At 33.8% G+C, this 72,089-nt stretch overlaps 3 protein-coding genes and 1 pseudogene across 3 annotated transcripts; 1 reads left to right on the forward strand and 3 right to left on the reverse strand.

Annotated features, from left to right (window-relative positions):
• Positions 1–421: 421 nt before the first annotated feature.
• On the reverse strand, positions 422–12,977 carry LOC120158324 (RNA-binding protein BRN1-like). Its single transcript, XM_039169195.1, has 11 exons — positions 12,971–12,977; positions 7,237–7,238; positions 4,086–4,284; positions 3,814–3,896; positions 2,727–2,778; positions 2,500–2,625; positions 2,281–2,363; positions 1,658–1,837; positions 1,138–1,483; positions 896–1,039; positions 422–817 (listed from the first exon to the last, which is right to left on the reverse strand). Exons 3-11 carry the CDS (start codon positions 4,255–4,257, stop codon positions 690–692), a joined length of 1,314 nt encoding a protein of 437 aa, XP_039025126.1. The 5' UTR covers positions 4,258–4,284; positions 7,237–7,238; positions 12,971–12,977; the 3' UTR covers positions 422–689.
• Positions 12,978–18,343: 5,366 nt separating this feature from the next.
• Positions 18,344–20,552, forward strand: LOC120158379 (annotated as a pseudogene).
• Positions 20,553–20,703: 151 nt separating this feature from the next.
• On the reverse strand, positions 20,704–23,160 carry LOC120158409 (bifunctional 3-dehydroquinate dehydratase/shikimate dehydrogenase, chloroplastic-like). Its single transcript, XM_039169259.1, has 7 exons — positions 22,922–23,160; positions 21,773–21,836; positions 21,612–21,666; positions 21,328–21,483; positions 21,087–21,235; positions 20,891–21,016; positions 20,704–20,802 (listed from the first exon to the last, which is right to left on the reverse strand). The coding sequence occupies exons 1-7, from the start codon at positions 23,158–23,160 to the stop codon at positions 20,704–20,706; spliced, it is 888 nt and encodes a 295-aa protein (XP_039025190.1).
• A 16,533-nt stretch (positions 23,161–39,693) lies between these two features.
• LOC120158410 (auxin response factor 2A-like) lies at positions 39,694–43,618 on the reverse strand. The gene is made up of 14 exons (XM_039169261.1): positions 43,525–43,618; positions 43,241–43,339; positions 43,024–43,118; positions 42,844–42,900; positions 42,593–42,751; positions 42,431–42,515; positions 42,025–42,115; positions 41,617–41,781; positions 41,418–41,537; positions 41,201–41,276; positions 40,956–41,124; positions 40,324–40,862; positions 39,964–40,157; positions 39,694–39,879 (listed from the first exon to the last, which is right to left on the reverse strand). Exons 1-14 carry the CDS (start codon positions 43,616–43,618, stop codon positions 39,795–39,797), a joined length of 2,028 nt encoding a protein of 675 aa, XP_039025192.1. The 3' UTR covers positions 39,694–39,794.
• Positions 43,619–72,089: the final 28,471 nt, after the last annotated feature.

Below are 72,089 nucleotides of genomic sequence, written 5' to 3' on the forward strand. Positions count from 1 at the left end.
TTTAAAGAAATAAGCTTTCGAGACCCATAACGCAGAAAATTCAAAAGCATTGCAGTCTAGGAAAGGGATACCTTCTTCAAGTTTTATACCGCAAAGCAGTAAAAAAACGACGACTTTTTGAGTTGTACATCAGTTCAACTGGAGCTCCTCCGATGTAATTCTGTTAATATGATCATTTTTTAACCCTGATTACTGAAGGTGAAGTGAATAATACTATTTTCTTCACTGTTTTAATTTCCAAAATCTTAACGCAAGTCAACCTGCCCAGGTATTTGGGGATTCTTTGATTTGTACAATGTGATCCTTAATTGCCATGTTCTTTGGGGTCTCAGCTGAATCAGTGCAATGTTCCCTCGATTCCAATGAGAATAGCCTCCCACAGAATACAAATTAATCTATGAACAAATAAATCTTGAAGAAAAATCAATAAATTAATATTTGGTGCTTAAATGGAATTGAATGATACACAGAATACAAATTGTGTAGCGCACGGATTGCTCCATGAATTATACAAGTTTCTGGGATTTTGATCCCATGAATCAATTACTAGGATGGTTTGAAACCTATACCCACAGGTTATCATCCTTAATCCATCCAGAATGACGAAACCGCAGTCAGTCGATGCATCCGAGTTTATTGCAACCACGTGTATGGACATTTTTGGCCTCATTCCATGACTCGGCTGCCAATCAATAAGGTTTAATATGTTTGTTGTCTCTCTTAAGCTGAACCTTCAGTTTCTTACCACCTAATTGGCATCCATTCATCAAGTTTATTGCATTTTGAGCAGCTGCCGGAGAGTCATAACTAACGAATCCTGCAAAGAGGGGGTTCTTCAGAAAGAAAACTCCCGACAGCTCGTATCAGATTGTGAAGTACAAGGAAATGCACTTACCGAAACATTTGCTAGCCCCCGTTGCTTTGTCGACAAAGACCTTTGCACTTAGGACCCTGCCGAATCCTTGAAAAGCGTTAGCCAACTCTTGATCACCAAATTCTTGAGGTATGTGATAAATAAAAAGATTTGCACCAGGAGGACCTAGGACATAGCATAGACTAATTAATTAAAACATGCCACCACAAAAACTATACTTTCGGATGAGACAACAAAACTAGAGATGAAAATAGATAGCAAACCTTCAATCTGGCCACCCGAACTTGTACCAGCGCTGGAAGATGATGAAGAATTACTGCTTGTATTTGCTTGTGGCATTGAACCAGGTGAACCGGTCAATGGACGGTGGCTCATCATTCCTCCAGGATATGCCATGGGGTACTGAAGGCCTTGCACACCTGGGTAAGCCAAGCCAACATAACTTCCAGGAGACATAGCATAGTTTCTAGGAGCAATATTGGGAGCGAGATCAGCTCTGATTCCTCGCAAAGCACTTGCTTGATTTACTGGAGGAATCATATTGCGAAATGCAGGCTGATTCTGCATTCGTGGAAAGTGGTACTGCATAAGTCCATAACTTCCTGGAGCCTAATAAATGATGAGATGATCAATCACATTAAGATATACAATGATGTGTCAGAACATCATGGCAAAAAACAGACAACCCTCTCAGCCAAAAAGAGGAGCAGAACCACTTGTTTTTCCGCTATATATGTGTTTCTGAAATTTAAAAATTGCTCCATGCAGGGAAGGAAAAACTACCTGGTATCCATATCCATTGTACTGGGGAACATAACCCATCGGCAAGGCTCCAAACAATGAAGGAAGCTGTAAATCAGCATATGGATTATTCAAAGCTTGAAATTGGGCTTTCTGAGCCCTTCGTGCATGCCTTTCCTTCTCTGTATCTGCCCATTTGACAACCAGAGGGACACTTGAACCCTAAAATAGCAGAAAATGAAGGCAAGCATATAATACACCTATATTCGAGAATAACTCACTCACCAGACAATACATGAAAGGCTAAACTCATGTTTGGAAGGCAAGAGATAAGCTTAAGCCTTTGAATAAAGATCAACTATCAAAAATCAACTTTTGATGCCTGTGCAAATAATTTCCATAATTATACGGGAACCTTTAGTGATTTGAGCTTTTTCACTAAGCTAATCAAGAATAAAGGTATTACTAAAATTTAATATAGTAACTTATTTATAACAATGAAAAATAAGAATGTAAAACAGTTGATTAATGCATAACAGTTATAATTCAAACACATAGCAACATTTATTATGCAAAAGATACCATATAAAACAGGTTAGAAACTCAGAACAATGTTTCGGGAAATTTGTTGATTTTCAAAGGCAGAAACATTAATGAATACGAACCTCCATTTTATGCTTTCCATTAACGGCCTGCAGAGCATCAAGCGCTTGTTCTTTAGTCTCATATTTCAAAAAGGCACAGCCTGCTATAAAGGAAAAAATATAACTACAATTCAAATATTCGAAACAACTTGAGATTGAGGCTTTATTGTTTATACAATTAAGCACTTAAAGCATTTTCTTCCTTAAAGAAAAGGAAATCCAAGATTGAAGAGTAAGTACCTTTACTTGTTTGTTGAGAACCTCTTATAATCAGTAGGTCCTTTATGGTTCCATATTTAGAAAATAAAGCAGCAACTTCAGCTTCTGAGACATTCTTTGGCAGCATGCCAACAAAGAGTTTGTGCTCTGGTAAAAGAAGACAACAATTCATGGTTATGTATACTTAATATTTCCAAACTCATAGGAAGTAGAATTATAAGAAATTATTTTACGGAAGTAATGTATACCTAATCTTTCTAACTCGCCATCTGCATACTTCACTTGCAACGGACTAGATGCCTGAATCAGAAGGGGGAAAAAGAAGAATTCCGATCAGATGAACAATAAGACTCGTATAGTAAAAGTTATCTCTGATTCTCTATGCACAAGTATATGACAGTAGGCAGGTGGTTACAATAAAGAACTTCGAATTAAATTGTCCCAAGACTACTCATTAAAAGTATGAATGACAGGATCAAGACATTAAGTTATCAATCACTCTAAATCTTAGACCAGGTATATGCCGTGTTGTATAAAATGGCACATCTAACACCACCACATCAGAATGCATGATAATCAATAACAAAAAATAAAGTGTAAAAAAAACGTAAACATGACCTGACACAGTGCAGCTCAACACTTGAGGGCTAAGACATAAATTAATCCAATCATACAAGTAACCATCTAAAGATAGGTTGATCAGCGACCTTTTCTTCAGTTACGGTATAATTCTATGAGAAGCTATGTTTTTGTGCTCTCTGCAATTTTATGCGGGTCAATCAAAATGATCTGGTAGAATGACAAATAGCTCGAGAGTAGTTAGCCTTAAGTGATGCACTATAAGTACAACTCAAACACCTAATGTTTGCTTAAATATTCGGTATCCAGACAAATTCATGGCTGAAATCATTAACAATTTCACATACTAGTGAAATTTCTGAAAGCTTCTCATTTTCATTCTCTAAAACTCAAGATACCAGTTCACTTCAGATAAGCTAGAATAAATAATTATCACCTTACATACTCTACATTCTACAACTGCATTATCTGCATGTACACTAATCAGCATGCCAAAGCGGTAAAGAACTTCTATCAAGTTAGCTACAAAAAGCCAAATGGCCACAAATTCAAGGTAGGTTTAATGGACACAAACACTAGTTCTATATGCTGTCGACCTTGTGTGCTACATTTACATATTAGTTGCCGTAATAAGCAACGTCCAACTTTGAACAGTACCAAGTAGATATTAACAACAATGACTAACAATGTTACAACGAATCACTAAAAGGCAAGGCAAAACAAGGAAATAAGATTATAAAAAATAAATAAACTAACCCCAGGAAAAGTCTTCTTACTGTGACAAGCATTGATCGCCTTATCGGCCTCCTCTCTCGACGGGCATATAACAAAGCAGCATCCTTAAGCAGCATACAGAAACCAAAAAAATACACGAGGAAGTATCAAAATCAGGGTTTTAAAAGCCACAAATCTCACTCCAAAATAGAAGAATCAAACAAATCAATGAAAAAACAAAGAGAAAAATGCGAGAGATCTGAAGCTTTGAAATTAAATAATAAATTAGTTATGAAAAAGAATGGAAGTTGAACCTCTAGAGGCGCGAGTAGCCTTGTCCTTGATGATGTTGACTTCGTCCACCAGAGCAAACTCTTTGAAGATTGCAAGAACTTGAGCTTCCGTCATGTGCTTCGGCACTTGACCAACGAACAGCTTCACGCTCTCTTCGCTCGTCGTGTTCTTCTCCTTTTCCCCCTCCGCCATCAATGCCTGCTCTTCTTCCTCTGTTTTCTCAAAATAAAAATCTCTTTGATTTTAGCTAGTTCTATTTATTTATTTTCGGAATCATCTGCCTGGGTGGGTTTCTTGAAGGCGGAGTTGGATCTTCAATGGATTTAATGTAATTTAAAAAAACACTGCAAAAGTGGGGCTTGTGTTTGGATTTATTTACGGTAATGTCCTCACAGCTGTTCAACTTCTGGGGTCTGAGCTGGATGTACTTTGAAGGAACGTCATTGTTGAATGACGTAGTTACCCTTATCCATTTTAATTTTGTCTCATTTGGCGGTTTTTATTTTTATAATTTTTTTTCTTTTTTGTGATTCCTACTGGCTGTCCTGCATTTCAAGAAAACCTATGGTTTGTGAAAAATAAGAGACAACCACACTTGCGGTCGAACGAACGAAAGTTTGCATTTGATGGGGTCGTCAGTGGATCAAGTGGGGAGTAAGATGAATTCGTGAGTGTAAGCTGACGTCAAATCTCTATGTTTCTTTTTTATTTTTTAATAGTTCGTACCGATTATAATGTATTATTAATTTATAATTTTTTACTATCGATAATATACGACACTCTATAAACATAACAGTTTAAAATAAGTCTTTAAAATGAAATAATATTTATTTAATTACTGAAATCGTTTAATTAGTTCGGATCACTCTCAATTTAAAATAGTTTCTTTTAACAAATGTTTTTAGTGTTTAACGTATTATTTTTTTATCAAATTCACTCGTTTAAGATGTTTGTAATTTGTGATTAAAATTGAATCTTTTTATGAGCTTTATTGTCATTTGAAAATCGAACTAAATTTCACTCATTTAAGAAAATAAAATATATTATCATTTTATCAATAAGAAGTTCATGTGAATATTGGACATATTTTTTAAAATTTATAGGCATTAGAGTCTATTTTCAATAACTTCGAATAAAATGAATCTCATTTTTTTTAACATGTAAAGTAAAATAGTGGATTCCTATTACTTTCCTCAAAAAGCAAAAATATCCTTTTTGGTTTTAAAAATATCTTCTTTTTCCGGATAAACCCTTTAAAAGCTAGAACTCTGGGAGTTAAGTGGTGTCTTTGTAGAGGAACAAGTAGATATACTGAAACTGGAAAAGAAAGGAAAGTGGTTGACCCAACCCTATTGGTCATTTTCAGACACATAAGAGCAGGGGCGGAGCTTAGTGAGGGGCTAGGCCATGTTAAAATTTATATATTTGATATAATTTTAATTTAATAGTTTTTTAATTTATATAAAAATAAATATTTAAATTAAAAAATATAAAAATTTATTAAATATTTAATCAAGTCAAAACCGAACTAAAGAAGGATAACTCCATGTTCTCAAAATTTTTTGTCTAATAACAATTTAGGTCATTGTAAGTTTAAATATTAAACAAATTAGGTGTTATATTGTGAATTTTGAGGGTTTTTTTTTAAAAAAAATCTAGAGTGAATACAAGATAATATATGTACAAAGACTTTCAACTATTTGACAATGAACGCTCATACCTCTACATGTACAATGCTCGAACTCGATACCTCGAAGATAACAATAACTCCTTAATCACTAAGGTCGATTTGTTCGTGCTGAATTTTGAATTTAAATATCTAATAAGTCTTTATATTTTTCTTAAATAGTCCAATAGTTCAGGCTCTAATAATATTTAGTTCTGACTCTGTCTTTGCATAAAAGTAAGGATACCATTATATAGAGTTTAAAATATTTGGGAAGTTAAAATAATCTTTTATTAGTAAAATTTAAAAGTCATAAAATAATTATTAAATTTTTGTAATTAACTATGTTATTAAAATAACCATTTTAAAATAATTTGATATATTTAATAATTATTTTATAATCTTTGAAAATTTAACTATCAAAATATGATTGTTTTAAAACCTTTTTAAAGGCAGTCATTTTTCAAATTATCCAATAAAATAACATAAAAATCATTAATTAAAATAGCATTCATTTATGTCATAATTGACACGTCTTTACTTACATAAAGGAAAGTCGATCAAAGTTTTTAAAGATTACAATAATACGAGACAAAATGAAAATGGAGAAGTGCGAAAAAGTATGAAAAAAATTGTACAAAATTTATAGAAAATAAAAAAGGCGTGTGATATATGATGAAAACATGTATTAATACAAGTACAAGTCAAACAATGACAACGACACGTATGTATAAATCATATCTCAATCACTGAATAAATATATGTTTAAAATATTGTATTTAAATATTTTAAAAAACAATATCTAAATAATATGGGATTTGGACGAATAACTTCAAACAAAACCACACCAAACTAATACTCATTGAATTTTTCTATCAGTTTTTGTATTCTAAAACACTCGAGATTCAAGTATCTAAAATATCTTTTAACTATTGTATAAACATGAATATGATCAAGTTTATAATATGTTTTTGACACTCCAAAACAATTATTTTAATTATGAGATTTTTAAATCTCACATTGATTAAATATTGATGAGAGATTTCTCGACTTTGTTAGTATCAATCATATGATAATTTGTTTGTATTCAACTTAATGATAAATTTGATTCCAGTGATTGTTGGTGTCTACTTCGATAAATCGACTAGGACAATGATGATGTTAAAGTGTGATTATCAAGTTTTTAGGTATTGGTCGTACTAAATCAAAACTGATGAGCTAAAAGTGATTTAAGTTAAAATATAATATTATTTAGATATTGATTTTTTTCAAGTGTTTAAATATAACATTTAAAGTATACACTCATTGGGTGATTAAAGATAAGACTCATACATGTGTTTTATGTTTAATTTGTACTCATGCGACCACATGCCTTCGACATACACACATATGGTACTTGTCAACACACATTTTTCGTCCTACTAGGATTGAAACTCCTAAAAATAGGATAGAATTTTAGGATTCAAACTCCTAAAAATAGGATAAAATTTTGCTAGGATTCAAACTCCTAAAAATAGGATAGAGTTCTACTATTATTTAAATTCCTAAAGATAGGATCCACAAGCACTATAAATAGTCATTGTAACTCACCATTGTAGGACACGATTTACACACAAAACACATAGGAAAGCACGGAAAATACAAATGCAAAGTTGTTGTAAACGATTCGAACAGGAAATAAAAGGTAGCATCTTTTTTTACATTGGTTCGTTCATTTCTCGCATGTGCACGTTATTTTTCTTGAGATTGGGTTCGAATAACCCAAAACGTGGGTTGCGCCGATGACTAAAAAAAGGGTGGGATTTCGAAGTTTCGAACCTAGATCCACCCCCGAGGCGTGTTCATTTTTTTTAAATATTTAATTCTCCCCCCTAAATCATTTTTTCCCTACTTTATTATTCTTGTTATATATGCATATTACTTCTATTAATTTTATTATATGTATATATGTTTTTTTATTAGTGTTATTATATATATATATATATATATATATATATATATATATATATATATATATATATATTTATATATTTCCTATTTTGCATGTATATATACGTATATTACTTTTGATTTTCTTTTTTTTTTATTATTTTACTTATATATATATGCTTTTACTTTTTATATATTTACTCATTTATTTATCTATTTTATATTTATCATATATTTATGTTTTTATATTCTTTTACTTGTTTTATTTATTTATTTGCATTATCATTTTATTTTTATTTAGTTGTTTGTTGTGCATATATTAGTGTTATTGTTTTTTATTTTATATATTCTATTCATTTTATATTTACTTTATTTCTTACTTAATCTCCTTATTTTATTTGTTTTACTTTATTTATCATTTATTCATCTCCTCTAACCCATATTTTGACTTTTAAAGGGTATATTTGTAAATCCGTCAAAGGTAAGTAATTTTGGATCATTATTTTATTTTTTAATTTAACTTGTTATTTTTCTTAATTAAGACAACTGGAAATTACGTAGTACCGAAAGGGCGGTTCAAGGGTGCTAATCCTTCCTTGACCGTAACCGACTCCCGAGCCCGACATATTTCTGGTAAGACGCATATCAGGTAAGAAATAGGGTATCTGATCAACCTATTTATCTTTAAATAAATGATCGGTGGCGACTCCAATCCACATTTTTCAAGTCGAAGCCCAATTTTGGGGCCCAACCGAAAGACGGTTGCGACAGCTTGGCGACTCCGCTGGGGAAGCAGGTAAGCGAGTCAGGCTAAGGTAATTTCCAGTTGTCTTTTTAACGAAAAGGGTAAGTTTGAATTTTAAGGCAACATTTCGATCCTTATTACTTACTTTTGGTTATATTTTTTTCGAGTAAATAGTTGGACTGACCGTTTTCTAATGATTTCAGCTTTCCAAACTTTTTCATCCAAAGGCTCTATACCCGAGCTCCGAACCCTTTTAAGTGGGGGTGAAAGCGACGCCTTCGTGTGAATTTATTCACTGTGTGGGCCTAGCAAGTAGCCTTCAGGATACATATACCTTATGCCTTCGTGTGAATTTATTCTCCGTGTGGGCATAAGGGAATGTTTCCTCTCGAGTTTAACTTAGTCCATACAAGCCTGTGATGGGTTTAGGACTAAGGATCTGGTAAGCCCAAGGGGGCACCAACAAGGAGAACTCGGGTACCGTTTTTTTTAGAACCTAAATCGGGAGATGATGGAGAATTAGAGCCCACCCCAAAACCTCATTTCAAACCCTAGGATGCCGGAATTATTTCCTGCTTTACTTTCTGTTCAAAGCATGCGAACTAGACAAATATACGGTTAGGATTTGTGTGAAATTAGCATGCGGGATAGAGATCATGTCCTGGTAGGAATTAAAGCATGCGAGGTAGATATCATGTGGGGTAGGATTTTTTATTTTTATTATTGTTTTGATTTATCTCACTAACTCTATTTTACTTTTGTTCTCTTTTATTTTGTTTTCAATATTTGCATCATTTAAAAGAGGTGTTGATCCACCAAAAACTTGTTTGTTAAAATATGAATAATCTGCATTAATGGACAAAGGGGTTGTAATACAAGAGATAAGAACGCAGGGGTCTGGCTATGGTCCGAAAAGGGCTCAGAAAGAAAATGAGGACAATTTGCAAGACAACTATGTGTCACATTCATGGTGCCCACAATCAAGTACATCAAAAGTTAACTTTTCAAAAATGGGTTGACAAAGGTGGCAGGGGCAAGACGAGAAAAAGGTTACTGACCTCGAGAGTCCATTCAAAGACAACAAGAACAAGATGGCAAGTCACTATCGACAAATTCAAGAAACAAGCAAATGAACTTCGAATAATCCCTTTGATGGAGGATTTCAATGGAATTTCCGATTCAGCAAAGGATGAAAGCCAGAGATGAAGTCATTCGACACTTTTTGGGAACCAATACAAAAAAACTCAACATTTTCACGGTTCATCCAGAGAGGTCGGAGCGGTTCGACAGGTTATTCAACCGGTGAAAGACGAAGGCAAATAACTAGTCAACCGGTTCCAGGCCTAGAGGATTTAGTCCGGATGTACCTTTAAATATGTTTATTGTCTCTTAAAAGATAAAACACTTTTGTCCCAATAAAGGTTATTTACAATAACATAAATGTTTTTGGATCAATGCCTCGAACATTTCATGCATTTTTGCATTTTGCATATACATTTCATTTTTTAAGTATTTTCATAAACATGAAATCTCTTCATGGAGAATTCGATGAAGTGGTTTTAACCACATGACACCACATGGAAGCAAGATTGTAACATCATAAAAAAAACTGTCACAACGAATGAGCCCAATCAGCTGGTTGTACGACTAAACCTGCCAAGATGATCTGAGAAAAAAGTCCACATATCCTAAGGGCTACAATGTTGAAGCTATTTATAGTTGCCACATAGGATGCTCCAAACATTCCTTTGAGAACTATAAGGCGCTGAAGCGCAAGATCCAAAACCTGATGGATTCAGGGGCATTGACAGCCGAAGAAGGGGGCATGGCATATACCATTTGCACTTAGAGGATTGTTTTGTTTGAACACGTCACTGATATTTCATGTTTGCTTAATCTTTTAAACGATTGAATTTATGCTACTTTCTAAGGTGGAGCAATTGAACAAATTTTAATCTTTAGTTCTTCAAATATTAAATGAATTAAGGATTCTTTTAACTCTTCAAGAATTATAGATTTTTGACATATGACAAGATTAGACCTTTCTTATCATGTCTTAAACCCCAAAATGAAATACCTTGATCATTACCAAAAAGACCAAATTTTGACATAACTTCCCTTTGAAATTCTTGAACATTGTCTTTATCTTTTTGATACACCCATACCTTTCTTTGAGTCAAATAAAGTCACACCATTGTCTTTTTAGACTCAAAATTGACATTTTAATACCCAAGGCATTGAGTTGTTCATTTGAACATGATCATTCTTCTAAGACACAATTTGGGGCATCTCGCCGGGAGCCTGAACATTTAGATATGTTGGGAGCAAGGAGCAAAAAAACAATTCATTCGAAATAATTCTATCACGCATTAACTACACTGTTTTCATGTGAATGAAATTAATCCTGAAAATCTATCCCCCTGGGGATACCTCTTCTGTGAGGACTTCCATGTATGAAATGATGAACGGCTTTCTTTCTTTATCCCTTTACAACAGGAGAAAATATATATCCCTTGTGTCCCATTTTGAGCCTGTAGTATTTTTCTTCTGATTCAACCCTAACCAAGGATCACCCTCCACATTGGGGGGCAAGGTGGAAGAAATTTGCTCACATGAGTGAAGACATCAATCAAAAAGAGACACCAAAAGGTGGATCAAATGGCAAGTGCGAAGATCCAATCAAGAACAAAAAAGAAAAGAAGCAAAAAAGCAAAAAAAACAAAGAAAAAGAGAAACAAGAACAAAAGGAAAAAAGAGCAAAAATCAAAAAGAAAAAGGGACAAAAAGCACATGCAAATATTCCCTAAAGACAAATGGCACATCAAGCTTCAAACTATGAGATTGATCAAGTACGATCATTCCCGAATCTCTGAATCACTTCACTCGAAGATCATGGAACATCCAGAGAAAATCCAGAGAAACACATATGAGCAGATCCAAATTGAGCAAGACAGGATTGAAGGCATCAGAATGAATTGATCCTTGGTTCAACACCCTGAAACACTTGTTTGGGCCTATTTATCCTTTTCTTTCATAACCATGAGCCTTGGCCTACATTACGTGCCTTAAAAGTCTCTTCTAATCATACATGGATTTCTAAACAGAATAGACTATCTTCAGATTTCATCCCGCCCATCAGGATTAATCTTTGTTTGTAAAAAAACAATGTAATTAATGCATGGTAGAAAAAATAACAAAGGGGGGTTCAAGACGTAAATCCTGAATAACGTCTTGAAACCAAAGGAGGGTTCGAGTTGAAAACCTGAAAAGGCGGCTCGAATATAAAAATTGTGCAACTGAGGCGATCACGTAAATTCCTTGATAAGGCATCGCACAATCCGAGTGTGACAACAAAGGTTGGGAGTCAGGGAACACTTCCATCAGAGGAGCATGCAAGCTACCTCATCAATCTTTTGAGCATCCAATGTCAAACCTTTGAGCATCAAATGCCAAACCTTTGACCAAACACAATAACCTGAGACTTTTTATCCTTTCCTTACTTGACTATCTCCCAAAGATAGCTTGGATCTTGGCAGTTGTCAAATAGCTATAATTTATTGAAGGATTAACATTGTAATTAATTCTTTGATATCCGATGAAGTCTAGTTTTATGATTCGTCTCAATTGTAAAATCGTGATAGGGGCAATATTTTTAAAACTTGAGATTAAACATTTTTTGAAACTCTTTTAATTGATATTTTCATGACTTTGAAAATAAAAGAGAAAGAAAAACATTTTTTTTCCAAACAAGACAGTCTCTCTAGAGTAGATCTTGGTAAATGACATGTGACTCTCAAACACAAAGCTCATGCTTAGAATCAATGATGAAGCAAGAAATGAGGAACATTTGGGGTACTTTGAAGATTCAACATCAAATATTGGGGCATTTTTGGATATTGAGGCATCTTTGGGGATTCAACATCCTAATACGAATTATCAGACCTTTTTCAGGAGATAAAATATAACCAATTCATGTTACATGCATCTTATGCATACATTTTAGAGCGTCATATCTATCATTTTCTTTCCACGTACATAATTTTTACAGCTTTAGAGTCAAGTTCGACTTCAAGACGAAGGATACTCGATTCAAAAGCACCTTTACAGATTGATGTCGGTTGCTTAGCTCAGCAGTAAGAAGCTACACTTCAACCAACTCGACAGATAGAAAGATCGACATTCATTTTTAGATTCGACATTTCCAATATAAATTCTGTCTCGCTTGAGACAGTCTCATTTAATGCAGATGATTATCTCACTTGAGATTACTTTTTTAAAACAGACTTTGTCTCACTTGGGACTGTTTACTCGAAAGAAGATTTATTTCACTCATGATTGTTTTTCTTAAAACAAGATTTGTCTCGCTTGAGACCGTTTTCACTAGAAGAGTTTTGTCTCTCTTGAGACAGTTTCCCTTGAAACAAAATATTTGAATATGTTTTCTTTGAAACAAATTCCGTCTCCCTTGAGACAGTTTCTTTTGGAACTAAGTTTTGTCTCTCTTGAGACAGTTTCTCTTGAAACAATTTTCGTCTATCTTGAGACAGTTTCCCTTGAAACAAAACCTTTGAATTTATTTCCCCTAAAACAAATTTTGTCTCCCTTGAGATAGTTACTCTTGAAACACAAAATCTTCAAATTTATTTCCCTTAAAACATAATTTTGTTTCCCTTGAGACCATTTCTCATGAAACAACAGATATCTTTGAGATCGTTTCCCTTGAAACGAATTCTATCTCTTTCAAGACAACTTCTTTTGAAGCATCATCTGAACCGTTACACTCAACTCAGGCACATACTTGAGATGGTCGAGAAGCATTTCTCAAATCAAAAATAGAATGTGCACATCAGATTTGAACATTTGAAGAATTCAAGATCAGGGATCAAAATTTGAAGATTCAAGAATCAAGATTCCAGACAGGCAACTGGAGATCGAGATTTCTCTCCAGAGCCCTAAGATAGCATATGTTGCATATGCATTTTAGGCACACCTAAGAGCATTGCATCCATAGCATCACATATATGCATAACTTTTTCAGGTTTTAGGTATAGTCAATTTCAACTTCGCGGCGAAGGATATTGAACTCAAAGCGACACGATTTGCTCGAGAGTGGATTTCAACTTCACGACGAAGGATATCTAGCTCGAAGCCAAACTTCACAATAAAGGGGTCTCCACGGTTTCAACTTCACGGCGAAGGGAATTGTGTCCACCCGCAACATACAATACTTGGATTTCAACTTCACGACGAAGGATATTCAAGTCAAGGCTCAACTTCACAACGAAGGGGCCATCTGCGATTTCAACTCCACGAAGGAGGATATCGTGGCACTGAGGCAACACAAGTTCAACTTCACAACGAAGGGACGGCTGGTTGTCAACAAACAACTTCTCAATTTCAGAGCCAATTTCAACTTCACAACGAAGGATATTGGACTCCAGACAACGCAAGTTTAACTTCACGACGAAGGGACCGCTGCCTGTCAACAACAACTTCTCAATTTCAGAGCCAATTTCAACTTCACAATGAAGGATATTGGACTTCAGACAACGCAAGTTCAACTTCACGACAAAGGGACCGCTGCCTGTCAACAACAACTTCTCAATTTCAGAGCCAATTTCAACTTCACAATGAAGGATATTGGACTTCAGACAACGCAAGTTCAACTTCACGACGAAGGGACCGCTGCTTGTCAACAACAACTTCTCAATTTCAGAGCCAATTTTAACTTCACAACGAAGGATATTGGACTCCAGACAATGCAAGTTTAACTTCACGACGAATGGACCGCTGCTTGTCAACAACAACTTCTCAATTTCAGAGCCAATTTCAACTTCACAACGAAGGATATTGGACTTCAGACAACGCAAGTTTAACTTCACGACGAAGGGACCGCTGCTTGTCAACAACAACTTCCCAATCTCAGAGCCAATTTCAACTTCACAACGAAGGATATTGGACTCCAGACAATGCAAGTTCAACTTCACGAGGAAGGGACCGCTGCTTGTCAACAACAACTTCCCAATCTCAGAGCCAATTTCAACTTCACAACGAAGGATATTGGACTCCAGACAACGCAAGTTCAACTTCACGACGAAGGGACCGCTTCTTGTCAACAAAATTTCATTCAGATTCAATTTCAACTTCACAACGAAGAATATTGGACTCGAGACAACACAAGTTCAACTTCACAACGAATGGACGGCTGGTTGTCAACAAACAATTTCCCGGTTCCAGAGCCAATTTCAACTTCACGACGGAGGATATTGGACTTGGAACAATACTACTTACTTGGATTTCAACTTCACGACGAAGGATATCCAACTCAAAGAAAGATTATCTGCCATCAAAATTGTCGAGTTCGACTCCATTCAGCTCGATGACACATCAATCGCACTACTTTCCAGTTGCAGTCGAGGTTTTCAAGTCGAGAAGAGGACCTGGGTTAGCCGTGCCTTAGTGACAAGCAACCATTTTCAAACAGCATAGCTTAAGTCAAGAAAAAGTTATCTGTCAATGAAGATTTCTGAGTTCGATTCCGATCCAAGGTCTTTAAACCGAGAAGAAGACCGAAGGGTAACGGGAAGCCACGTGCAGATTCAAATTCCGAACTACGGCTTTAATTTCATATCATTTCAAGATGAACTCGACTTCACGATGGAGGAGTCATCCGTAACTCAATTCGACAGGGAGTTATTGAAACATCAGAGTTAATTTTCAACTCCACTGAACGAAAAGTGTGTCTTTTAATCTTTGCCCTATCCCCGTTACACGACTATGGGCAAAGAGGGGTAGCTGTCAACACACATTTTTCGTCCTACTAGGATTGAAACTCCTAAAAATAGGATAGAATTTTAGGATTCAAACTCCTAAAAATAGGATAAAATTTTGCTAGGATTCAAACTCCTAAAAATAGGATAGAGTTCTACTATTATTTAAATTCCTAAAGATAGGATCCACAAGCACTATAAATAGCCATTGTAACTCACCATTGTAAGACACGATTTACACACAAAACACATAGGAAAGCACGGAAAATACAAAGGCAAAGTTGTTGTAAACGATTCGAAAAGGAAATAAAAGGTATCATCTTTTTTTACATTGGTTCGTTCATTTCTCGCATGTGCACGTTATTTTTCTTGAGATTTGGTTCGAATAACCCAAAACGTGGGTTGCGCCGATGACTAAAAAAGGGTGGGATTTCGAAGTTTCGAACCTAGATCCACCCCCGAGGCGTGTTCATTTTTTTAAAATATTTAATTCTCCCCCCTAAATCATATTTTTCCTACTTTATTATTCTTGTTATATATGCATATTACTTTCTATTAATTTTATTATATATCTATATATGTTTTTTATTAGTGTTATTATATATATATATATATATATATATATATATATTTCCTATTTTGCATGTATATACGTATATTACTTTTGATTTCTTTTTTTTTATTATTATTTTACTTATATATATATGCTTTTACTTTTTTATATATTTTACTCATTATTTATCTATTTTTATATTTATCCTATATTTTATGTTTTTATATTCTTTTACTTGTTTTATTTATTTATTTGCATTATCATTTTATTTTTATTTAGTTGTTTGTTGTGCATATATTAGTGTTATTGTTTTTTTATTTTATATATTCTATTCATTTTATATTTACTTTATTTCTTACTTAATCTCCTTATTTTATTTGTTTTACTTTATTTATCATTTATTCATCTCCTCTAACCCATATTTTGACTTTTAAAGGGTATATTTGTAAATCCGTCAAAGGTAAGTAATTTTGGATCATTATTTTATCTTTTAATTTAACTTGTTATTTTTCTTAATTAAGACAACTGGAAATTACGTAGTACCGAAAGGGCGGTTCAAGGGTGCTAATCCTTCCTTGACCGTAACCGACTTCCGAGCCCGACATATTTCTGGTAAGACGCATATCAGGTAAGAAATAGGGTATCCGATCAACCTATTTATCTTTAAATAAATGATCGGTGGCGACTCCAATCCACATTTTTCAAGTCGAAGCCCAATTCCGGGGCCCAACCGAAAGACGGTTGCGACAGTACTAATGGTCATTTTTTCATTATGGCCAATTCTTTTACAAATTTTGACAATTATACTATCATAAAGTAAAGATGCATTTTGTATAACGCGTTTTCAAAATACATAATTAAAATGACATATCTTTATCTTATATGTTAGAAAATATTAATTTAAAGATAATTTTTGGATGTCATTATAATATATATAATTAAAATAAATGATATTATTCACGTGAAAATACCTTATTTAACATAATTTAGTGATATCTGAATATATATATATATATATATATATATATATATTTGCAACAACGAAGAGGAGGGTAAGTCTTTCAAAGAAAAAGAGGAGGGTAAGGAAGTAAAAACGTATGGGAAGGGTACAACCGTAAATTAGTCTGAAAATCGAGCTGAAAAATACGCCAGACTGTCCCGCCAACATCAGCCTTCTTCCTCTTGCAAAGCTTCCAACAACTGCTCTCTGCCCGTACTCGTGAAAAGGGTAAAAAACAGTATTAGTAGTTTCTTACACTACGGTGAAATTCCGACAAAGCACAAAAGAAGTTCCAAGTTCCAAAAGCATAGTTGAGGTAATGCCTTGAATTTATTGAGATAAAAACTGTGCATTTACTCCGAAATTTATTTATTCATTTTTATTTAAATTTTAAAAAACTAGGTTTAATTACCGATATTATTAAATTTGTTTATTTGACATTAAACGATATTTTAATTACTATTTATGACTTTATAAAGAAATCACCAATCATCCATCAATCGCCACAATTACAAGTAAAGCATTTGGATGAAAAAATATATTTGTTAAAACAGTACATGTGAGATAGTAGTTGACCACAACACCAAATTTCGCTGTATGATTATACAACCCCACCAAGAAAAATACAACTGCACCATAAATGAAAAAAAAGGTTAACTACAAAGATGACCACTTATGTTTGTGTTTTGTCATCTTTTGGTCACTAATTTAAAAAAAAAAGATATGACCACTTTCATTTTTATTTATTTAAGATGTGGTCATCACGGGTTAACTGTTATTAACAATTAACATAATATGTGACTTGATAGATGGTATAATCACACATTTGGTCCATTATATTTACATATTCTCTCATTTTATTCATACTTTAAAATAAACATATTAAATTAAAATATAGTTAGTCTTCCAACCGAATGATGACACGTGGCATGGCATGTGACATCATTCGATTGGAGGATTAAATTTATTTAATTTATTAAAAGTATGACTAAATTGAGAGAATATGTAAATATCAGGGACCAAATATGTGATTATATCAAAATATTTAATTATTGTTAATGACAGTTAACTCGAGGTGATTACAACTTAATTAAATAAAAACGAAAGTGACCATATTTTATATTTTTGAAATCGATGACTAAAAATAAATAAAATAAAAACATAAGTAATAATCTACGTAGTTAACAAAAAAAAAAGAGAGAGAGAGAATGGATCACCTCAGTCAACCCTAAATTAATGTGTTTGATTCACCTATAATTGAGCTGCGTGACGGCCTCAATCACCAAAGCAATTCATACAAATTTATATACTAATAATTTCTTTTCAACCATTTTTTAAAGGCTAAAAGAGGCCCATAATTCGTGTCTCGTACGTTTCGTAAGGACATTGTATATATTGACTACTAAAATAATATACTGTCCTTATTAAACGTCGTCGTTACGCTGGTGCATCTTTGGTAAAAAAAAATTGGTACGACCCTGACAATAACGAAATTAACGTTCTCAATTACTCACCGTTTGGATAAGTGGAATTTAGCTGATCATTACCGTTAGATAATTGATCACGATTCCCCTATATGGCTATATATAGCAACTCGGGGGGGGGGGTTCGAAGTTTCTAGACTGGGCCGAAATCATAGGTCCCATTTTCCTTTTACTTCCATTGTCTCTGAGCTGGGGTTTTGCTTCACATAGCGATCTGGTTACGATCCGAATCCGGTTTCGATTCTGATTTTCCCCCCTCGTAGTCATGCCTCGGTATTAATATTTGTCAACTTATTCAATCCCACGAGTTTTTTATTAACACTCCGTGAACATTTTTATTTGGATTCAAATTTGCAGGTATTACTGTGATTATTGCGACACTTACTTGACGCACGACTCCGAAAGTTTTCTGTTTTTTATTTGTTCTATCTTCATCTGTTTATGTTTGTTTTATATCTAAACAGTTTTTTTTTTTTTTGAAATTTGGTTGTGTTTAATTATCTGGGTTGTCGAATTTAAAAAACCGTTGACATCTTTTTGGGGGTTTTCAAATTTCAGCCATCAGTTAGGAAACAACACAATGCAGGGTACAAACACAAGGTAATTATTTGAGAATTTTCTTTTGCATCTTGTTCATCTGTTTATCTTGTCAGTTATTCATTTTGCGGATTCTTTCTGGGAATTTAGGCAAATGTTAGAACATACTATCAGCAATTCGAGGAGCAACGGACCAAGAGCTTAATAGACCAAAGGATCAAGGAACATCTGGGTCAAGCTGCAGCTTTCCAGCAGGTTGGAGCTGCTTTCAATCAACATTGAATGGTTCAGAGGCCCCAATTTCCTGTTCTTCCAACACCTGTTATGCCCCTTCCGAGGGCTGCACCAATACCAATGGTCCCAGGGATTAGCCCCCCTGTTATGCCGAGGCCGGTTCCAGGTGCTCCAGGTAAGATTCAAGGCGTATCCACGTTTTTAGTATTGTTGCTGATATGAGGTCTGGATATTTATTATATGGTCATACAAAAAATTTGCTTATCCATTTTCTTACAGTGAAGCTGTTATATTATATCATAATTCATGATATGTCATATACTTGATATCAGGATACTAACATCCTTCCTAGCCAGGCACCAGTTTTTTTTTTCTAGATCTCAATTACACATGCAGGATGGAATTTAATAAATATTTGTTCTTTTACGGTGATGTTGCCAGGTTATGCTCCTGTTCCAGGAATGCCACCAACAACGGCACCACCTGGTGCTCCTTCCTTACCTGGTCAAGTAAATGGTCTGCCACAGCCTCCTACATTAGCTCCGCCATCAACAGATCCCAGAACTGCAACGAAACCCACCATGGCGACACCTGCATTGTATCAGACTAATCCTGCTGCCCCAGCAAGTGGAGGGATTGAGAATTTCAATGCCAGTGCACAGCCTTCTGAAGGTATACAGTAACCGGTTAAACTGTCTGCTTTGCTTCCATATATAAAGTAAGAGCCCTAGTAAATCCATGTTTGTATGCTATTGAATGTGCGTTGCAATGAGTAAGGGTGTATGGTAATATTTTGCTAGAAGGGTGGTTTGTTATTCGACTTGAAGCATTGGCTCATTTTGTTTTGACATTGGTTATTCTTTATTTTTTTGGATATATGTGTCTTCTGGTAATCAATATAAAGTTTGGAAATGAATTCCTGGTCTCAAACTGTTTTAGACCAATGCAGAAATTCAAAGCGGGCTTATCATTTCGTCTTTTGGGATTATGCAATGATTGACAGAATCTGTATTGCACCGAAATAATGTAAATAAGTCATCATTCTTCACTCTTCAAATTCTTTTCTTCAGTTTTTTCAATTTATATTCTTACTAATATTCTTTGTTATGATACAGTTTGCAATGTAACACAAAGGATCAGCTGAAGATTATCATGTGAGATCCTAAAACTATCATGAATGTTTTTGCTGTTGTCTTACGATTGCATTATTCTCATAATGATTAATCCCACCTTATATTATTTTTATTCTAGACCTAATGATCCCAGCTTATTTTGACTCTGATAACTTTTGCCATTATCATACACCTTTTACAGGCAACCAGAGCTAACTCGCATTCTTCCAGGCCCACTGATAATATTTCACTCGGCTTTTTTGTTGGGTTTTCTAATGTACAAGTTGCAGCAATTACTTTGGTGCAGAATTGTGGATGGATTCGTATGCCATTAGAGTTTTATATTAAGCTGAATATTAGGTAGATTTGGATTGTAATGAAAGCTGCTGACTGCTCCCGTATGTGCTATTTGTGAAGAAATAAAATAGAACAATCTGCCTCCTTTTTTTTTAACCAACCAACAGCCGCTTGATGATTTGTTAGTATTTAATACAGGTTCTTAATGGATCTTTTCAGTTCGATTTTGGAAACATGGAAAACGTAGCAGAGTACTACATACACTATCTATCCATTGCACAATTTTGCTACATTGTTGCATATAATGAAAACTAGCATAAAAAACCAACATATCCTTCAGAGATTTCCAACTTGAGCATTGCCGATTTCAGAATTGTTTCATTACAAGTTCTGCATAAAGTCTTCAGGTGCTGCAAAGGTCATCATGTTAGAAATGAATCAGTTATGTTATTTTAGGAAATTTAACCGAAACTGGACTGGAAATGATGAATATATTACCTGAGCCACCAGTGAACAGCCTGAACTCACTGCTGCGACACCAACCTCAGCAGCCTCTTTCAAGAGTCGTGTGATTCTAGGCGTGTAAACCGCATAAAAAACCAAGTCATATGCTCTCAAAGCCTCCCGAACAAGCATGGTAATATGAAGGATATGTAGATGAATGAATTTGATTTGTATAATGAAAGAGAAGCACCTTTGAAACAGGACTTTGATCTGAATTGGGTTCCATTCCAATAGCAGAATAATTTGCAAGGATCGCTCCCGTCTCCGGACGGAACTTTTCTAAAGTTTCATATGGCAATGCTTCCCCAGAAACCGCATCGGCGAGGGCTTTTGCTCGCTCTTGTTGGGAAGCAATCCATTACAAGGATGTCAAGCTCCACGGAAACCAAAAGGAAACGGCATGAACGGAAGATTGGTAAGATAATCTTTACCATAATTGCGGTTGAAAATAACAATTCTGGCCCCTTTATATTTAGCACCGAAAGCCATTGCTCTTCCTGCACCCCCTGCTCCAATCAAAACAAAACTTCTTCTGGAAATTGGAGAAGATGTACCATGGAACGCTCCATTTCTGTTAACCTGCCTTTCTATTCATGCCAAGGAAATACGATTAAGCAATCTTTACGATAACCGAAACATACATCATGTTTGTGTCATGTACCTCTTAGTGCATCCTCTATAGTAGAGATAGAAGCTTAACAGTCCGTGTTATAACCGATCAGGTTGCCATCCATCGGCCTTCTTACTATTGTATTTACTGCTCCTATGGACTGATTGACAAAGAATGCGACACACAGTCAGAATCTACATATATATAGTTTTTTACCAATATATATGCAGTTTCAGCGAAATCGAAGTTCTTCCATGTTTACGGACCTTTGCCAGTGGATGGACCTCATCACAGCACCTGACTGCTGCTTCCTTGTGTGGAATTCCAACACTGCAAAGTTGAAGAATCACGACTGATAAAAGCCATCGATTAGATGAGTACCTCATAGTCCATTTCAACGAATTCAACATTGAGCTCTACTGCTGTAACACCCTCATTTTATTTAAATTTAAAATTTTTGGGGACCAATCCGTAAGGTTTTAAAAGGTTTAAGGTAGTTTTCAGAAATCCTGAAAGTTCAAGGACTTGAGCTTGCAGTTGCCCATCTCTTGCCAGACAAGAAAATAAAATAAAATAAGTGGTGATGTTGAGGGATTGAACTCGTTAGGGCTGTAAATGAGACGAGACAGATTGTGAGCTACTCGAGATCGACTCGATAAAGGCTCGATAAATACTCGGATCGAATGGACTCGACTCGAGCTCGAGCTCGACTCGAATTCTTAACGAACTGAAACGAGCTACTTGATACTCGACTCGAAAAGCTCGTAAGCAGCTCGAAAATATAATATATAAGATTATATATATTTTTTAAAAAATTATTAAAAATATTAATATTTATGTATTGATTTTTTAAAGAGAATACATTAAGATTTTTATACATTTAAGGTTCAGGTTCGAGTTCGAGTTTGAGGCTTCAATCGAGTTATGTTTAAATTTTTTTTTCTTCATTTCGAGCCTTTTCGAGCTCACGAGCTTCAGTTCAGGATTTCGAGTTCGAGTCGAGTTTAAAAATTTTAAGCTTGCGAGTTTTCGAGTCGAGTCGAGCTCAGCAATACTCGAGCTCGACTCGGCTCGTTTACACCCCTAGAACCCGTGACCTAAAGCCTGGTATATTATGCTAATGCCGACTAGAATAGGTGACTATAGTTAAAATAATTTATTTCAAATTTATTTTTACCAAGTTGGATTTTCATCCCAAAAATACAATCCCCTAAATCTGGTTCGAATTAAAACCCCATTTTTTCCTAATTTTTTTTGTCATCGTCGCTTTACCGTGCATAATCCGTCGACCTCTATGTCTAGCACCGCCTTGACCGTTGTGATCAACGACCTCCTTCGATCAAAACTCGATCGGTCACTCGTTGTGGAACATCATTGTTAGCCATAAAAAGGTGTTCGATTGTCCATCGGGAAACAAAGCTACCGCACGATTTTCCTCAAATTCACATCGATCTCGAGCTTCGATGATCACACCACCCTCGTCATCGAGTACCCCACTCGATTCCGACCAAACCCCGGTCATCCCTGCTATGTGAATCGCCATTGGTCGCCCGGTTAAGGTGTTCGAAAACTCGTCGGAAAACATAAAGAACCTCAGCATTGTTTTGTCGATTTCACGTCGATCCCAAGCTCGGTTGGCCTCACGGCCACTCATGTCGAGTTTCCAACACCGACCCGATGAAAACCCGACCAATATTGCTCTCTACCATTGTTATTTTCGTCATTCGTCGTTTAGTAAGTTTTCAGGTGCTCTATTTCAATTTTCCTCAACGTTTGGCTGATTATTTATAGTAATTTGAGTTGATTGGGGTGTTTGGTTGCTTTCCGGTTAATCGACCATTATCCCTGTCCCCGTCATCCATCACACGCGCTGCAACGCACCAAAGATTTGTTTCAGTCGAGTCAACCGAGTATTCTGGAAGCTAAGTCAACTCGAATTCAACTCGAACAGAGTTGAACAAGTCAACTTAGACCAAGTCAACTCGTTGATCGTTGACATGGACCCATTGACTTTTGACCAAACCTGTTAACTTTGTCCAAAACGTCAATTTTTCCAAAAAAAGTCAAATTATATGTTTTTTGATGTCATGAGTTCGAATTCGAAATCCGTTTTGCCAAATTCAAATAAAATAATCTATTTTTAGCGTTTTATCTTTATATTCAAATATTTTCCCGTTTAATTCTGTTTCTGACGTAAATTTTTCTTCTATGTATTCGAGATATTATGAGACATAGAAATCAAGTGTGAAAGAAATCGATTAGGGTTCAATTGATCAACCGACATGGCATGTAAATCGAGGTAATATTTTACTACCTTTTGTATGGTTTCCGGAACTTATTGATAATTGGTTACGATTAATTATTTCTGGACTTGAACAGAATTCCGATAAAAAGATAGTAAACTGTATAAGACACAAATGGCTCGCATAAGAAACTGAAGATCAACCGAAAATAATTATAAGTTCAGTGGTTCATTAATAAATGAATTGACCTCAGGATCCGTAAATTTTGATTAATTTCTTTAAAGGTTAAATACCGAGAATACTTGGATAATAAATTTTAAAAATAAACCTATAGAGTAAAATTACAAGAATGTCCTCGTACTGCAAAAAGACCAAGATTGCCCTTGAAAGTAAAAAATAACCATGAAATGACATACTTGACCAAATTACTATAAAAAGTACATATATTTGGATTGAACAGAATTACCTAAATGTTCTCGAGCTGTGAAATAACTAAATAACCTCCACTATTCAAAGGACCAAAATACTCTTAAACCTTAAAAGGATCGAAATACATTAAACTCTATATGATCAAGTAACCTCTAGTACGGAAATGACTCAAAGTTACTGGGTAATTCTGGAAACACCGAGGAAACCTAAATATTGTATCGCCCCTAAAGGTTTGCGGAGTACGACTCAAGTACATCGGTCATCCTAGAGACTATTACAATACATAAATAAAATAAAATACCACCAGAATATGTACATTTCCTTAAGATCCGTTCAACGATGGTTCTGAAGGTGAACAGTTTGAGTAGTGTTGTCAGTGTTAAGGAGTGAATATTCTTGAAGTATATCGATTCGTATGGTTGACAGGTACCACAATGATGTGATTAGTTCTGTTCGAGTTGACTTGATATCCTTATAAGTCGAAATGAATCTTGAATATTGTAAATCATCGTTTCACCTTTATTGGATTAAGTTACTAAGAATCCACCAAAAAAATCATAATATCTGTAATGTCCCAAATTGCTTGAATAATATAATTACTCTTGTTATATCTGAATCCTAAATCATTCTGACTTAAAGGTTCATGAATACCTTCCTGATACACTCGAATCCTTTTTGGTCTTGAAATATCAATATATAAAAGTCTTATTAGTTCCATTAACAAATTAACCCTTTCAATAGGGACCTTGTTCATGAAATCTGATTAATTTTTTGCAAGTTCATATTTTTTATTCCTGATAATTTTCAAGCGCCTTCGAAAAATATATGGATTCTCTAGTGTGTTCCCTATGGGAAAAATGTTTTCTCTTATTTATATAAAGTACGATTTTTGTTATATGGATTCTGATTACTAGTTTATGATCTCTGGTTTTTGATTTTTGATTTCTGGCACAAGGTATAATTGGCTCCTGATTTCTTATATTACTAGTACTGTCTGAAACTGTTTTACTGTGTACTGTCTGGGTAGGTTCTAGAGTCTCTGAGGTTCAGCTAGCTGATAATTCATTTCTGTTATGATCTTCCATATTGGACTTCTAGATCATAGGGGTCTAGAGTAAGTCCTTATGGATGCCTTTTCTGGGGTACTATATTTGGTATACGATTGAAGGGAAACTCTGTATTTTATAAAAAACCCAACTTCTATTGTTTGTTTTCTGATATTACTGGTTCTATCTGAAACTGTTTTATTGGGGTATTGATTGGGTAGGATTCTTGAGTTTTTGTGGTTTAGCTAGCTGATAAATCTTTTTTGTTCTGATAATTCATATTGGACTCCTAGATCCTAGGGGTCTAGGGTGAGTCCTTATGGATGATGTCCTGCGAAATTTCACATGGAGTATTCGGATGGAGGATACTACAATGATTTTAAAAACATGTTTTACCGAAATAAATTACTATTGTTTATAAACTATGATTTCATTTTATTTTGATTTTGAGGGAACACACTAGACGTCTGTTTTAATCTCTGAACCTGGTCTTCTGAATGTTTCCTTTGAAGAAATATCAGTGGAACCTCATCTCATCACGAAAACCTATAAATGCTTGAATCAATTAGAAAATTTTTATGCTTGTCATTTATCTGCATGTCCTTCAGCATCACATGGTAGTTCTGTATTACTGAGCTCCCCAAAACTCACTCTTTTACTCACCATTTTAAGTTAAAAGAATTGATCTAGTGCAACCATCGACTTCAGTAATGGGAGTTCATTTAGCTTGGCTTGCAGACTATGGTACAAGCGTAATTAGGGGCATGTAGGTCACATTTGATTTTTATACTGAGTCTGGAACTTGCATGATTTTAATTCTGTTTGTAATATATGAATGGTTTTATGAACCCTTGTTTTATTTATAAATTGTTTTATGATTTTACATGTTTTTACAAAAATATATTTTTTTCTTGGATTTTTACTGTGACACCTCAGATCGGATCGGGTCACGCATATCGGTCTGAGGGTGTTACAATTGCCATTCTCAAAACTTTTAAGAGAGTATTGTAGCAATCTCCCTTGCTCGATTTTAGCATGTGATTAAAAGATACTTTAATGTATGCACTTCTTGGGGTAAAGGATGGACCGGGATATGATCACATCTCCGAAAATTTCAAATAATCATATAATTTAAGTATTTTTATATTTTTTTATCGATGATATAATTTCACATTCTTTAAAATTTTATATTTTCACACCTTTTAAATTTTGAGTTAATTGTATCATATATCCTCAAAACACAACTCTCATTTTAAAACGGTCTTACATTTGTAAATGTTCCAATTTCATCCCTAAAATATGACTATCATTCTAAATTAGTACTTAAACTTTTGAATATTTCAATTTCATCCCCAAACTATGACCTTCATTCTAAATTAGTCCTCAAACTTTTTGAGTATTCCAATTTCATCCCCAAATTCATCCAAATATGTAATTAGTTTCAACCATTGTTTAACCTATTTTTTTTAAAAAAATAATTATATAACTTGGCCTAACTATTTTATTAACAAGATATGTGAATAGTATATACATAAAGTTTTGGATAAAATTGGAATGCTTAAAAAGTTTGAGGATCAATTTAGAATGAAGCTCATAGTTTAGGGATACAATTGATATGTTTAAAATTTTGAGGACTAATTTAGAATTCCATTAATAGTTTAGGGATGAAATTGGAACATGTAAAAGTTTATGAACCAATTTAAAATGAGAGTCACAATTGAGGACTTGTGATACAATTTAACTCTTAAATTTTTAACATAACTTATTAAATTCATACTCTTAACCTAAAATCAAATATCTATTCCCCGTTAAGATCATAAACATGTTGGTTTAAATTTATGGTTGTTATGTATGTCAAAACATATCACACTTTTATCTCTAAATATGCAATATCAATGATATTAAATAAACAATTTTGAAATATGTTCATACAATCATGGACGGGCGTAGAATTTTAAGTTAAGGGCGAACCTGAACTTATAAAATTTTAGAGGGCGAACTTGAACTTATAAAATTTTAGAATGAGGTGAATTTTTTTAATAGAAAATACATAGAAAAAAACCTAAAATATATGAAAATTTTAAATTTTTAGAGGGTGACCGTCTCCACCCGCCCCGTCTAGGTATAACATGCAATAACGTTGTAAAACAAATTGAAAAGAAATTTTATATTGATTGATCGGTTAGAAAATTTAAATTATAATATTAATTATCTTTAAAATAAAAATTAATATTTTTAAAATAATATTAATGTTTTTTCAATAGTTTATATATATATATATATATATAAGAGTAAAGTATACATCTATGATAATATGATATTGTTTTACTAACTTCTCTAACTTTTAAAGGTTATAAAATGTTCTTCTGATCATAGGGATGTGTCCATTGACTATTAAAAGTTACAAAATAGTCACCGACTATTCATTATGTTCCAAACTCGTCATTTTCCGTTAAAATTTTGACGGCAGTCTGAGCTGTACGTTAACCTGTTGACTGAGATGTGATAAAATATGATCTTATTTGTAACATCCCAAAATCTGGGTCAGTGAATAAAATGAGAATTTTTGAAATTTGGTGATAAAAGTAAAATAGTTTAATAGTTTAATGACTTATTGGAATATAGTTGAAGGTTGTTTGGTAATTATTGAATGAATTAAAGGGCAAATTGGTCATTTGATAAGAAAGATATTTTTCCCCTTTCATAAGAATGAATCACGTGGGGGGAAAGAAAGAGTTATCTGGGAAACTCTCTCTCTTCTTCTTCTTCCTCCCGTATCTCCAAGCTCAAAGGTAAGTTTGTGATTTCTTGATTATTTATTGATTTAAAGGTTGAGTTATGATCACTAGATGATAATTAAGCTTAAGGAAAGTTTAATTTGTTCTTAAACAACAAGATGAAAGATATATGAGAGATTAAATATTTTGAGTTCTTGAATGAAATCTTGGAATAGAGTTCATTACTCATATTGGAAGACAAATTTGACTTGTCATCCACTTAATTAAGGGATATGAAGTGATGGAATTGAATTTAGAACAAGTAGAAAATTTAGTATGATTCTTGGATTTCATATGGAAGATAGAATTTTGAGTTTAAAGAAGTGATTATGGAGTAGAAGTGAGTTTAAGTATGTATATGAAAGTTAGGAATATTAAAGGAGGTGAAAGATGAAGAATTAAGCTGAAAGAGAGTGAATTCGTGCTTAAAATGTAAATTCTGGGTTGTGTGCATCGATGCACTCTCAAATAAATGAACATCGAATGCAATCAGTGCATCGATGCATAAGGAGTGAATCGATGCACCTGCTTAAAATACAAACATCGAATAGGATTTATGCACCGATGCATGGATATGCATCGATGCACCTGTCAAGGGATGCATCGATACATGGTGTAGTGCATCGATGCATGCCTTCATTAAAAGATAAAAATAGCTTTCTTATTAGCCTAAGGAATGATAGTTTAGAATATGTCAATTAGTATACTGATATGTATCAATGTATTAATATGTAGATTTAGAACGTGATCTAGTTCTGAAACAATTGAAGGATTAGAATCGAGTCAAGCAAGGCTAAGGTGAGTACATATTAGAAGTATGGTACAATGGAATAAGATTTGTGATAAGTCTAATTCCTTTGTTGATTTTCATAGCACAATAGTTAGGAACATGCATACATGATAATTATTATGATAAATGATATATGTGAAAAGACCCAAATGCACATGTGATATGATAAGTGATATAAGCTATGTGATCACAAGAGAAATGACATGAACACATGAACACATGAAACATAAGAATAAAGCCCATGGTATACGATATGAGAGCTATAGGTATAGTTGGCATGCCAAGAGTCAAGGGTTCTACGTGGTCCTTCGGGACGTATATGTATCATTTGAAACATTTACAGTGTCTTTTGAGACAGATATGATCCACTGGAACATGTATATGGTTCTTTAGGAGTGGTCATTCGGGATAAATACAGTCATAGGTCATTCGGGACAAATTTCATAGCCCCTAGTGGGACCCATACGAGCTGTGGTGATAGCATAGTGCACAACCTCAATGTACTCAAATACCTTGAGTTCTCAAAAATGTACATGGGCCTATAAAAGGTTATCAAAGGTAATTGCATTGTTATAGTTATATGTTATCATATTATTATTGTTTACATTGAATTGTATATGACATGATTGAATGGATAGATTGCATGTTCATATTCATACTGAATGCATTATTGTTATATTTATATGTCTCACAAAGTCTATGACTTAGCGTGTAAGTGATTTACACGTAGGTACCAAGAATCAGGAAGAGTGGAAATAGGGTTGCAAGAACATCAACACTGCTAGAAGATCAGATCAGAAGTAACGGATAAAGTATGTCTTTTGTCGTGTATATGGTTGGCATGTAAGAAAAGTGTCTGCTACAAATGCTTTGATCAATTTTGGTTGTTTTGGTTAACTTGTGTAAAGTAACAATGTTATTTTAATGAAAGTTTTAAATTTCCTTGATTTTTCGTCAATAATCAAAGTTTGAAAAGTCAATGTGACACCTCGGACTAGTAACTGGGTCGGGTACGGGTTGAGGGTGTTACATTTATAATCTCAAATGACTATCATATCTCAGTTAGCATGTTAACGTCTAACTCATATGACCATTAAATTTTTAATAGAAAAAGATGAGTTTGAAACATAATGAATAATCCAGTAACTATTTTATCACTTTTAATGAGTAACTTAACAAAGTAACTCTCTATAATTGAGAAACAATTTTGTAATTTTAAATAATTAAAATACTCAATAAAGTATCCTATAATTAGAGAGAAGACCATTTAGGCGTTTTTCCTAAAAAATCACTGGTGATTGGTATATTTACTGATCTAACACCGGTCAGATTATATTTCTCAATCTAACAGCCGTAGCAGTAAAGCGCGCCCCCTGCCCCGCGCTATATGCTGATTTGGCGCCACATGAGATATAGCGCGTCCCCTGCCCCGCGCTATACGCTGACATAGGTTACACGTGAGTATAGCGCGACCCCTGATCCACGCTATACGCCACATAGGGGTATAGCGTAGATCAGGGGCCACGCTATACCTGGTTATCTGACACGTGGGGTATAGCGCGGTACAGGGGGCGCGCTATACCTTTAATTACCCACCCGTTCACACCCCAATCCTCCCTATAAATACCCCATCCTCAATCACTTTCATCACACCAAATTCTCTCAAATTCTCTCAAATACTCTCTCTGTTTAAGTTATATTTTATAATATTATGTATTTAATTTATTTAAGTATTTTACTTTATTTAATATTTTACTAATATAATTCTTTTGCATATATATAATGGAAGGCAGTCTACTTCGCTTGGATGGAAATCATATATCTCGACACTTTGCTGATACGGTAACATTTTAACGTTTTAATTTAATTTAAATTATTAGTAATAATTAGTTGATTTATTTAATGCATGATTATTAGATTAAGAATTAATTTTTATAATTATTTATTTTTAGGAGAAGGACCGTGTATTAGATCCTTTTATTAGGAATCTTAAGTTAGTGATACCTAGCTGTGTCTTGCCGTATTTAGTAGAGGCTGGATTTGGTTACATAGGTAGATATCAGGGTCACTAGAAGATAGAACCAGACCTTATTTCTGCCTTAGTAGAGCGGTAGAGGCCAGAGACCCACGCATTCCATCTTCCGTGTGGAGAGTGCACGATCACGCTTGAGGATATTGCTATGCACCTAGGGCTTCCGGTGGATGGAGATGTGATATCAGGATAACTTCCGGTTCTTGGACTACTTTGTGTCGTGATAATCTAGGACGTGTCCCAGAAAGTTTTATCGGAGGTAGGATACCGTTAAATTGGTTAGATGCCAATTTTCGGGAGTTGAGCACAAACGCCTCTGAAGATGAGGTTAAGATGTATGTACGTGCATGCATATTGCAGTTGATAGGAGGGTTGCTAATGCCGGACAAATCACGCAACCTAGTTCACTACATGTGGTTGCGACATCTTAGCGACTTTCGTCTCGCCGAATCATTCAGTTGGGGCTCGACAGTTTTGGCTTTTTTGTACAGAGAGATGTGTGGAGCCACTGACTACAGGTGTAATGCTATCGGCGGATGTCTCCTGCTGCTGCAGTATTAGGCATGGTATCGATTGCCCTTTTTATGTCCCGTTGTGAAGAACCCATTCGTATTTCCACTACTTCTGAGGTAATTATAAAACTGATTTTGTATATTAATAATTTTATACAACGTATAATAAATTTTTTTCCTTGAATAGGTGGTCTACTGATAGGAAAAATCATCAGGAGCTACCTGATGATTTAGAAAAAATTAGGGTGTTAATCGATCAGAAAGCTGGCACACAGGTATGAATTTTAATGTTTAAAAATCGATTTTAGATTATAGTTATATAATTAGATTATTATTTTGATAAAAATTATATATTATTTGTTTTAGTTTGAATGGGTGTCATATTCTACTAATGATGTGAGGGCGGTGATCCCACCTGAGTTGAGGGGTCCATCAGATGTTTGGATGGCGATGGTCTCTCTAATCTGTTATGCGACCGTCGAGTGGCACTCCGCTGATCGCGTGCTCCGGCAGTTTGGTTGTTTTCAACCAATTCTGGAAGCACCTCGCAATATGGACGAGTTGCATAGCTTAGATAGACGCGGCAAGACAAATGCAGATTGGCTGGTGAGGCATCATGAGTGGGTCGTGTTGTGGAAGGATCGACATCGGCGCCTTCCACGTAAAGAGCCCATTTTTACTGACTTCTTGATGTATGCTGAGGATTATTATGAGTGGTTCAACAGTAACGGGAAACCGTTTTTACTTCCCAAGGATGCACGAGGGCAGACCTTTCCACGATGTCGACAGAGACGTTCAACGACACAGCACCATCGTCCCCCGACTCGTAGACGGAGAGCAAGTACTTCTGGTTCATCCTCAGCTGCACTAGCAGGACCTTCACAGCAGCCACCGCAGCCATTTATAATGTCGCAACCATTTATGATGCCACAGCCATATATGATACCGCCATCACATTTCTATTACTAGATGCCACCGTCACCGCATTCACCTGGTTTTATGACCCCGCCACCGCCACCGTCACAGATGACCCCTCCTGGAGGCTATTATGGGTCTATGTTTTATATCTGACTTGGGGTTCATATACTATATATTTGGTGGGTTCAGTCTCATCACCCATAGCCGTAGCACATACACCTCCTGTACAGTTTTCACACTCAGCGATGTCTGGTTTTCCCAGTTTTTCCAGTTTTCACAGGCCGGTGGGATAGTCAGTCATACACCTCCAGGGTCCTTATTCTATGGAGGTGCTTCATCGTAATCAGCTCCTCATCAACCTAATGTACTTGCTCAGGACGACGACGACGATGATGACAGCGAGGAGTCAGAACCAGTGATACGAAGAAATCCTCCTCGAGACCGACAACCACCGCCCTGCGGAACACATTCGCGACGCAGACATCGATAGATTTTTTTTATTATATTTGTATTTACTTTATTTTGTTTAATTGTAATTTTTTTTATTTCTCATTTAATACTTACTTTATTTTGTTAAATTTGTTGGACTTTTTTTAAAATATATTTTAGTTAATTTTGTTTATTACCATTTAATATCAATTATTGTAATTTGGTTATCATTTACCATTTAATTCTTATTGTAAGTTTGTTGTATTTAAATACCAAATTGTTATAAGTTTGATAAAATTTAATGAGTGTGTTCGTTTTTTTAATCTTCATCAACGATTATCGAATGACATTAACTTGAAGTAAATGTAAATTAAAATACAAGAATTATTATTTGATAAACAAATACATCATTTCCTCATCAATTGTTACTTGATGACAACAGAAGTGGACATGTTTTTCTAGTGTGTCCTGGGTTTCTATAATGCCAACATCTTCTGTCTTGTCTAGATCTTTCTCGAATATCTATATCACAATGAATTCGATCGGATTTTGGACGACCACGCTCCCTCAATAAACTCGGATTTGGTACAATCGAAAGCCAATCTTAAACCTCATCAGGGTCTTTGTCATTACCTATGGGGGGAAACTCAAATTCGTATACCTTAAAAACTTCAGATAGTAGGTATACGGGATCCACAAAATGGTTATAGTCTTGACGTGTATGCGAGCAAGCTGCTATCATATGAGAGCATGGATACTTTAGCGCTTGAAAAAACCCGCAGTCGCACGTTCTGTCCCTTAGATTTACTCTTAACGACACAACTTCAATCCCTTGAAGAGGTCGTGGCAACTCTGTGACACGAAATATTTCATGCATTCTAGAGAAGCTTGTTACAGACATTCCATTTGATGTAGTAATTTTTTTCTGTAGATCTGCAACTAATCTAGGGTAATAGACATGACCGCCTTGCATCCAGGTTTGAGCTTGTCCCCCGAGCTTCGCAAAAAGCGCCCCAAACAAAAATATGTAGTTTTTACCAAAGCTGCTACAGGTAAGTGACGTGCACCCTTTAAGGTTGAATTGATTGGCTCAACCAAGTTGGTCGTCATGTGTTCATATCGATATCCACCATCATATTCGTTCATCCACATTTCTTTATCGATGAGGCTGATATAATCGTATCCTTCCTCGTTCTTCGCCCGCAAATCTTGAAGCATTGATTCAAACGTTCGAGGAAGTAGTTCGTAACCTGATCAAAAAATGTATAACTATGTTGGATAAAGGGTGGTTGCCACATTAGACCCAAAGACTTCATTGCTGCTTTGATCCCAGCTCCGCAATCTGAAATGACACAAATGTTTTCCTTCGTGATAACATGTGCACGTAAATTTCGGAGGAAAAAAGCCCAAGAATTTGTATCTTCTCCTTCGACAAGAGCAAAAGCAACTGGAAGAATGTTGCGATTGCCATCTTGGACAACTGCCAATAATAAAACTTGCTTATATTTTCCATACAAACAAGTCCCGTCGATCTGGACAACAGGCTTGCAGTATTTGGCAGCATTAACGCACTATGGGTAACTCCAAAAAACCCGGTAGAATTGGCTTCGATCGCGAAGAACTCGATCATTATGGTATGCATAGGAGGTTTCGAAGTCCATAATTATCCTAGGATTCAACGTCCGCACCAGCCTAAACCAACCTGGAAGTTCGTTATAATATGCATCCCATTCGCCATGAAGTTTGACAATGGCATTTTGTTTTACCAACCAAGCTTTTTTATAGGAGACAGTGTACCCATACTGCGATTGTATAGCTGAAATCAACACTGCAACAGCTATATGAGAGCTTACTTTTACATGGGCATGATGGCTTGGCATATCATTTCAGATTCCAAGTTGGGATAATCTTGGTTGACCCCTCCAGCATAATATGTGTGAGGACCGTTGTATACTGTTAGTTCCCATATATTGTTTTTCCTCTTCATTTTTGATACGCGAACCATCCAATTGCATCCGTTTTCGCGTCGGGCACAGTGGCATACATATTTTTCGGTCGTCGATCGGTTGACTCTGGACTGAACAGAATTACGGATATTGTAATTTTTGATAGCCTTCATCGCTTCTTCTTTGCTTGAAAACTCCATGCCTAAAGATAACTCACCATTATTTATTGATGAGTAATATCCATAGTCACCGAGATGAGCATATCCGCAAATTCTGGCCCGTACATTGCACCATAATCAGCTTCATACATGTGTGTAGGAGGGTCAGTTTGTGTCACATTTCCTGAAACTTCATCTACATCATCATCATCGGAGTTGAATTGCGGTGATTATGGGTGAATGAATAGTCTGGTCTCAGCACCATGCTCACGAAGCGGTTCTTCTGGTAGAGATGATGGTTCCTCCATGCGCTCCACATTTAGGTCGAAGAACCTATTACTTGCATGTCTTCCCCTTGAACTAGAAGGCATATCGACATTGAGATCGAAAAAGTTCGCAGTCGAATGCCTTTCCCCGGAGCTTGAAGCCATCGTGTCAAATGGAAACTGCACAGATTGTTGCGTCGATGACATCTCCATATTAAGGTCAAAGAAATTTACAGATGAATGTCTTCCCCTTGAACTGGACGTGGTGTTGCCATACAGATTGTTCGTGGACCCACCTCGGTACATATCGTAAGGAGTTGCGGATGAATGTCTCCCCATTATGGCATTAAAATCATTACACATTACTGTAGTCAGGCTGTCAACTTGATCAACTTGTTCAGCCAGCACATAGTGGGAGCTTAATGATTGACCCCGAACAGTACACACTTGAAAAAAATGTGCATACATCTCAATAGCGGCGTCTGAATAATTACTTTGAGCTTCAACCATCATTTGAACATCATCATTGTTCGAAAGTTCGAACGCTGTATAAGTTAATGGCAACAATGATGTTGAAAATCTGTACTGCAACGACGAAATTCTTCTACTACTTCCAACATGAATCTTCCTCGAAATCTTCGTTATCAGCTCCTCAAGAGTTATATTTCTCTTGAATGATATTTTAACACGCTCATTTGATACGAAAACAACGCCGGTTTCATCTTCTCGAATTTCACCATCATAATAAACAATTGCTGAAAGTCGCGCCATTCTTAGAGTTTAAAAGTGCGGCAATATTATATCTCCAAAAAAAAAATAACTGAAACAAACCTGATTAAATAAATTATATATGAACGAAAATATAACACAATAAATTTTTTACACGTCAACGTAAATAATTTAAATAATATAATTTTATATTATTACCAACACCACAAAACTATTTCGACGTATGCTCCCGCTTTTCAATTTTACAAACATAAAAATTAATTGAAAATAATTAGTATAATATTTTTTCAAATAATGATAATAAACAATAATTATAATTAAAAATATTATAATAAAATTACCTTATAACGAAAAATCGCACGAACTTCTAAATCAAATATGAGAAGATTGCCAGAATTATTTCTCGTTGACGGAATTGTTGTATTAATTTATAAGTTGAGAGGAGATGTGAGAAATTTAACCGACGGAGGAGTGTATTTATAACCATATAAGGCGTGGTACCTGCAGCGCGCTATATGTAATTATTAGATAAAAGATATAGCGCGGACCAGAGACCACGTTAAATATAATTCACCCCTACGTGACGTATAGCGCGGCCCCTGATCCTCGCTATATCCCTACGTGGCGTATAGCGCGAATCAGGGGGCACGCTATACACACGTGTAACCCATGTCAGCGAATAGCGCGGTACAGGGGGCGCACTATACCCAACGTGACGCCAAATCAGCGTATAACGCGGTTCAGGGGGCGCACTTTACTGTTACGGGTGTTAGATCAAGAAATATAATCTGACCGATGTTAGATCGATAAATATACCAATTACCGATGATTTTTCAGAAAATACACCTACCATTTATGTAATTTAATTTTAATTGGGATTTCAATACTCCATAAGATAAAATGGGTATTAATTAAAAGCTTTTAGTACAACAGTGCGTTCATCGAAACATGTATTATTGATATCTGCTACACCAATAACTTCCCGTGCTCCTTTAACACGTAGGCCCCATTGGTACATGTAATTGAAGATTAGGATAAAGTACTTGAAGTTGACATATTAGAAGAATAAAATAATGAATTAAATTTTGGCATGCGAGTCTTTTAGACAAGTCATGGATTTCATGTGCAAAATATTGATATTATTTTGTATTTTAGATAAAATAAAATTAGATATTGGAAAGAAAAAAATGAAAGTAATTAGTCCAGTATTAAAATAGACATTTTAAAGTAGTTTTTTTATAATTTTTAAAATAGATTTAATTAAATGATCATTTTACTAGTCGAAATGCACTCTATCTTATCATATAAAAATTCATAAAATTCTTTTACCATACCTAACATATTGTATACGTGTATGAATATCACTCAACGTTGTCGTTTTTGTTATTAGTTTTATGTATAGACTTTTCAAAATTACAAATTAAGAAAGTAGTTAGATTTTACATCAATGGATGTAACAGTGGTTAAGGGACCAACTTTCAAAATTACATATATTAACCGAGCTTTATTCAATTCGATTAATATTTTTAAAAGAAGTTCGATTCAATTAATGGTTAAAAAACTTCAATTAGTGATAATTCGATTATGATAATTCGATTCGGTCGGTGGCCGAATTAACTGTTTGAACACCTCTATATATAAGACTAGGGACATCAAATGGAAGACTAGTACAAAATATTACTCCAAACACAACACTTATTATAGTACTAACTAAACGGATCGATGGAGCAGTAGCGAATTCATGAAGAAGAAAAAAACAGTCCAAAATTTTAATATCAAATTCTTTAAATTAAAAAATGTGTAATTTTTATTTTATTTTTTCATTCCATATAATATATTAAATTAAATTGAATATTTTTTCCAAAACGATGAGTATCAGAGTATGCAATTATTCCTTTTGGGAGCTGCATCCATCGGCCCCTTGGATAGGATGTTAGAATAGTTACATTTCTTAAAAAATTAAATTTTATATTTTTTTTAATTGATAATTTAATTTTATATTCCTAAAATTTATGATTTGATAATCCTTAAATTTTTAGTATAACTTTTCAAATATTTACACTTGTAAAATGGAGATGTATAAAGAAAGACAACCTAATATAAGGCTAAGAAAATACGCTATCGAAATGTTAATATTTTTTAAAATTTACGGTAGAACTCTATCTAAAATGTTATTTTTCTACCGAAAATGTTAATATAAAAAATATTCATTTTAGGTAGCGAAATTAACATTTCCAGTAGAAAAAAAAATAACATTTTAAGTAGCACTCTAACTAAAATGTTAAAAAAATATTAACATTTCCGATAGTTTCTTTTCTTAACCTTATATTAAGCTGCAATAAAACATAACTACCCCTGTAAAATCTTATTTCCTTGTTAATGAACAAACAAAGGCTTAAATGCACCATTGCTCCTTAAAGTATGTTATTTGTATCGAATTATCCCCTAAAATATTTTTCGGGACGTTTTGTCTCATGAAGTTTAAATCGTTTCTTCATTTGCCCCAAATTGTTAACTCTGTAAAAAATAACATGTGTAAATTACATATTAAGTCACTCAACTATTTGTACAGTTCTATTTTTGTCACCCAATTATTTTTTCTTTCAAAATAATCACTAAATTTAAGTTTTTGTTCCATTTTCGTCACCTAATTCGATTCAATTTATTTTTAAAAAAATTTGTAACATATAATAATTCATTTATATCACATTTTTTTTTACTCGACTTATACATTTACTTTATAATAATAAATAAGAAACAACATATTAAGTTGTTTGTACTTGAAATTTTAATAAAAGAAATATTAATGTTAAATTAAAATATAGTAAATATTTTAAGAAATAAAAACATGAACGGATCATTATTCATTTGTAAATGTATCTGTTTAGTAAAATTTAAATGTCATATTTCAAATCGGACTAATTCTAAATAAGTAAAATAGGGGAGAAAATAAATGTTAGTTACTAAATTTATAATATACCCATAATTTACCTAGAAACGACCAAGATGGTTGGAAATCAAATCAGTGAGTGAACTAAAATCCAAACTCGGTTATGTAATAGTGAACTAAAATATCGGTCATGTAAGAATTTAAAAATTTCAGGACAACGACGGATTGTAATATAACATCAAACAAGATTAAATAAAATATGTGACTAAGAAACTTGAAAATGTTTTAGTCAAATGGAGAAATGAAAAAAAAAATCGAAATGAAATATTGTTTAATAATAAATTAAGTGTAGATGACAATTATTATCTTTATTTAATCTTGTAATTTGATATACGAACTTACCAACTCGATTATTAATATTATTAGGGACGATGATGTTTTGATGTATAATTGCAAACGTCATTGAAAAATGTACATACATAATAGTTATTAAAATATTTCATTTCTTAAAATAATTACGATATTTTAATTTAACATTTAATATTTATTTTATTAATATTACAAGTAAAAAAAGAACCATGAAAATAGTTGAATAATTAAATATACAATTTACACATACTATTTTTAAGGTTTGGGTCAAACGTATAATAGATGTATATTTTTATTTGAGTTAAAAATTAATAAAGTATTGATAATTTAACAAGTTCAAAAACATGATCGTTGCTGGTGTCTGATGGCCTTGATCTGTGGTCCCTTGGCTCTGCGACTCAAAAATCTATAATTGACTATTGAGCCAATGAAAAAACAAAACCCTTTAATAGATCAACTGTTTTACTGGGCCCTGACAACTGACCAAAAATGATCCGGTCTCAAAACGCTCTATACTAGAGGTCATCTGTTGTCGGTGCTTGTAATTTACCATGCGAATAAATGTGCCAAAGAGCATCAGATTTAACATAGATATGCATATGAATTAAACATATCACACGCTATTACAGGAAGGACATTGCCTTGTACTAGCATTCATAGATTTCTCTTTAGAAACAACAAATAAGTTTTAGTTCATACGGTTCGCACCTATTGACATTTCTTCCACTACAGATGAGACTAATGGAAAAGCCTTTCAGCATAAGGCCATTGGCGAGATGTTGAATTCGGATTCTTCCTTTGGACTGATGAGCATCCTTCGGACCTCGTACTGAAATCTCCTGTAATTGTAATTAGATTTGGTTAAATATCATACAAGAGGATAGAATGATGAAATGTGTCCTTTGGTTAGTTTTGTACTTAACTGCCAAGGGTAGTGATCTCCGATCATCATCATGTCACCTTCATTATCGGTATAGGTTACATTCCAGCCACTGCTTCCATCAAACAGTCGTCCTTTAAAATCAAACATGCGGTCGAGCTCACCTACGAGCTCTTTATATCCATTGAATCGAGTGAGATCAACTGATCTTCCGAGTGCAGTCCCGTACTTGAGTACCTATAAGAGAAAGGAATGTTCTCAGGACCAACTTGCAGGAACAATCAATTTAACAATAATTCAGCCTGCCAAAATGAAAAATATGGAGTAAACGGTCTACTATTGCCAACTTCGTATATCATCGTTAGACAATCGATTTGCAATTCAACTTAGAAGGTACCGGTACCTTGGTGCAACTTCGATTACTAACAGAGCAAGATGTGCCCTTAGAAGGTTCTGAAACTGTTGACTGAGATGTTGGAGGAATAGAACAAAGACTTTCAAGCTCACTTGAAGTGAAATGTTGTGGTGAAGGGGGCTGTGGTGGACCGACCATTAAATTTACTCCAAAAAGCATGTATGAATGATCACCATTTGGTTCACACGATGAAGTTTGAGAATTGACATTTGGAACTGAATTTTTTTTGCTAGCAAGAACATCTTCATGAACTCTGTCATTGGTGAATGTTGGGAGCCAACTGTTATGTAAGCCAAAACTTGCTACGTCACCAGAAAAGATGGATTTGCCACAGACCGGAATCTGAATCTCTCGTCGGTTCTGCATCTGCTGTTGCATTGAGGCCCAACCGTGATTTAGCGGGAGATCATGTGGTATTGGTTGTCTTAGTGCACCGGATTGATTACCATCTGTGTCACTATCTTCTTGACCTTGCAAGAACCCTGAGATACTTTGAGATTCATGATTAATTGAATCGTGCCACATGCCTGGTTAGGAAGAAATTATGATCAGAATCTACAAATTCCAGATTCCTCCTTAAAAGTATAAGCAGAATCCAGACACCGAGTATAGTTACCGACCATCGGTTGGCAGGCTAGAAAACTCAGACGACGGTGAATCATCAGTACGAGCCTTCTTTCGGTTATGCAGAATGTAAAGTTTCTTCTTAGTGAATCCCATTGGTTCTACGTTCCAAGGACAAACTCTTTCAGGAAGCAAAATTGCACCTGTTCTGGGATCCCATTGCGCCTAAGAAATTGTGGAACCAAAATTGTATTATCATCCAAAGGTCTTGCAATCATGGATTTAAAAGAACAAATGTTACCTTCAGACATCTCCATTCAGAATTAGGCCACCTAATATGATCGGTATCTTCAATACTTACAATGGTGCCGGAAGCTCTGGTTTTGAGAAGAGTACAGTAGGTTAAAGAGAACTAGGAAACACCGACAAAGAAACAAATTGAACTTGTAGTACTATGCATGAAGTTCCACGAAAGATTATTAATAAACTCATACACACCAATGATAGGGTGGTCTCACCTTTGTTCCCCACATTCTTCTCCATCAAATTGCATCCTAAATCTTGTCGTGACGGAGTAATCAATTCGAGCTGACTTCATATACTGATCAATTGAGATGATAAATTCAGACGATCCTGACCTGCAAAGATGCAAGAATGAATGTCTTGCTCATTTAGCTCCAGTGTGACAAGTTTCCTATAGAATTTATTATAACTTACCAAGGACGGTGGTAGACAGTAAACATGCTTCTGGTAGAAAAGGCATGGAAAGCACTTGCCAATATGCCAAGTTGCATGCTATGACCAGATATGATGGATGTTGACGTACGGCTCGGCACCTTCGTTGCTCGGCGAATTCCTACTCGAAGTTCTCCATTTTCCCTTCTAGATAACATTCAATTTCCTTTAATTATTCGGTTTATTCATCATTTAGTACATAGCATACACTACAGAAACAACATTCCAGAAAAGAAAAAAATTCCAACATAACTTCGAAAAGCCTATGTAGATGAAACGTTGAAACATATGTATGTATGTCTATGCCTATGTGGAACACAAAAGAGAAGCTTGTGCAGAAAAGTAGACATTTTTTCTTTCTTTCCAGGAATTGGAAGAGAGAAACAAAACCTAAGAAAGATACATGTATCCCCGGCAATGAGCTTTTTCGAACTCAGAAACGTACTCCAACCGCTGGTAAGCAAGTGCCTTTTTGGCTGACCTGCATTCGATTGAGATCGAAGTCCATAAGGAAACAAAGACTAGTATAGAATAATCCTGTTTTACATGAACATTAGTACATTAGGATATTAGGACAAACTACACTTCCTATAACTTACAGCATCTGAATTTCATTAGCAATAAACTAAGGGCTCTTAAGTTAGGATTTCAATAACCATGGAACTCTACCAAGGTAATTGACTTATTTTACGTGGAGCATGTGGATGTTCCAGAAACGTCTATAATTAGTTTCTTGGCGCAATCATCTGGTCATGTTAATGCTTAAATTATCCCAACTTTAAATGTAGTAAGGTACCACGGAAGATATGTCGAAAGCGCCACTTGGAACCATGCAAGTCCTTTGCAACCAATTCCTGCTGTGGGGTTTGCTGGGACATGTCCTGCAACAAGTGATTCGAATTTTCAAAAGCATTCTATTTCGAACATGACTGCACCAATCTCACATAAAGATACTAACCAGGAGCGGAAGACACCCCTCATCAGCGAGTCGCTTTGGGATAGAGAATCCGCCATGTGTGCTCGTATCAGATGGAGTGAGTTTCTTACTAAAGAACTGCGGATAAGCTTTTCGGGGTAAAGATCGATAATTCATACGCTCCAAAGCTTGCACATCTTGCTATTTAAGGTAGAAAAGCAAATTAATGATACATACATACATACATACAGCAATTAATGAAAACAAATAATCTCAACATCTCAATGTCTAACCTCCGCGTCTGGAAGCAGAGTTATTTGTGCAAAGACCTCATCTGTGCAGTGTTCAACCTGAAACGCGGCAACGAGGAATAAAAAACAACTTATAATGAGCTTTATATGGTAATCTCCTGAAAGTGTAACACTGTCCATTAATCCAATCGAAGTCACTAGGAAACAATAAATAGTGGATACCTTCAGATGAACATGAATCACGCTGCAAAGGATCTTAGAAGGCAATTGTAGATGGGCATTTCCATTGTCCCATCTTGATTCATGCATGCATCCACCTGTATATCAAAAGCTCAATCATCAAACAGACGAATACACAAGCAAAATGATTGTCTTCTTGTAAAAGGATTTGCTTAAACAGATAAAGAAAAATGGAAGTATAGAACCTGTTCCATGTGACCTTGAGGGAAATATAGAACCTTTTCTCCGACGCGTGGCACATAAACACAAGGACCGGCGCATGCATGCCAGAGTTCATCATAGAGATCATTTCTTCCTCCTGATTTCACAACAAAATCAAACCGTAAACTAAATTTTTTTTTTTTACAACGGATACAGTTCTGATTATCGATGGTGAACAAAATCGAAACTTGTATGAAGAACAATTGTCCATGCTTGATAAACAAGTGTTGGACTGTACAGATAAGTACATAAAACTCAAATTTAAAGAGACTGATAAAAAACCTTGATTGTTGGGAGAAGGCAAGCCATCAACGTCCGTACGTCTTCTGCGGTGAAAAGGAACATCTCCCTTCAGACCATTCCGTTCACCGTCCATTTATCTTCCACTTTTTCTCTGATCTTCTTCCTTGAACTCAAAAGATGGAGTTCATATATGAAAAAAAAGGAACAAGCTCCTTTCCCAGAACAAGGAACGGGAAGCAGCAATTAAAACGAGAGAGGAAAAAGGCAGAGGGAAAAATGAAAAATGACAAAAACGTTAGACTAAAAAGGAGTCCTCGAGGGTCGAGAATCAGGAGACTCGGCCGTTTCACCATAGAAACAACCCGGCTCCTTCTAGGATCTCTGTTAACGAGTTCTTTTGTAATGATTAATACTTCGAAAACGTTTTTATCGATTGCCCAAAGTGCATGCAATGGAAGAGAAGACAAAAAGGTGACAGTTTTGAAGATACATTGTCATTATTTCCTGTTAAAAGCAACTTGAAGACACGTCTATCAAGTTTAAACCTTTTAGTACACTGAGCCTGTCTTGCATTTCATGTCTTATCTCTAATCTTATTGTCTGAATAATTAGAGATGCTGTTTTTTTCTTATGTTTTTATATTGATCCTGGCGATTTTTGCTACTCTATGCACCGAGATATCCTAGGTGTTTTCTCATTACTCTCACTAACATATGATTATACTGAAATATTTAAATTGTACAACGAATTTAGTTGACAATTATACATTAATGTATATGTGAATCACATGCTTTCATTGTGATTTACGGGGGTGGGGATCAGTGGACCACGTCCTTGGTTTGTTGTCTACATGGTGGGGTTGTCTTTCTTAAACGTCCCTTTGAAGAATATAGGTGGCTCAACCTATTTTCATTCATGTATGTGTTCAATGTTGATTTGTTATATGCATCAACCGGGTTGGTATTCATCTCAAATATTCAAAAGTTATATCAGATTAAACTTATAAATAATGACGAGTATAAAATACAGTAAATTGATATAAATTTATAAATAATAAAATTATTGTAATAAAAAATGTTACTAAGAATATAACTCTTTAAAGTAAGTTGGATAATATTTTAAATTTAAATTGAATATATTACGTTGTCCATAATAAATCATGTCAATTATGCAGTATTCTTATCACAATATAATATTCAGTTATAACTAAAATTATTACTGATTATATAAAATTTTAAAACGGAAGAAGATATATTTTAAACTAGACTTAAAGTAAAAATAAGATCTTAACCTTAAATTATGTATCTTTTGTTTTAAGCACCTAAACTATATTCTGATCAAACTAAGTACTTAAACTATATATTTAATAATTTTAAGTCCCATTTTTTCACTTAGAAAAATATTTTTGACCAATAAGATGTTGACACGTCATATAAAATTAGCTACTTATTTTGACCAAAAAATAATATAAGGGCTTGAAGCGAAAAAGAGATATTTTAGGGATTTATTTTGATCAAAAAATAGTTTAGGTACTTAAAGTGGTTATATATAATAGTTTAAGGACTTATTTTGACAAAAAATAGTTTAGAGATCTAAAGCATAAATGGAATGTAGTTTAGGGATTTTTTTTATAGTTTAAGCCTTTAAAATAAAACTCGCCTTAAATTAATGTTAAAGTTAGTCCAGTGCACATTACACCTACCCGCAAACAAGTTGTATACATTTTAGCAAATAAGTGCAAGGTTTTTTTTTGGTTTGGGCAGTAATGGGAAAGCGAAAGGATAATCAGGTTCAGCTATTTACAGCGGTGAAAACGACACGTCTGAAAGTCGATAAACCTGTTGGAAAATCAATATCAAAGGCGTGGCAGGTGAGACGACAAAAGGACGGTTTTCTCGTTCATTGTTTCGCGGTCTTCTTCGTTAAACTCCCGTTGACCGGTTGCTAATATCTGATAACGCCGTAACCCTGGGTTTTGAACGGCAGACAGTGGCTGCCATGAAACAGGAGTTTATCTCAGGAAAAACGAATTAATATATGGCTAAAAAATGACGTGGCTGAAAATTTAATAAGATACTTAACAAAATTGGTCAAACGCTACCGAAAATGTTAATAATATTGTAAGTGGAAAATATGAAGAAATATTAAAATTTTTGGCAACCGACAAACTTTACTTATCGGTAGGTATCGATATCGTGCACAGAAGTATCGATATATATGGTAATAAAAAAGAAAATGATGAAAACCAATTAAAAGTAGACATGTATCGATATTTTTATAAGAATATGTATAAAAGTATCGATACTTTAGTAATTTAAAAGAATTGCAATAAAAGTACCTAAAAAGTATTGATACCTTACACACATATATTGATACATGACAATATAACATAATGAAATTTGACAAATTCAATTTTAATTTGACAAGACAAGTAAAGAATTTGACTAAACCGATTAAAAATTGACAAAACCAGTTGAAATTTGACAAAATCGGTTTCAATTTGAGAAAACCAGTAAAGAACTACTGGAATTCTTGAAATTTATATCGATACGTTTATATGTATCAAAGTATCGGTATTGTAGGAATTTAAAAGAAATGTAAAAAGGAAAACGTCTCGAAAGTATCGATATTTTACACACATGTATCAATACATGAAAATATAACAAGTTGAAGTTTGACAAAACCGGTTTCAATTTGACAAAACTGGTAAAGAGTTACTTTTATAAGTATATGCACCAAAGTATCGGTACTTTAGGAATTTAAAAGAATTGCAATAATAGCGTCTATAAAGTATTGATATCTTAGACACATGTATCAATACATGACAATATAACAGATTGAAATTTGACAAACGAGTTTCAATTTGACAAAACCGATAAAGCACTACCATATATGTTGACGGTATCGATACTGTTAGGATTTTCGGAAGCTCGAATCGACAACCGGAACGATTTGCAAAGAGGGGTCGAAAGGAGTAAGGAGATTAAAAGATAGAGAATTGCACAACGATTTATAGTGGTTCGACTTTCTTAACCAAAGTCTACGTCCACTACCTTAGCTCCTCACCAAGGATTTTCCAACAAATTCACTAATTTGTTCTTTCTTTTGAGGATAAAGAGTAACCTTACAAACTCCCTAGTTTTTACGGGCTAAACTAGAACCTTTCCCTAGCTTTTACACGAGATTAGCTAGAACATTTCCCCTTTACAACAGGATAAGAAATATAATAAACAAGAAAACCTCTCTAAGGTAGGTGTTTACAAGAATTAAGCTCACAATAACAAAATATTTACAAGAGAAAGATGAAATAAGAATGAAAAACTCTTCTCTTGTGTTTGATTGCTTGGATAATTGTTCTCTTATTTCTTCAAGTGTCATTAGCTTGTATTTTTAGCTTGAAATGTGTATGAAGTCGTATATAGCTGTTGGCCAGTTGTGCCTTCAATTCTTCAATATGATCATTGTTGGGTCATGCAACCAACATGTCATCCACATACAACAGTAATATAACAAAATCGTTATCACCAAACCTCTTGAAATAAGCACAAGGGTCTGCATTAAGTTTGTTATATCCAATGCACATAATGAAGGAATCAAATCTCTTATACCAACACCTGGACACTTGCTTTAGACCGTACAGAGATTTGTTCAACCTGTAAACCAAGTTCTTCTTTTCTTCTTCTTCAAAACCTTCAGACTGGAGCATATAAATCTCTTCTTCAATATTTCCATGAAGAAAAATTGTTTTAATATCTATCTGCTCTAAATGTAAGTTCAATGTAGCAAACATTGTCAAGACTACTCGAACTGTTGTTAGTCGAACCACAGGAGAAAAGATTTCATTGAAATCAATACCTTCTTTTTGAGCATATCCTTTGACCATCAGTCTTGCACGATACCTCTCCACTTGATCGTTATTATTTCGCTTGATTTTGAAGACTCATTTGTTACTAATTGGCTTCCTTCCTTGTGGTAGTGGCACAAGGTTCCATGTATTATTTTCAGGAAGGGCTTCAATTTCTTCTTGCATCGGCATCATCCACAGTGAAGCATCTGAGCTATTTATTGCCTCCTGGTATGTTGATGGCTCACCGTCCTCTATTAAAAGGCAGTATGCAATATTTCCTTCTATAACATAATCTAAGTGCCAATTGGGACGTCTTTTCACACGGTCTGATTGACGAGTTGTTGGAGCTTCAGAACTCTCTGGTTCTTGTTCATCATGTGCTGGTTCTATTTCAGAAGAATCTCTTTGTTCAAACTCCTTTTCCATATGTATTTGTGTAGTCTCTGACTTTTTAGCGCTACTATCTTCTTCTTTTCTTTGTAGTATCTTCTAAAAAGATAACATCCCTGTTGATGATCACTTTGCGGCCAGTGGGATCCCACAAGTGATACCCCTTTACTCCATCAGCATACCCCAAGAATTTGTATTTCCTGGATTTTGGATCCAACTTTGAAATTTCTTGGGAGTTGTACATCACGTACACAATACTTCCAAATACATGGCGGTTTGAATAATCAGCTGGTTTACCAGTCCACATCTCCATTGGTGTCTTCAGCTCTATTGCAGTTGATGGAGCTCAATTCACAAATAACAGGCAGTATTGACTGCTTTTACCCAAAATAATTTTTCTAGGCCCAGCCCTCAATATTGCTCTTGTTCTTTCTAACAAGGTTCTGTTCATCCGCTCTACCACTCCATTTAGTTGAGGAGTATTCGCCACTGTGAACTATCTTTTAAGGCCTTCTTTCTTGCAAAAGTCATCAAATTCTTCACTTGTGTATTCTTCTCCATTATCTGTTATGAAGCACTTGATCTTATTCCAGAATCAAGTTCCACCCGCGCTTTGAAGTTTTTGAAAGTTGAAAACACATATGACTTCTTCTTAGTAGGGTACACCCAACATCTCCTAGAGTAGTCATCAATAAATGAGACAGTATTTTTCTCCGCCTAGGGATGTAACTGGTGCTTGCCATACGTCAGAATGAACTAATTCTAGAACACTTTTGCCTCTAGAATTTGACGTGTTGAATTTCAACTAGTACTGCTTACTTGTTATGCAATGCTCACACAAAGTAAGTGATATATTTGTTAAGCCGGGAAGTATCTTTTACTCCACAAGGACTTTCATTCCTTGTTCTGATGCCATAGCATTGCAGAATCTGAACTACATGAGGCAACAGAGGCTTCTGCTTCTAGTAAAGTCTCTCCCTTCAGCATTTACAAGTTTGTTGTTATCTTTTCGCCTTTCATCACCACAAGCGCTTCACGAAATACCTTCATGATTCCTTTATGGGTTTCAATCTTGCTTGCATTATTATCCAACAATCCATAGGATAATAAATTTTTCTTCAGGTCTTTCACGTGCCGTATATCTCGAACAACTTTAATTGTTCCATCATACATCTTCAATTTGACGGTTCTAACGCCAACGATCTTTAAGGCATGCTCATTGCAACTATACACAGATCCTCCTGAGACAGGTTCATAATGATGGAACCATTCTTTTCTTGAGGTCATGTGATATGTTGCTCCCAAATCAATGAACCATATATCTGCAAATCTCTTTCTACCTTCCACGGTGGTTGACGGTTCACAACATATAACATCTCCATCATCTGAAGTGTTTGCTGTATTCCCTTGTGGATTGGAGTTTTTACTTAGACTCCAACAATCCTTCTTCAAGTGACCCTTGTCTCCATAGTTGTAGCACTTTAAGTTCTTTTTGCTTCTCGACTTTGATCTACCATGTTTGTGACTGGTGCTTTGGCCACATTCTGTTGACCTCCCTCTCATCGTTGTCAACGCTTCTGCTTGTTGCAGATTTACTTGTCTGTCTTCCTTATTCTTTTATCGATTTTCTTCTTGTAGAACAACAGCTGCAACGTCACTGGTGACATTACTGCTTGTCAAGTTGATGATGAGTTGATCATACGAATCAGGTAGACTTTGAAGTAGAAGTTCAGCACGTTCTTGTTCTCTTATTGTACATCTTAAGGATGTAAGCTGAGAAAATAAAGTGTTCAATGTGTTTAAGTGCTCCGTCACTGAAGTAGATTCTTGTATACGGAGAGTATACAATTTCATCTTAAGAAAAATTTTATAGTGCAATGATGTGGCCTCGTACAGTTTGGTGAGAAGATCTCATATCTCCTTAGCTATATTCTTCTCCTCGATGCTTGACAATACTTCATCTGCTAATGCTAGATGAAAGTTTTCCATAACATTCCCGTCCATTTCGATCCATTTGTTGTCATCTGTGAAATCTACCGACTTTTCACTGATAGCTGCTAGACAACCGTCTTTTCTCAGGATGATCTTCATCTTCAATTTCCCCAATGAGAAATTTCTCCCATTGAACTTTTCAATATCAAATTTCGTTGTCATAATTTATATTATGGATAGCTCACACTATTTCACTATCGTGAATAGTTCTCTGGAACCTTCGAAGAATGGGTAATACCTTCTTACTTTCTTATGTTGGAGGATCCACCTTTTGGTGGCAACCACAAAGATAAGAAGTATATATTACACACTTTAATTTGTCTCTTGATACCAATTGTTGCGGAATACGACTATCGGATAGAGCAAAAATCGCAAATGATAATTTGAGAAAATAAAAATGAAGATAAAGAAAACACAAATTTTACGTGGAAAACCCTTAAATAATATAAGGTAAAAACCACTGGCAAAGATAGAAGAATTTCACAATGGGAAAATATGAATTATAACTTCTCTCGATCTAACAAGGAGAAAACAATGACAATTCTCTCTTGATAAAAAAGAGAAAATAACTCTCAATAAAACTCTCTAAATTCTCTAGTATTGGGAGAAAACTAGAATGATTTGGGATAGTTTTGAAGCTAAATGAGTTAGGGTATTTATAGTTAAAGCTTAAGGACTAATCTTATAAATATCCTAAAGTAATGGGACTAATTTAGTAATTTTACCATGCCATCTTTCAACCAACTTGTTGCCAACTTTTCGGTGGAAATGTGCAACTTTCGGTGCCAACTTTCAACATTCACGGTCCTGATTTTTTTTAAATTTCACACAACTTATCATAAACATAATAATTATAATTTAGTTTACACACACATATATATAATTTAGTTTAATCAAATAGAAAACATTAAAAACTCGGTAATATGATAAGATAAAGATTATGTTGAAATTAAATGCAATGATAATAAAAATGTATTGATATACGAAAAATGAAGGTTGAGATATACGAAAAATGAAGGTTGAAATGTTGAATGAAATTTGAATAAATTTAAAGAACATAACATGACTAAATTAAATTGAATTAAATAAGTACATACAATTTAAATTGCATAAATCTAGATTACTGAAATTAGGAATAAAATCCAAATTAAATAAATATTAAAGTTACATTCTAAACTAAGAATTAAATTATAAATTCTAAAAAGTCAGAAGGTGTGTTGTCAAAAATTAACATATCTATTAAAGTTATATTCTAGAACTTATAGCAATAAAAAAAATAAAAGAATTAGAGTGGGACGGTTAAAAAAAAACATAGCAAAAAACTCTTGAACTTTCATTCTATCAAGTCCCGATCTCATCTCCCAACTCCCAAAGTTCCAACATTTCACTTTTTTTTTTGGTAAAAAAGAAAAATTTTGAATTTGCTTCGACAACACAATATCTCCGATTTTTGTTTTGCCTTCTTGCACAATCAAAGACACATCTCATACAGTGAAATCGTATTTCTTTTCACTGCTTTCTTGTACAACAAAGTGGAAAATAAGAAGTTTCCTCATATAATAAATCATCGGGGAACACCTTAGTAGTTTCACACGAACTTGATGACGAGGGTTGAGGAGGAGAACCGAAGACCTCAAATGGAAGCCCGTTACTCAACTTCTTTACCGAAGCTCAACAAAGGCAACATTTTTAGATGAGATTTTTTTTGCAGTAATGGTTAAAAAACGATAATAGCTTCCCCTTATCGGCGCTATACACCGTTATCTGTTAAATTGTGACCGCGACGAACCGCTACCAACGTGAATCGGTTACCCACCACGAAATTCCTCAATATTGATTTTGGACAGTGGCGTGACCACGAAATAGCAGCAGCTATAGCGGTTGTCTTCCGCTATTTGAATACCTGATCTCGATCACGAAGCTCATGCACTGCACTAACTAGAGAACTGTTGTGTAAGACATCCGAGTTACCATGGAAAATATTTGCAACATCTCTATTACAAGCTCAATGCTTCTGAATCCCAACCTCCAAGCATGCAAAAGGATATCATGAGCCCCTAACAGTTCGGCCACAAGGACTGAGCAACGTCCTTAGCTTCTTGAAAAACCAAAGATCCATTCACCCTCATGATTCCGTAGAACAACTCCAGCCGCCGCTTTATTATCAACCAAATGAGCTGCTCCATCTTGATCCAACAAACCAATGGCCGACACCATTTAGATGGGGCTGACGACAAAGTCTTTGCCACCTACCCCGAGAATTTATGGTTCATTTTATCCAGAAGATAGCATACGTGGATTTGGTGACTCTATTATGAAGTAGAGGAACTCCAAGGTACCTCCCTAAACCTTCACCTCCTCGTATCCGAATTGGGAACAACAAACAAGATTTTGGGGATGTAAATTCACCGAGACAGAAGTAATAGGAAGATTTGGCTTTCATAAAAGAATTACTTGAAGAAGATCTTGTCACGATTCAATATGCAAGATTGTAAGCCAATTTCTACCCCTCTTCCTATTAACTTCAAATTATCCTCTAGTATGAGTCCTAGCAGTGAAGAAGAGAGGATGAAGATGTCTCAAGTACCGTATGCATCAACAATGGGAAGTTTAATGTTCGCTATGATATGCACAAGACTAGACATTGCACAAGTAGTGAGAGTGGTTAGTCGGTACATGGCGATTCCATGCAAAGACCATTGGAATATAGTAGCCGTTTGGGGATGAGAATCAATTAATAAAATAGCTTGGAACGTGGGGGGAATCGGTACCCTCTCATAGGGAATCGATTCCCTAAGTGTAAAATTCAAATATTTCGACCGTTAAACAGGGGGAATCGGTTCCCTCCTAGCATTCTGTTTTTCTTAGAACCAAACCATTCAGGGGGAATCGGTACCCCCTTGGGGGAAAATCGATTCCCTCTAGACAATCTGGAATTTTTGGCTTTGAAACGGTTCGAAATACTTTGTAAAATTGTTTTGAAATTATTTTAAGATTAAAACTTAATTTTACACTTGAGTAAGGATTAAAAATGACATTTGAAAGATTTGGAGTAATATTTTGATATTTGAATAATTATATCGAATATACTTAGAAAATCTTTTGGAAAATCTTAAAATTCATTTAACTTAATTTGTTATATCGAAATATCAAAATGTTTTCAACAATCTCCCATTTTTTGATATAACAAAACATTTAATTAATTTTAAGATTTTGAAATCAAGTTTGAAATTAGTTTGAAATTACTCCCCCATACTCTAACACTTCTCCCCTTTAAAACACTTTAACACTTCTCCCACTTGTTGTTAAATAAAAAAGAATTCAATCTTTGAAGTTCAAAATAACTTTGGAGAGTAAGTAGTAAATTTGACATTTTTAAAAATCATTTGAAAAATCAAAGCTTCCCCTCAATAAATGCATTCCAATCAAAATTTAGCTTTAAAAACTTGACACTTAAAAAAAATTGAATTTCTACAAAGAATAACAAACATGTTAGTAGCACATGAAATTCAATATATCCAAGACTAAAATACTTTATGCAATACCAATTGTTGAAATTAAGTGCATATGCATAAAGTTTTCCAAAAATGTTATGCATTTGAAAATTTTGATATCAATTGTTAGAGAGATATCATTTTCATTTAAATCACATGCATAAACATTTAAATTTAGGTAAAAAATTTGAAATTTGTAAAATCAAAGTTTTTGAAAAATTTATATCAATTGTTAGAGAGATATCATTTGTATTAAAACCAATTTTGACCAAAATTTATTATGATGAACTAAAAAAATCATTAAAAATTTAAAATGTTCATCATAACCAATTTTTTTTAACATACATGAGATTAAAAACAATGCCTAATCATTTAAAATCAAAACTCATGCATGCATAAATCCTATGAGAAACCAAATAACTAAAATTAAAAACATTAAGCTTACATGTTACCCATTCCTTTTCATGTGTGGCTAGAGCATCTTGAATATCATCATTTTCATCACCATTGCTCCCACACACCTACAAGAGACATTTAAGTAGATTTTGGTATCCAAATTGCTTTGGATCCTTGAACGTTAGTTTCAATGCCCCTTGTTCCTTTCGAAACCCATACTTGTCTAATTTTAAAACGATTTCCTTTCTTCAAAGGACAAGTATGTTCCATATGACCATGATAATAGCAATGTGAGCATTTTGCCATATTTAAACATAATAGGTTGTTTTTAGAAATTAATTCTTTTTCTTTTATTAAACTTTCAAGCTTAACTCCTAACTCAAAATTTTCTTTTTCTAAATCATTTATTTTGATTTTTGAAAGCTCTAAATTATTTTTCAAAATTTCATTTTGATTTTCAAAATCAACTTTTGCTTTCAAAATCAAATTATCTTTAATTTTGAGTTTTGAAATTAATTTCATATATTTGGAATTCATGGTCTCAAATCCTAAATACAACCTATTATAAGCATCTTGTAACTCATAAAAAGTAAATGAATTAAATTCATTTGAGTTAGAAGATACCTCAAATTCTTCTTGAGTGGTCATGAGGCATAGGTTGACTACTTCATCTTCATCATTGGAATCATCTTCATCACTCCAAGATGCAACAAACGCCTTCTTCCCCTTTTTCTTTAGAAGAGGACATTCATACTTGACATGCCCCTTTCTTTGACAATTGAAACATACCGGGGGGCTCTTCTTCTTGGTTGATTCATGTTTCACTTCCTTGGAAATCATGAATCTCTTGAGTTCCTTCAAGAGCTTGACCATCTCTTCTTCTTGTTCATCATTATCTTCTTTCACCTCATCACTTGAATCTTGATAGCTTTCATTGGTGGATTTGAAGGCAATGCCTACCTCCTCCTTATTCTCCTTCTTCTTGTTTTTCTTCTCTTTCCTTTCTTCATCTTCCTTCACCATCATCTCATGAGTGAAAAGGGAACCAATTAGCTCGTCGAGAGTGAGAGACTATAGGTTTCTTGCTTCGATAATGGTCGTCTTCTTTGATTGCCACTCCCATGGAAGAGAGTAGATTATCTTCCTCACAAGCTTCTTATTTGATATTACTTCTCCATATCCCTTGAGACCATTGACAATCATGAAAAATCTATCCGTAATAGCTTTGATGTCTTTATCGGGTTTCATCTTGAAGTTCTCGTAGCTATGGTTAAGAAGACTTTTCTTTGATTCCCTCACTTCGTCGGTTCCTTCATGAGTGACTTGGAGCTTATCCCAAATCTCTTTGGCACTGGAACAAGATGAGATTCTTCCATATTCATTTGGGCCTAAAGCACATAATAGAATATGTATAGCCTTTGAATTAAGCTGGAAATTTTGCTGCTCTTCTCTACTCCAATCGTTGTACTTGCCGGGTGGAGAGGAGTAACCGTCTATGATTGAGTTACAAGCTCCTAGATTGTACGATTGAATAAAGTACATCATCTTATTCTTCCAATGTGCATAATTTTCTCCATTGAAGAATGGTGGCTTGTTAACCGGTTGTGAATCCATAATAGGATATTCTTCAAGATAATAAGCACCGGAGGTAAAAGTCATTTCTTTGTCGGTTGTGTCGAAAATTGGTAGAGCTTCTTCGAGGATCATCTCAAGGTGGTTAAACCTTCTTAACGAGTTAGGCTCTGATGCCAATTGTTAGGATTTTTGGAAGCTCGAATCGACAACCGAAACGATTTGCAAAGAGGGGTCGGAACAGTTTTATGTTTAGAGAGTAAGGAGATTAAAAGATAGAGAATTGCACAGCGATTTATAGTGGTTCGACTTTCTTAACCAAAGTCTACGTCCACTACCTTAGCTCCTCACCAAGGATTTTCCAACAAATTCACTAATTTGTTCTTTCTTTTGAGGATAAAGAGTAACCTTACAAACTCCCTAGTTTTTCCGGGCTAAACTAGAACCTTTCCCTAGCTTTTATAAGGGATTAGCTAGAACCTTTCCCCTTTACAATAGGATAAGAAATGTAAACAAGAAAACCTCTCTAAGGTAGGTGTTTACAAGAATTAAGCTCACAAGAACAAAATATTTACAAGAGAAAGATGAAATAAGAATGAAAAACTCTTCTCTTGTGTTTGATTGCTTGGATGATTGTTCTCTTATTTCTTCAAGTGTCCTTAGCTTGTATTTATAGCTTGGAATGTGTTTGAAGTTGTATATAGCTTTTGGGGATGTTTTGGAGCCGTTTGGGGATGAGAATCAATTAATAAAATAGCTTGGAGCATGGGGGAATCGGTACCTCCTCATAGGGAATCGATTCCCTAAGTGTAAAATTCAAATATTTCGACCGTTAAACATGGGGGAATCGGTACCCCCTTGGGGGAATCAGTTCCCTCCGAACATTCTGTTTTTCTCAGAGCCAAACCATTCAGGGGGAATCGGTACCCCCTTGGGGGGGAATCGGTTCCCTCTGGACAATCTGGAATTTTTGGCTTTGAAACGGTTCGAAATACTTTGTAAAATTGTTTTGAAATTATTTTAAGATTAAAACTTAATTTTACACTTGACTAAGGATTAAAAATGACATTTGAAAGATTTGGAGTAATATTTTGATATTTCAATAATTATATCGAATATACTTAGAAAATCTTTTGGAAAATCTTAAAATTCATTTAACTTGATTTGTTATATCGAAATATCAAAATGTTTTCAACATATACTTTTATAAGTATATGTACCATGGTATCGGTACTTTAGGAATTGAAAAGAAATGAAAAATAAAAATGTCTCGAAAGTATCGATACCTTACACAAAAGTATTAAGATTTGGATAATAGTATCGATTAAATATAAATAACATAACTAGTTAAAATATCAAAGGCATTGCTAACAGAGAAAAAGATAGAAGACGGTCGTAGTTTTTGAAATCGAATCGTATTAGTTGTTGCGAAATAGAAGTAAGACATTTTTGAAAGCGTAGTTGTTTGTTTGTTGATGCAATCGAATTGAAAGGTATATTTTTGAAATCCTAGTTTTTAGTATTACAGTATTCAGAAATAGGGGTTAGGTTTATGAGTTTGGGGTTTTTAAAGTAAAGAAGGATTTGAGACCGATTATAGGTAGAAAGTGATATTCTAGGTAGAAAATAAATTTCGATACTTTTATATAACATTATAGGTAGAAATTGATATTGTAGGTTGTATAAAGGTACCAATACTTGTAGTAGAGAGTATTCTGATTCCTTTAAAGGAAACACGATTGAATAAACTATATCTATCTTGTATTTGATTTGATTTAATTTAATGTTTGAATGTTCATTAACTGATATATGAAGGGAAAATGAAGTTAATAGATCTTGCAATTGTCTGTAAAGATGGCATTGAAAGGGAGCCCGAGAGTATCAACAATGAAGAAAATTGAAAGCAACTTCTGAGTGGATATATGTACTTCTAGTAAGTATCAATGTATTTGTGTAATTGTTGATGAAATGGTAATTGGATTAAAGTATTTAAGAACTTTAAATTGATTACAAATTTCAAATCTTGACAGTATGACTAAATGCCAAAGGATGAAAGAAGCTGGTAATTATAACATCGGTTCGGTATATAAAATGAAATTAACATTGAGTATTATTTAGCGTTAATTTATTGATTAAAAAACGTTTATGCTTAATTTCAAGTGAAACATGAGGTATTGGAGAAATGTAAGTCGATGAGTGATGCTGAGAAGGAACTGTATGTGACACTGTCTAAAATGGATAGACAACAATATAAAGCTTGGAGGAAAACATATGAAAATAATGTATTCATTAAACTTGTAAATATTGTGATAAACGATATATAAAAACACTAACATTATATATTTTTAAAAAATGTAGGAAGTATCGACAAAGTGTAACATCAAAAGAGTGAACTCCATATTTGAACACTTGAAGGAGAAAAATAAAGTTCATGTGCTGAAAGAAATAGGGTTTGGATCTTTGATAGGAGTGAGGGATCGACCAATTCAGAGGGAATTGTGTTGATCGTTGATGGAGGAATTTGTTGTAGAAAAATGTAGAGTTCAATATGGTGATTATTCATTTCCTCTGGGGGGTCCCATGTGTTGTAGTCGTATTGTGGCTAGAAGATAAATGCAATAATATTGAAGAAGTTATTAAGACGTAGAACTGGAAAACACTTACCAAGAAATATGATTTAAAGCCCAAGGTGACATATGTTGGATTTGAGGAGGAAATTAAAAGTGGAGCTTATGACGGGAATAACCTGAAGGCCCGAGTATTATTGTACCTTTTCAGAATCTTTCTTTGTCCAACGGGTAATACGTCCCCGAGCAAGGATAATATCAAGTTGATTTGAGACGAAGGGTTGAAAGGTGAATTGAATTGGGCTGAATATGTCCATGACAAATTGATTGAATCAATAATTAACTTTTAAAAGGGATGAAGCCAAACATACCTCAAAGGGTGCATAACAATCTTATAGGTAAATGAGTTGAAGGATGTGTTGAGTTAGAAAACTTTTAAGTATATATAGCTATTATAGAAAATGATAAATTTTATTATATTTGCAGGTTGTATTGTTTGATTTTTGGTCTAATTGTGCAAGTGTGCCGACATTCCAAAGAACCGGAGTGGCACACATCTGTGCATGGGGGAAGGAAGAAGTAGTTCGAGTGATGACAAAATTGAAGTTGGAAAGACCGAGCAAGCAAGAAAGGGTAATAAAAGTAATTATATAATATTAAGATTATAAAAAATGTATTAATATTGTAAGTTAATTTTGAAGGTTATTGGCAAGGAGGAAAAAAAGAGGAAAAAGAGAAGGAAGAAGAGAAGGTAGTAGGGGGATTATGGTCAGGGGAGTGCAAGTAAATTTGACATTTTGATAACTAAGTTGATGGCACTAAAAAAAGTCATTTCTGATTGTTTGCAAAGAAAATCCAGAATCAAAGAGGCGATTGAGAGCCTTAAGGGGAAAGTGGGTGGAAAATTGATGGAGTGGTGAAAGAAGTAGTGGAATTGAGGGGTAAATTTAATTGGGTGATGGAAGAGGTTGAAAAAAATTGATAAGGGGAAAATGAGGGATGAAATAAAATATATGAAGAGTTACGTGGAGAAAAAATATGATGAATTTAAAAAGGATGAAGAAAAAAAGTTGGATACAGTGAGGAGGAAGGATGTTAATGTTATGTGGACACCGAAGAATGTAATCGATGCTGACCTGGATTCATAATGTCCTGCACCTAAGAAAAAAGAAGAAGAAGAAGAAGGTAACATTAATAAAAGAAAATTGAATTTGATTTTTATTATTGTGTTGTAACTAATATTTGTAATCAAAATTGTAGGTTGAAAAAGTGAAAATACCAAAAGAAATTGGTGCATTTGAAAGTGGAATGTATGAATATTTATGGAATAGTGGGTTACCATTGAGGTCATTAATATATATTGCTTTGTGAGTTATATTTAAATATTTCATGATAAAATATTAATCCAAATTTATTAAACAATGAAGTTATAATCCAGTTAGGAAACTAATTCGCCACAATATCCAAAGTTGTAACGTTAAAACCTATGACATGGGTTAGCAGACTGGTAAGTAGAAAGTATAAATTGTTAAAACCTAGTGAATATGTTGTAATTGTGTAATTAATTTTGTTAGGTTATTGATTTGGTCGGCTTGGTGTTGGTTAACGATTCGAAGAAGATACCAGAGAAGCGGAAGATTGGCTAACTTCCATATAATTTTGTGGCAAGTTAAATTAATAAATATTGAAAAGTAATGTTATGAATGGTCAATTAATAATGATTGTCAAGGAAATACTGACAATGGTGTTAGAACACAAGCCAAGTGTTGATGATTTTGAGGACTTTTGGGAGTGTATATTGAAAGACTGTTCAAAATTAACCAATTGTGACACAGTAATATACCATATGATTTGCAAATGGTGTTTTGTATTTAAATATTTATAAATAAATGTTGTATTTTGTTAAATTGGGTGTGACATTTATTGTAAATCTTTATTACAATAAACGACAGTCAGAGCCATTGGTTCTATTGGTGTTGGATATGGTTTCTCGTGTTGCAACGATTTATGATAGTCTATTTACAATGCCAAGGGCAAAAAAGAGAGTGCAAGATGCGAGAAAATTGGCATGTTTGAAAGGAAACAATAATTTATAATACAAAGTTTGTTTGTAATATAACTTGATATTTTTTCATGCAGATGACCGTATTAGATAAATATAATAAGGAAGAAATATTTGTAAATGCGTATGAGCAGCTGAAGGTCCCATTAAAAGGTTTCAACTTTGTGGAGCATAAAATGAATGCACAATTGAATGGGTATGAAATTTGAGCATTAATTGAATGCACAATTTATAAGTGTTTCATATTTAACATTTGCGGTATTCAATTTTTTTGACAGACATGATTGTGGCATTTATATAATGATGCTGATGGAAATGATCATTGCTAGAGGGTCAAAGGATAATTTGGTAAGTGGAATAAAAAATTACTTTGCAATTGAAATGTTAAAAGTCGTAGATTGAATGACGTGGTTAACATATTGACAATTTGAACATAGGTTGTTGGAGATTGGGATCGTATGAGAATATTAAACGATCTCATAAGCCATGATCAAAATAAAATGAGACATGTGTTGATAATTCCTTGTATGAGACACATGAAAAAACATTTGCGATGATGTAAGCCAAATTTTGTACGTGAATGAAATTATGTATGTGATGACCAAAGTTAGGAATAGGTTATTGTACATGTTTGTTATACATACCAGGTGTTAAGATATTTACGATATATGTAGATCGATACTTACAATATTCCAAATGTCGTTGTTGTCTTGAGACGTAATAGACATATTGAAATTATAAATAAGCATTGAAAATTTAAGGTGTTATATACTAAAATAGACATAATAACTCACATCATTGTCATTATTTGCGGGACCGTACGACCATTCCATTTCATCTTCAAAAAATTTGTTGATGTAGGATGTGTGCTTGTTTCCAAACTGAGCTTTACTTGAGGACATGTTAGTTTGTTATGTCCCTCACAATTTCAGAACCCACATTGCCTAATTTTCTTATCGAACTTATTCTTTTGTAATTCTTTTTGCTTTTCTTGTTTTTGTTTAGGGTCGCGAATGTTGTTTACTACATTGCTTCGATTGACTGAATCATTCAAACCAAATGACTATTCAAATTCGGTCGTTAGTCTTTTCATCTCATCTCTTGCGGTTATGAAAGACGCATCTGTCTTTGATGCAATGTAGGATAAACGACTTGACGTTGCACGTAGAGAAACGAACCGTGCCATTTGCATAACTTCTGGGGGTACATTGAAGTAAACAAAACTTGGTGCACAAGCCTTCACATCCTTAGTCCATCTATTTAGAAACAAATACTTAGGCATAAATGTGTAATCCAAGAACTTTAAAATGTGAAGTTGATGGCGACATGGAATTCCTACGGTCTTGAATTTTCTACACGAACATGTTAGAGTTTTCGTACCGACTTCAAAAATAATTTCAAATCTCTTGTTTTTTTCATTATACTTTGTCAAAATAAAAATTTTTGACATTCATCTGATAAGGACTGAATATGTGTTTGAAGCCTGTACAAGGTCTCCCTTTGAAGTTCTTCTTGGAATAAACAAAATGATTCACACGTATAAATTTCAGCAGCATGACTTTCTAGGTCAATCAGTTTTGTGATTTGGAAGGGCTTAGTCTGGGAACTTAAGTAATTCGCTATCAACTAGTTGATATGCATTTTACTAATTCCTTCTCTTTCAACTCGTTGATATGTATTTTACTAATTCCTTCTTCTATTGGATGAACAATATCTAAATATGTCTTTGTGTTTTCAGTGCAATTACAAGTGAAACATTCATAGACTCACACCTTTGTGTAGAGTGAATATTGACAAATAAATGACCGACTAGATATGTTTGTGCCTATAAGTGTCAAGCATTTCCCTTCCCAATCACCCATGAATGCTTTTTGACATTGAATTATAAAATAATTGAACTCCATTGAATATCAAATTCTTCTGTTCTCCACCAGGAAACCATGCATGTAGAAAATGCCGTTGTAAAATTATCGTCATCAATGTTAGCTTGTGCATTGCGAGAAAGATACCAAGAACATAATATATGCTTAGAAAAGGGATAATAGATTGGATAGCCCTCTGCATTGCCCTATCCCTATTGGTGATAATTGAAAGAGGTGATTTATTCATTATAGCTTATAAAAAAAATTTCAGTACCCACTCAAAAGATTGAGACATTTCATCATTGATGATGGCAGTAGCAAATACTATTGTGCTATGGTGATGATTGACACCTACAATAGGCCTAATTGGTCGACCATACAAATTATCTTAGTACGTTGTGTCGAACGTAATTACATCACCGAAGTACGTGTAATCTGATCTCGATGTTGAATCAACCCAAATAAGATTATGCAATGCCCCTGATTCATCTATTGAGTATGTCATAAAAAACCCTGGATGGTATTGTTTCTTATAATCAAAGTAAGCAATTAGTGCATTGATATCCCCATTGATGATTTCCTTTGTTTTACTTTTTTGAAGTGTATTGTAGAGGTCTTTATGTGTAAATCCAACATTGTGATAACCCCTACCCGATGCGTGAAATAATTGATTACTTGTGATGTCCCAACACCAACATCTTTCAATGATGTTGCCTCATCCACGTCAGCCTTACTCACAGCTCTATTTGAACACATAAATGGTGTCATAACAGTTGTACGCAATGCATGATTATGTTCCTGAAAAGACTTACGTAGAACTCATTGATCATTTGTATATTTTGTTATCACCAAGACTTTTGCCTGGCATCCGGTTCTTATGACTGGCATATGAGCATGTTGACAATCAACAATATTGACTTTGGATGACTGAAACCCTTATTTTCAACAACAAAATTCTTGCGTATTCACATTCCCTTCCTTATCAAGGCGTATTATTCCCCGACGTGCATTAAAACCATGTTTTCGTTCGTATTCCTTGTAAAAATCCCAAGCTTCCTCACGTGAAGAAAAGAGCTGACCAACCAATCTTTCAGATTCATCAATAATAAGTACTTCATGGCATTCCTCACTCGGCTTAACATCGTCTGATGCAGTATAATCCATAAAAAATGGTTCAAGAGTACAAAAAAAATATGTTTTTTTTAGGAAAGTTCAGTGGTCCAAACATGAGTAGATGTTGAATTCTGATGTTAGAAGTTGAAGTAGAGATTCATAAAACAACATGCTTCAGTGGTGCTTTTAATTATATTAGGAGGTGGTAGTTGAAGGGTGGGTACAACATTTATTTCTAAGGACATATTTAGGTATGTACAATTAATAAGTACCAAATTCAATAATTTAAATTGGACGTATCGATACCACTAATGTAAATATCGATACTTTGATTATAAGTTTATACACGTTTTCTATAAGTATGGATACTTGTTGTATCGACATCGATACTTTTATTCTAGTATGATTGTAAGTATCGATACACATTACTAAAGTATCGATTTTTATAATTTCAAAACAACGTATGCAAAGTATGAAATTGTCCAAGTTTCGATACTTTTTATATCCGTATTGATACTTTTATTCTAGTATCGATCTCAAACAATTTGGCAGCAACAAAGTATCGATACCCATATATAAAGTATCGATACTTGGAATTTCGAAACCTATTACTTTACATTAATACTTAAATATACAATGGAAACGATAACAATCTATCGATTTAATGATAATGGGTGTAAACATAAAGTATCGATACTTATTATATAAGTATCGATACTTTTATTCCAGTATGCATCTCAAACAATTTACACGCAAATAAGTATCGATACATATATAAAAAGTATTGATACTTAAAATTCCGAAACCTACTCCTTTAAAGTAATAGATAAATTTACAATGTAAATTGTAAACGTCTACCAATTTAATGATAATGGGCGTAAACATAAAGTATCGATACTTTTTCTATAGGTATCGATACTTTTTATATAGGTATCGATACTTTTTATATAGGTATCGATACTTTTTTTTCCAGTATGCATCTCAAACAATTTGCACGCAAAAAATATCGATACATATATAAAAGTATCGATACTTAGAATTTTGAAACCTTTTATTTTAAAGTAATAGGTAAATTTACAATATAAACGGACCAGTTTAATGATAATAGGTGTAAACAGAAAGTATCGATACTTATTATATAAGTATCAATACTTATATTCCAATATGAATCACAAACATTTTGCACGCAAAAAGTATCGATACACATGTACAAAGTATCAATACTTGTAATTTCGAAACCTATTACTATAAAGAATACTTAAGTTTACAAAGTAAAGTATAAAAATCTACCGGTTTAATTATAATAGGCGTAAACATAAAGTATCGATACTTATTATATAGGTATCGATACTTTTATTCCAGTATGCATCTCAAACAATTTGCACGCAAAAAAGTATCGATACACATATAACAAGTATCGATACTTATAATTTCAAAATCCATTTCTTTAAAGTAATATGTAAATTTACAATGTAAACGGTAAAAATCTATCGGTTGAATGATAATAGGCGTAAACATAAAGTATCGGTACTTATTATATAAGTATTGATACTTTTATTCCAGTATGCATCTCAAACAATTTACATGCAAAAAAGTATTGATACTTATAATTTTGATGCATATTGCTTTGAATTAATAGGTAAATTTGGTAAAAATCTATCATTTTAATGATAATAGGTGGAAACATAAAGTATCGATATGTTTTATATAGGTATTGATACTTTCGATCTAAACAACACCGATACTTTCAACATAATTATCGATATTAAATCAATTAACCAGTTAAGTTAACTATATTTTACTAGTTATAATATTATTAACACTATAAACAAACTGGTATCGATGTTCAAGTATTAGATTATATCTCCTTTTTATTCGGTAGATGCGTTTTTTTCTGTCTTATTTATTTAAAAAAGAATCGATCCTCCACACTTGTAATCGAAACGTCACTCCCCCAAAAGGAAGATTTCTCTTCCACTCCAATGAATACCACCGTTTAGAAAAATTGCACCATTCAAGCTTCCTAAAATATCCCTTCCACTGAAGATATTTCTTGCAACTATAACGATAAGATTTGCAGGTAAATTTATACAGATTTTTCCCTAAACTAGGGTTTTAGTGATTTAGGGATTTGGTAGTTTTTTTCTTAACGTACTTGTGTTTCATGTAACAACCTCTATATTCACTCCTAAAAATGGCTCCAAAACGCCCGAGACGCAGTTCTTCTAAACCAAAACCTTATTATTAACCAAGTTCATCTTCTCAACCAAGGTATTCTTCTCAAGTAAGGGCTTCTGATCAAATCAGGTCGTTTGATACAAACAACTTTAGAACCGATGAAGAGAAAGAAAAATTTTATCAGCATTTTAAAGCAAGAAAGATTCGTCCGAATGTGTTATTGACATGGATTTCATGTTTAATGAAAAATATAAATTTGATTTTAAACATATATTTACAGATTGGGGTTGGCTTGAATTTCTTAGTGTAGAACCAAAATATTTCTCAAACCTTGTTCGAGTGTTCTACAATATTGCTTCATTCCACTATGAGCCTAATAGGAGTAATATCATCGAATTAATACTCATGTAATGGGGAAGGATATATATATATATCTCTGAAATATATTGATGTGGGTATAGGTGTAGAGAATAAAGGGGATTCCAATGAAACTGATTTAGATCCTACAATTAAACGTGTGGATAGAAATAACCCCACTCACCTAGATGTGGAGGCCAGAGTGTTTCACAAAATTCTCACTTGGTTTATTCGACCTTCCGATAGAAAATTTTCCATAATTCGAGATATCGATTATTGGTGGTTAGCGAAGTATAGCTCAAAAAATGCTCTAAACATTGCACAACTGATATTTGAGACACTTGTTAATTTAGTCAGAAAGGGTGAATCCATTATAACTTCACTGCCAAATGAATGTGTCATTACCCATTTGTTGAAGAAAAATGAAGTGGATTTTTCACATTACTACCCTGCTTGTTTTTCTCGGAAGATTGACATGTTATACATGACTAAAATCAGATACGAATTTATTGAAAATGTCGGTTGAACTATAAAAGATGGCATTTGAGTAGAATAAGAGAAAGAACAATTGAACCCCATGGACAATGACGATCAACAATCGATGGAAGACGTTAGGGCTGAAGAGTATATTACAATGAAGTCAATAATAGAGTACATTGTTAATTTTCGGGAGCATTTTGATTCTCGTAAGGGGCATATTAATGACTAAATCGGGGAAATGCGAGCTGATATTTCATCATTGCGTGATGAAGTCTCTAACTTGCGTAACGAATTTTGCCAACGACATCATACGAGTTAGGTAATTCATTCTTTATGTTCTAAATATTTACATGTTGTAAAATGTATTTGTTTTTCTTATAACAACGGTGAAGAAAGCGATGGACAACCAAGTGTTGCTTGAAGAGAATAACATTACAGATGATATTGATGAGGATGAAGATCCAAACAAATAAATGGTGTCTGCAACACCACCGACAAGAAAACTTTTCATTTTTTATGTCAATAGAGTCCTTGCCTACTTTTCAAAAAATCTCAAAGGTTTTAAATTTGTTCATTTTTATACATTATTTTAACCTATAAACGTACAATTTTAATGTCATTTTTTCATGTTGTAGATGTTATACTGAGACCAAGTGTATATGAATTTCTTCATTTTTGTTTAGAAAACTTTGTTGTTGTCATTTGGTCTTCGAAGTTGTGGTAAGCACTGTTAAGCAATTGAATTACTATAGATAAATGGATAATTTATAATTGGATGTTAATCTTAGAAATTGTTAACAATTTCAAGCATAATATTGATCTTGCACTTGACAAAGTACCTTTATTGTGTGACCAATTTATATTCATTTGGTTAAGATGCATGTTTTTTGCGTTGCTTACTTTTATTTGTTTATGATTCCTAAAAAATTATGTTTGACTATTTCTATAAACAAGATCAAAGAAAGTGCAAAAAAAAGAAAAAAGAAAAAAGAAGAAGATGAAGTTATCTACTGTAAATATTTGCAATATGTTTGGAATGCGTTTCCTCAATACAACCTGGGAAATACATTGTTGGTGGATGATTCAGTAGAAAAATGATTTATAATCCAGTAAGTTACATGTTTGTCATATGTTCTTTCTGTTAAGCTATATGTTCATACATTTGTTCATTCACAATTTATGTATTTATATAGCAATACAATTACATATGTCCACATCCCTTTGACGCTTCATCTTTGAACGTTATTTCTTTAGGTATGATGCAAATGTATGCTTACTTATGCAAAATTGGTTTCTTATTACATTATTGAACATGTTTCATTTGTTAATTTCAGTTATTTATATATGTCCTTAATAAAAGGCGGAAATATCCGCGAGTATTTGGAAAATTTGTTGAAGGTGCCTAATGTTTCGGACTTGGTCAGAAATAACCATTTTTCTTCGGTTTAATTTCTTTGTGGGTAGACAATTAGAACATTGTTATGTATAAAATTATTTTGTATGTTTTGTTTACTTATATTGTGTGTGTATTTTTTTTATCCATACACAAAATGCATTATTTTCAATTTTGATGTTCTCAAACATATAAAACAAAAATTGTGTATTTTAATATTCCTATCCACACTACAACATGTGACTTACACAGTAAAAATACCATTTGATATGGCACTGTAAAGAATTCATTACAATATCTGACTTTTTCATCTTATCTTCCATTCGCGTGATTGTTTTTTTTTTTGTGAATCAACTCAGCTTTGAATCAGTATTGGTTGTGTGTCTTTCCCTGTTTTTTTGGTTTTTAATACATGTTACTTGAACAGTAGGAAACAATTATACAATTTTCAATTTGAATTTGAATTTTCAATTTGAGCTTCACTATAAATATGAGCTTTGTTGCTTTGTTCCCTTCAAACAACAACATGCTCATTGCCTCGGGAGGTTATACTACTGTGAGGCTCCTGCCAAATGTTGTGATATATACAGACATGTTGGTTGGAATTACCTAGTTAATATATTTTGCGTTTGTAACATCAAATGCCATTTGTTGAGATTATTTTCTTATTAACTTACACAATTTTCATGTTAGCATTGATTAATCCTAATTTCCATTGTTTCTTTCCTACATGAAATGCGAGGAAAATCTCAACCATCGTAATTTTGAAGTACAAGCTAGAAGATTGGATATATGAAGAATGTCATTTGGATCGAATCCATTTTATCCAGCTCATGAAGTTAGAGTAACTGTAAACCGAAACCATCGAAGAGAAACATACATGATGTAGAAGCATATGCATATTTAAAATCTTGATGGAGATGTATCTGGTTCTCAAATAGTTAAAGCATCAGAAACGTATCAGACTTATAATTTGGGTGGTATACGGGAAATACAACCAAGGACAACCATTGAAGGCTACAACTTGTAATAATAATAAAAATAATTAAAGTATATGCATGTATAAAGTATCGATACTTAGATAAATTAACAATGTAAACTGTAAAAGTCTACCGGTGTAATGAAAATAGTCGTAAATGACAAGTATCACCACTTGTTATTTATGACTATTTTCATTATACCGAAACACTTTTATTCGTTTACATTGTTAATTTACCTATTACTTTAAAGTAATATGTTTCAAAATTCTAAGTACCGATACTTGTTATTTACGTGTGTATCTTCAATTCTTTTTATTATTATTAAAAGATGTACCGTTCAATTCTTGAGAATTTTCGTTACATTTCCCGTGTACTACCCAAATCATAAGTTTGGTATGCTTCTGATGCTTTAAATGTTTGAGAACCAGATGCATCGCCATCGAGATTTTAAATATGTATCTGCTTCTACATCAACTATGTTTCTCTTAGACAATTTTAGTTTACAATTATCCTATCTTAATGAGCTGGATGAAATGGATTCGATCCGGAAGACATTCTTCACATAGCCAATCTTCTAGCTTGTGTCTCAAAATTATGATGGTCAGGATTTTCCTCGCGTTTCATGTTGGTTGATTGCTCCGAATATATCAAAACATTTTATCTCTGAAGCTTTGTTTTATCTCTGAAGCTTTGTTGGTTGATTGGTCGAGATTTTTCGAAGAATTGTTGGTTGATTGCTCTATATCATATGATAGAAGATGAATGAGTTCTTACAATATTGTACACCTACTCAAGTATCGACAATATTAATTTTGAAACATGAATTGCATAGTTTATGTATCCATACTTACGTTTCTGTATCGATACCCATACTACAAGTATTTGTATTTTAAATTTAAGGATTTTTGAAATATCAATACTAGTTATTAAAGTATTGTACACATACTCCAATTTCCAGTATGCTTGTAAAACAATTAGCATGCCAAATGTATCGATATAAATTATTAAAGTAACGATTTTTATAATTTTGGCAACAAAATTTTGATACTTAGAATTTTGAAACATATTACTTTAAAGTAATACATAAATTTAAAATGTAAACGGTAAAAATCTATCAATTGAATGATAATAGGAGAAAATATAAAGAATCGATACTTATTATATATGTATCGATATTGTTATTCCAGTATGCATCTCAAACAATTTGGACGCAAAAAGTATTAATACACATATATAAAGTATCAATACTTATAAATTCGAAACCTATATCTTTAAAGTAATAGGTAAATTTATAATATAAACGGTAAAAATCTACCGATTTAATGATAATAGGAGTAAATATAAAGTATCGCTATTTATTATATAAGTATTGATACTTTTATTCTAGTATGCATCTCAAACAATTTACACGCAAAAAAATATCGATACACATATATAAAGTATCGATACTTAGACTTTCGAAATCGATTACTTTAAAGTAATAAGTAAATTTACAATGCAGACGTTAAAAATCTACCGGGTTAATGATAATAGGCGTCAACATCAAGTATCAATACATTTATTCCAATATGCTTCTCAAACATTTTGCACGCAAAAGGTATTGATACACATGTACAAAGTATCAATACTTGTAATCTCAAAACCTATTACTATAAAGTTATACATAAATTTATAGAGTAAACGATAAAAATCTACTTGTTTAATTATAATAGGCGTAAAGACAAAGTATCAATACTTATTATATAGGTATTAATATTGTTATTCCAGTATGCATTTCAAACAATTTGCACGCAAAAAATATAGATACACATATATAAAGTATCGATACTTGGACTTTCGAAACCGATTACTTTAAAGTAATAGGTAAATTTACAATGTAAACGGTAAAAATCTACTGGTTTAATGATAATAGGCGTAAACATTAAGTATCAATAGTTTTTGTATAGGGATCGATACTTTTAATCCAGTATGCTTCTCAACAATTTGCACGCACAAAATATCGATACACATGTATAAATTATCGATACGCGGAATTTGGAAACCGATTTCTTTAAAGTTATATGTAAATTTACAATGTAAACGGTAAAGTCTACTGGTATATTAATAATAGGCGTAAATACCAAGTATCGATACTGTCTATATAAGTATTGATACTTTTATTCCAGTATGTTTCTCATACAATTTGCACGCAAAATGTATCGATACACATATATAAAGTATTCATACTTATAATTTCGAAACCTATTACTGTAAAATAATATGTTAATTTACAATAAAAACATTAAAAGTCTACTGATATAATGATAATAGGCATAAACATCTAGTATCGATACACATGTATAAAGTATCGATACATGCAATTTCGAAACCTATTGCTTTAAAGTAATAGGTAAATTAACAATGTACACGGTAAACGTTTCTACCGGTATAATGAAAACAAACGTAAATGTACAAGTATCGATGCTGTCGTACAAGTATCGATACTGTCATACAAGTATCGATACTGTCATACAAGTATCGATACTATCATATAAGTATCGATTCCTATAATATCGAAATCTACTACTTTGAATTAATAATTAAATTAACAATGTACACAGTAATATATTGGTAATATTGATAGTAAATCAAGTAAATAACCTATTTTTTTGTCGTATGATTTCTAATGCCCCATCAGCTTTAAACAGACGCTACCTATTACATTAAATAAGCGATACTTGTTATGTTATTATGATTGATAATGTTTCCAGTAATTAATCTATTTTGCTATCGTCGGATATCTAAGACTCCATCAGCTTAAACTTTGGTAACATTTTAGGCGCTACCTAATATGTTGATAATATTGATAATGAATCAAATAATTAACCAATTTTGTTATCATCGGATTTCTAAAGCCCAATCAGCTTTAAAAGTGCGCTACATATTACGTTACATAAGCGTTACTTGTTATGTTATTATGGTTGATAATATTTATAGTAATTAATCAGTTATGTTAAAGTCAATGTTTTTTTGACGCATTTTAAATACAACGATAATATTCCCGATTATTACCATTATTATTACCAATACAAATAACATTTCGGGTGAAAACATATAATATTTTTGGTAACGCTTTTAATCGATTAACTATTTAATCAATTACGTTGGTTTTTTAGTTGTATATTGATGCATAGGGATCCGAGACAGATGATGCTGAGCTGTCAGATTTCACCTTGATGGCGCTGAGATACCATGAGTTGGCAGATCAGCGCAAAGGCGGGAATTGATTGTGATATGTACCTCATTGGGGCCGTTTTAAGTGTGCTTCAGTCTTTTGGCCATAGCTTTGGCTACGGGTGTCAGAATCACGCATAAGACCCCAATCCAGAAAGCTCTTTTCGACGCGCACACTGTCCACATTGAGCTAAGCTCTATGTGGCCTTTTTTCGACCTCAAATTATGCCATTTTCCAGTATTGTACACATACTCCAATTTCCAGTATGCTTGTAAAACAATTGGCATGCCAAATGTATCGATATACATTATTAAAGTAACGATTTTTATAATTTCGGCAACAAAATTTTGATACTTAGAATTTTGAAACATATTACTTTAAAGTAATACGTAAATTTAAAATGTAAACGGTAAAAATCTACCGATTTAATGATAATAGGAGTAAATATAAAGAATCGATACTTATTATATATGTATTGATACTGTTATTCCAGTATGGATCTCAAACAATTTGGACGCAAAAAGTATCAATACACATATATAAAGTATCAATACTTATAAATTCGAAACCTATATCTTTAAAGTAATAGGTAAATTTATAATGTAAACGGTAAAAATCTACCGATTTAATGATAATAGGAGTAAATATAAAGTATCGCTATTTATTATATAAGTATTGATACTTTTATTCCAGTATGCATCTCAAAC

The sequence above is a fragment of the Hibiscus syriacus genome, unplaced genomic scaffold, assembly GCF_006381635.1.
Source record: "Hibiscus syriacus cultivar Baekdansim isolate YM2019G1 unplaced genomic scaffold, ASM638163v2 tig00111311_pilon, whole genome shotgun sequence".
Lineage (NCBI taxonomy): Eukaryota > Viridiplantae > Streptophyta > Magnoliopsida > Malvales > Malvaceae > Hibiscus > Hibiscus syriacus.

Excerpts from the sequence above, each read along its gene's own strand:
- LOC120158324 (XM_039169195.1), bottom strand. The coding sequence starts at position 4,257 with ATGGCGGAGGGGGAAAAGGAGAAGAACACGACGAGCGAAGAGAGCGTG. Across the intron at positions 2,779-3,813 it reads GTAAGAAGACTTTTCCTGGG|GCATCTAGTCCGTTGCAAGT; the intron begins GTTAGTTTATTT and ends CTTCTGATTCAG. Across the intron at positions 1,040-1,137 it reads TTCGGGTGGCCAGATTGAAG|GTCCTCCTGGTGCAAATCTT; the intron begins GTTTGCTATCTA and ends GCTATGTCCTAG.
- LOC120158409 (XM_039169259.1), bottom strand. The coding sequence starts at position 23,160 with ATGAGTGGCCGTGAGGCCAACCGAGCTTGGGATCGACGTGAAATCGAC. Across the intron at positions 21,667-21,772 it reads AGGTCCATCCACTGGCAAAG|TCCATAGGAGCAGTAAATAC; the intron begins GTCCGTAAACAT and ends TTTGTCAATCAG. Across the intron at positions 21,017-21,086 it reads ATCAAAGTCCTGTTTCAAAG|GAGGCTTTGAGAGCATATGA; the intron begins GTGCTTCTCTTT and ends ATGCTTGTTCGG.
- LOC120158410 (XM_039169261.1), bottom strand. The coding sequence starts at position 43,618 with ATGGACGGTGAACGGAATGGTCTGAAGGGAGATGTTCCTTTTCACCGC. Across the intron at positions 42,516-42,592 it reads AGGGGTGTCTTCCGCTCCTG|GACATGTCCCAGCAAACCCC; the intron begins GTTAGTATCTTT and ends CACTTGTTGCAG. Across the intron at positions 41,538-41,616 it reads ACTGTCTACCACCGTCCTTG|GTCAGGATCGTCTGAATTTA; the intron begins GTAAGTTATAAT and ends GCATCTTTGCAG.